Here is a 71,290-nt window from a genome sequence, read left to right on the forward strand (position 1 = left end):
TGAAGTGGGCTGGAGGAGAAAAGAAAGATTCCATAACAACCTGCAGACTTGGTATATGACCCTCTTCTGTAGCAGTTGTGGCAGGTCATTCACTTGTATTTTTTTCTTCTGGGTTATACATATGTTATCATTCAAACCTAATTTCCATATTGTTCATTTTTGTGATAAAGTAATCTTTTAAAACCAAAATCACAAATCATATACTGACATAAACAAGTGATAAATCATATGTTTTCTTATGGATTTTTACTCCCACAGTTCTTTCTCTAGATGTGGATAATATTCTTCCTCATAAATCCTTCAGAGTTATCCTGGATCATTGCATTGCTTTCATTAGCAAAGTCAGTTACATTTGGTCATTCCACAATGTTTCAGTTACTGTGTACAATGTTCTCCTGGTTCTGCTCATTTTACTTTGCATCAGTTCATGTAAGTCTTTCCAGTTCTTATAGAAATCAAGCAGTTCATCATTCTTTAGAGCACAATACTATTCCATCACCAACATATACCACAATGTGTTCAGCCATTCCCCAATCAAAGGCCAACCCCTCATTTTCCAATTTTTTGCCACCACAAAAAGTGAAGCCATAAATATTTTTATACCAACAGCACCTCTCCCATTTAAAAAAATCCCTTTGGGATACAAATACAGTAGTAGTATTGCTGGATCAAAGAATACACATTCTTTTAAAGCCCTTTGGGGCATAATTCCAAATTGTCTTCCATAATGGTTGAATCAATTCATAACTCAAACAGCAATGCATTGGTGTCTCAATTTTGCCACATCTTCTCCAACATTTATTATTTTCTTTTACTGTCTTATTGTGTGCCATTCACTTGTGTTATGCTCCAAAACTTCACATTTGTAGGTGATAACAGAGGGGGAAGACTACTTGACATGAGATAGGCTAAACTCAATTCTGATAGCCATGAGGAATACTTTGTATGTGGAGGTCACAAACCATAAACTTGTGCACCTTCTGGAAAACTTGAAGATAAAACTCTTGCCAATGTGCATCCAGAATGTGGGAATAGGGTAGTCACTTAAAAGAAAAAAATGCCTTGCCTTGGATAAAGTGAGTTAGGAATTATAAATTTAAGTAGTGCAGTCAAATTTTAAGAAAGACACAAAACAAGGAAATCATATTTTTTCAGCCTAAATTTGGAGACTTATCAATTCATTTCAAAAGATGTTATAGAATAACCCCGCAATGACACAAGAATAGTTCAAAAAGATTGGAAATGTCTTCATGATGTGAAGCTAAAATGCAAGTCCGATGAGATCAAGGAGAGATGAAAACAGTTTTGCTAAGCCAGTGAAAAAAGTTTATTAGGACAACAAAACAGGCATTTCAGCCATGGTGTAAAAGATCAGAGCAAACTTGTTGGAAATGAGCTATTGTGGGGAGAGTCTCCCTCATGAAAGGTGACATTCTGCATTATTCCCTGAAGGGTGGGTCCTGTTGCTTCTTAGTGCCTGGCTCTTCGTTGCTTTCTGTTTTATATAGGAAGTCCAGAACCCTCTTGTTGTAGCTCTGCCATGCCACTCAGCTACAGGAGCAGATGGAAAATGCTGTGGAATTAGCCCAGAGTAGAGAGGAACAAGGATTCCATCAAAGGCCAGGAACAAATGGTTTTTCAGTAGAAACCATAGGAAGAATATCTTCCACAGCAGGATGGGCGGCAGCAGCCATAGCCACCATAGCCCAGACCTCCATAGCCACCATAGCCATAGCTACCATAGCCATAGCCTCCACAGCCACAGCCACCATAGCCATAGCCTAGGCCACGGAAGCTGCCACATCCACAGCCATAACCAGAGCCATAGCCATAGCCCAGGCCTCCATAGTAGCCGCCGTAGTAGCTCATGGTGTCAGGATTCAGGGAGTTGGAGGCTTGTCAAGGATAGGTTGTGTGAGTATGTCTGGCACCATCTGTATGAGGACTTTTATACATTTCTGGCAGGAGGTGTGGCCCATCCATTTCAGAATTGCACAATTCTCATTAATGAAATTGCCAGGGTAAAAGCACATTCTTGTCATTTTTTGTTTCTTGAGAATAACATCTCCAGGTCATTAAAAGTGTTTTCTCTTAATTTGATGCTTCATTAAAGACTCTACCATGATCTATACTGATAAATGATTATAATGCTGCCAAAGCCCATTTAATTCATGTGACTAGTTCCGTGTTCAGATGTCTCTCACATGACATTGTTCTCCCATCACGCTTTCTGCCCAGGCTTTCTGATTTTTCAGGTAGGCAGTTGAATCCTGCTTCTTATTCAGTGCTGTTTGAGACACAAGTGACAGAATAACTCATGCAAATTTCAGATTGGAGTGAGATGGTGGTGGGACAAAATTACATGGAACAGGTCAATCACCAGCCATACCCAAAGCACCCAAAGAACAAACCAGCTCCCCACTGTTTGCCTGCATCATCCATTGTGCTCTGGTTTGGGTATTCAAGGGAACGTCCACATAGTCCCTGTCTCCAAACAGATAAAACCAGCAAGGCATTTACAACAAACATGGAGAGATGATGGGAGAAGATCTCAGAGGAAGATACAAGGCACTTGAGCATTAGGATAAAGCCATATGCCATAGGTGGCTTCAATGAGTAAGGGAAACTTAGAGGTCAGAGGAAGAGAGAGGATTGTAGGCAGGATGGAGAAAGGTAAGCAGAAGAAGCATGCTGCGTATTGTTTGATCCAAATTAGGCAGACCAGCTTAGGCTGGGCCATAAAATGTGGAGAGTACAATAAAGGGTACTGAGGCTGGAAAAGTAGGAATGTGTTAGCTGATGAAGAGGGCAAAATACCACACAGAGGACTTCTATTTAAACCAGCACAGAGCAGGAACACTTGAAGTTTACACCAATAATTGGTTTGGGTACCAGAGTTTTGGGGTGTTAGAAAGGAAGACGAGTCATAAAGAGTCTAGAAATATTCTCTGGGCAGCCAGCTGGAGGATGGATCTTGTTGGGAAGAAGATTGAGACAGGAAAGAAAGAAGCCTTAGAAGAGGACATTAGTTTAGGCCATGAGGACACCATTGGGAACTTTGGAGGAAAAGATCTCTCTTGAAGACAGGGTCTGGAACCCAACGTACAAGGTTTTAAGGACAGTAAAAGGAAAGCAGCCAAGGTCTCTGAGTAGGCTTCAGCAATTGCAAAACAGCTATGATATTTTTTAATGTTGAATTACTGGGAAGTGCTGACCATATGAGTTTGAGGAGGATCATGCATTCGGGGCATACTTGGGCAGCTAGCTGAACAAGTGAATTCAGGGGAAATGCTGGGCTAGACTTAGAGATGAACGAGTTTCAGAGAGAAGGTAATTGAGCCCATGACAGATGAGAAGATCATCAATGAAGACTCTATAGTGAGCAGAAGAGATGACAGGCTCTCTCTTTGTGGAGCATCTCTGAAAGATTTCAGTTGACTAGGAGAAAAATGAGCTCAAGGGCAGCCAAAGATACCTCATCTCTCCTTCTAGCTTCCAAACCACTCAAAACTTTACTCTACACCAATAGGATGTCTCGTGAGCACCAGTAATCATACTGTGGCCTTGAGATTGCATGAAGAAGGCCATGAGGGGCTGTAACTCATGAAAATGGAAGCGGTGGTTCATCCATAACCCACACTGCTCAGTGCATGACTGGTCCGTGCCTGAACTTGAGAGAATCCAGAGGATTCCAGACCAGGCGGGGAAAGAGTATTCAATTCACACCTTAGACATTCCATTGAAAGATCTGGGACTCTTGAGCTTAGAGGATACTTGAAGGGGGTGCGCTAACTCTTTTACTGCCACCATGTAGTAAAGGGACAAGATCTATTCTGTTGCTCCACAGAAAGGACAGAGATCCAGGGGTGCCACTTCCTCCCATAAACTAATTTTTGACTTTGTTAAAGAGAATGAAATATTCTTTACCCAATGAGTGCTGTCTAAGGGAGAAATGACATTTTTCTTGAAGCAGTAGTTTCCACTGAAGTGAACCTAACTAGAACTGGTGAGTCATTTAGAAATATGTTTTGGGAAGAATCAAATGAGATGAGGCTGCTGGGATCATCTCTTTTGAAAAATTACTGGATACGTAGAAAAGAATAAGCTTTGGTGAGTGGAGAATAATACTTAGGAATGAAATGCAGTAGCAGAAATTTATTTTAATTTAAAAATAGTAGGAAGGATGAGATCTGTTTGTCTTGGCATTTGTACTATTTTCTCCACTGTTTGAAACACAAGTTCTATCAACAAATCTTTATTGAGCACTTACTATGTGTCAGAGTCCTAAGCTCTGACTTTCCTTCCAAGAACCCATCTGAGGAACATATATGAGGGCCACCATGGCTTATGGAACTGAGGAAGCCAAAGCCCCAAAAGTTGGCAGTGGAACAGGAAAGCAAATCCTCTCTTTATCTAGGATTTTGAGTTAATTAGAGTGAAGTTCAAGGATTAGAGTGATCTGTGGGACACCATTTGAGTAATAAGTCCACTTCCCCTGGAATGGGAGGACCTCAGCTCAGGGCTAGGGTTGTGAGTTGGACTAGCAATGCAGGAGGCTAGAGGAGAAGGCACCTACCAAAAGAAAAAGTTTCTTTGACAGCTTTCGGACTTGATATAGGACTCTTGTATTGTTTTTCGGGTGTGCATTTACTTGTGCTATGCTTGAAAACTCGAAATTGCTTGGTGATAAAGTGGTGTAAGGCAGCTTAACTAGAATTTGGGCTACATCAAATTCTTACAATTATCAGGGGCACCTTGGATCTGGAGTTCATGAGCCAAGAACATGGAGCCATGAACACGCGGATCTTTCTGAAACTTGAAGATGAAAAGCCTATCCATGTGCACAGAGAATCGCCATGTGGGAGAAGGGGCATAGCTTACAGGGACAAAAGTAAGGACTTGACATTATGAAGTACTAAAATTTATGCACTACAGAAATTTAATTTTAGAAAAAGCTATTTAACAAGGAAATAATATGGGTTTTCCCCAACAGAAATCTGAAGAAGTATCTATGGCAGAAGTTGAATTAGAGAATACATCTTCTACAATGTCATATAAGCATAAGTCAAGATAGAAAATCTCTTCATGGTATGAACCGAAATGAAAGTATAGTGAAACCAATGAGAGGTAAAAACAGTTGTGCTAGACCAATGAAACACATTTATTGAAACAGCATAACAGACACTTTGGCTGTGGGATGTCAGAGCTGAGAAAACTTGCTGAAATAAGCTATTGTTGGAGGAGTCTCCCTCATAGAAGGTAAGCTTCTGCAGCATTTCCCAGGACAGATACTGCTACTTCTCAATATCTGCTTCTTCAGTGCCCTGAGTGCACCATATGCATTCCAAGGCCTTCTCATGTTAGCTCTCTCCATGCCACCCAGTCAGCAGATGGACTGTGTTGTCCTTAAGGATTCCAGTACAGTTCAGAAGCAAGTGGTTTTTCAGTAGAAGCCATAGGAAGAATATCTTCCGCAGCAAGATGGACGGCAGCAGCCATAGCCATAGCCACCATAGCCCAGGCCTCCATAGCCACAGCCACCATAGCCATAGCTACCGTAGCCCAGGCCTCCATAGCCACAGCCACCAAAACCATAGCCGAGGCCACGGAAGCTGCCACAGCCACATCCATAACCAGAGCCATAGCCATAGCCCAGGCCCCCATAGTAGCCTCCGTAGTAGCTCATTGTGTCAGGATTCACGGAGTTGGATGGATGTCCAAGTGTAGGTTGTATGAGTATGTCCAGCACCATCCACATGAGGACTTTTATACATTTCCACCATGAGGTGTGGCAGACCCATGCTAGTATTGCATAATTCTCATTAATGAAATTGCTAAGACAAAATCAAATTCTTGTCATTGTTTATTCCTTGAAAACATTTCTTCTAGCTCATTAAGAATTTTTTTAATTTCTTTTTTTCCTCTCAGAAGGCTCTGCTACAGTGTCATTCCTGTAAAGAGAAATGATTATAGTGTTGCCAAGCATAGGTGGTTAATTTGAGTGATGCCCTACCCAAGCTCCATGGCACTCCTTTTCCAGGTGGTATTGTCCTCCTGGCTTCTGATTTTTCACCAGGGTTAGGGTTAGGGTTAGGTTGTATCTCTTAACCAGTGCTTCTTGAAACTCAAGTGACAGAATAACACAAATTTCAGGTTGTAGTTGAGGTTGTGGTGAGGCACATCTGTATGGAATACATGAATATCAAACAACCATTTCAAATTCAACCCACGTACAAACCACCTACCCAGTTTGCTCATGGTTGGAAAGACAAAGAAATGTCAACAAAGTCCTTGTCCTCATGCAGCTCTTGAGTCCTAAGTCCAGTGAGAACATGAAAACAAGGTGCCTGTTCCACATGTGGAGATGTGGTGGGAAAAGATCTCAAAGAAGCTACAGAAGGCAAGGGGAAGGACTATGTGCCCCAGGTGTCTTTAGAACTGAGAATATAATGGACTAGACAAAGTCAGAGGGAAAAGGGAGGAGAAAAGAGAGGATTTGGGGAAGGATGAACCACTGGCCAATGCAAAGCTAAGCAGAAGTGATATGCAGTACATTGTTTGAATGAAAGAAAGTAGACTAGCGTGGGCAGGACCACAAAATTTTAGGTAAATAAAGTGTATGGAACCTGGAAGGGTGGAAAGCAGCCAGCTAGAGAAGAGGGTAAAATGCCAGAGAGGTCAACTATTTAAATCAGCATAAAACATGAAGCAACTGGAATGAAGTAACAAGATAATTGGTTTGAGCAATGGGGGCTTGGGGAATTATATAGGGAGCAGGAGTTAGAAGAATTCTAGAAGAGTTGAGAAGGGATCTTATTGAAAACAAGATTGAAGCAGGGAAGCCTGTCAAAGATACCTCAAGAGAGGTACTGAGGGGGTCTGATCTAAGATGGGGACTGCATGAGTAGAGAGAAGTGTTTGAATGCCAGAGATATTGTAAAGATAGAAAGGACAAGTTTTGTCAACTGATCAGATAGGTGTGAGGAGGAATTAAGGATGTCTCAGAAGCTGTGAACCCTGATTGTAGTTCTTGAAAGGAGTTCAGAAGTCGTTCATGGGTAGGATGCTTTTGAAGAAGTAGGATGAAGACGAACGTAATGGACTTCTCCATTGGTGGTGGTGTAATGTCCCTGAACAACTTGCAGGGACCCAGGAGAAAAAAACACCATTCATAAGCAAAGGATAAACTATGGGAGTGGAAACACCGAGAAAAAAGCAACTGCCTGAATACAGAGGTTGAGGGGACATGACAGAGGATAGACTCTAAATGAACACTCTAATGCAAATACTATCAACAAAGCAATGGGTTCAAATCAAGAAAACATCTAATGCCCAGTGGACTTACGCGTCGGCTATGGGGGGTGGGGGGGGGAGGAAAAGAAAATGATCTATGTCTTTAACAAATAATGCTTGGAAATGATCAAATAAAATATATTAAAAAAAAAAGAAGTAGGATGAAGAAATTTGTTCTAGATTCAGTCTCTTTGAGATGTTTAGATGATATTAAGCTGAAGTGATCCATTCACAAAGTTCATGATGTTTAATGAACTTGGATGAGATGCAGGTCTGGATCTCCAGATTTGACAGTGAGTAACAGAGCCCTGGGACCTATGTAGGGTCTGCTCTCTCACCCCTGGAGAGAGCTTAGTAGAAAGGAAAGAAAAGAGACAGAAGATTGTGGCTCAGTCAGAGATAGTGCATTTGTGATGACATGGGAGTGGGTTAGCTAAGTTCACCAGGAAGAAACAATTAGACTGAAAGTGCAGTGTCAAGCACATCCAGGAGCACCAGTCTATAAGCTATGTCAGAAGATCAAGGAAAGTTAAGAAGAGCAAAGACTCAGAAGGGGTCCTTAGTTTGGGCCATGAGGACATCACTGGATACTTTGAAGAGAGGATTTCTCTTGAAGCTGAGGGGGTCAGGAACCAGATATCCAGAACGTTCAAAGATAAAGAAAGAAGAGAAGCCAGGTACTGGGACTCTTAGAATTAGATGATATTCAGGGAGTTGTGCTAGTTCTTTTAAGGTGTTGTAATGGCAAGAGGTAGTATAAGTACAGATCTATTTGTCCCCAGTAGTGAGAATGTGGTTCCAGAGATGCCATTTTCCCCATGAACTGATTTTTTATTTTACTAAAGAGTATTAAATATTTTTTGCCCAGTGAGAGCTATCCAAGAAATAAATGATCTTCCTGAAGGATTCATTTCCATTGAAGTGTCCTCCATAGAATGTTTCCCAATAAAGGATTGCTGAATCATTTGGATATATGTTTTGGAAGGAATCATATGTACTGAGTCTCCTGGGGGGAGGTAGCATTTCTGTTTAAAAAAGTTAATGGATCCATTGAAAAAGATAGGCTTTTGGAGAATAATAAATGGAGACTAATTTCTAGAAGTGATACATAGGGATTGAAATCCATTTTAAATGAATATTTTACTCTTTCCTCCAGTCTGAAACACAAGTTCAATCAATAAACATTTATCAAGTCAGGCAGAGGGCTAAGCTCTGCTTAAGGGTAGGGAGAGGTTAGATAACTGCTTAAAAGGAGATTACAGGGGTACTTTTACTGGCTCTGGGTAAAAGTCTTGTTGAATTGTCCATACACAGATCCAAGTAATAGTCCTTGAGTGGCATCTCAGGGTGAGAAGGAGTACTAGCATAAAGCCATAGGGGAGCAGGGGATCCTAGTTACAGTTCTAAGACAGAAATGAGTGCTTGTGGATACTCACAGACCAGAGCATAGGCCAGGAGATTATTAAACATGCTTATTCTTACATATTACTACTTTGAAAAGTCTGAATAGATTTTTCCCTGAGCCAGCTCTGAAAGCAGCTACATAAAGAACCTGAAGCTTTGAACTGTGTTCTTTTCATCCTGGGAACATAAAACCTAGCTGTAACCTTTTTTTTAAGTTAAAGGAAAATAAAAAGGCTAGAAAATGATCAAACAACAAAAAAAAGGAATTCAATCTAAAAAATTATTTCGATTATAGGTAAGACAAAACACAAACTCAGAAGAAGACAAAACACAAACTCAGAAGAAGACAATAAAGTCAATACTACTTCATCCAAAGCTTTCAAGAAAAACAGTTGCTCTCAAACCCAAAAAGAATTAATGAAGGAAGTAAAAAAAGAATTTTAAAAAATCAAATAAGAGATGTAGAAGAAAATTTGGGAAAAGAACTGGAAATGATACAAGAAAATCATCAAAACAGTTTGGTAAAGGAGGCACAAAAATATTGAAGAAATTAATATCTTAAAAAACAGAATGGGGGTAGTTGGGTAGCTCAGTGGATTGAGAGCCATACCTAGAGATTGAAAGTCCTAGGTTCAAATCTGGCCTCAGACATGTCCCAGCTGTGTGACCCTAAGCAAGTCACATAATCCCCATTGCCTAGTCCTTACCAGTATTGGATTCCAAGGCAGAAGGTAAAGGTTAAAAAAAAACAAATCAGAATAGGACAATTGGTAAAAGAAATTCTTTAAATCTTCTGAAGAATAAAGCTACTTAAAATGTAGACTGAAAACCAAGTGGAAAACAATATACAAAAATGCACTGAAGAGAACTTCTTAAAAGGCAGAATTAGCCATATGGGAAAAGAAGTACAAAACTTCATTGAGGAAAAGAAGTCTTTAAAAAGTAGAATTGGACAAATGGAAAAGAAGGTACAAAAGCTCACTCAATTAAATCATGCCTTAAAAATTGGAATTGGGCAAGTGGAAGCTAATGATTCCATGAGACATTAAGAAACAATAAAACAAAGTTAAAAGAATGAAAAAAATAGAAGATAATATAAAATATCTCAATGGAGAAAGAATTGACCTGGAAAATAAATCCAGGGGAGATAAATCTCAGAATTGTTAGATTATCTAAAAGCCATGATCAAGAAAGAATTTAGACATCATCATTTAAGAAATTATCAAAGGAAACTGCCCTGATAGTCTACAACCTGAGGGTAAAATAGCAATAAGAATACACCAATCATCTACTGAAAGAAATCTCAAAAGATAACTCCCAGGAATATTATAGCCAAATTCCAAAACTCTTAGGTCAAGTGAAAAATACTGTAAGAAACCAAAAAAGTAAACAACTCAGATATTGGTGGGCCATGGTCAGAATAACACAATATTTAGCACTTCTACATTAAAGGTTCAGAGGACTGGAATATGATATTTCAAAGGGCAAAGGAGTTAGGACTTCTACTAAGAATCATTTATCCAGAAAAACTGAGCATAATCTTTTAGGAGGGAGATGGGTATTCAATGAAATAGAGAACTTTCAAATATTCCTGATGAAGAGAGCCGAATGAAAAAATATGCCTCTCAAATATAAGACTTCAGAGAAACATAAAAAGGTAAACTAGAAAGAGAAATTAAAAGACATTTGAAAAAGTTAAACTGTTTATATCCCTACATGGGAGATGGTCCTTGTAATACCTGAGAACTTTATCATTATTAGTGGTTAGGAATATACATAGACAGAGGGCAAGGGTATGAGTTGAATATGATGGGAAGATATAAAAAAATTAAGGCATGAGAAAGAGAAATGCATTGGGAGGAGGTGCAAGGGAAAAATAGAAGGAAGTAATTATAACTCATAAAAGAGGTATGAAATAGCTTTTTACAGGGGAGGGGAAGATGGGGGAAGTGGAGAGGGAAGCACATGAACCTCACTCATTGGAATTGGGTCAATAAGGGAAGAACATACATAATCAGAAATCTATTTTACTGTACAGGGAAATAGGAAGGGAAGAGGTTGAGAGAGAAGTGATGTTGGACTGATAGAAAAGAGGGCAATTTGAGGGAGATGGGGTCAGAAAGTAAACAGAAGGAAATAGGATGGAGAAGTAATACATAGTAAACTTTTTGACATTTTTAACAAGTTGACCTCATTTTGCAAATACAGAGAGAAATAAGTCAAATATATAATGGAATTATGAATTGTTTCAATCATTCTGGAGAGCAATTTGGACCTATGCCAAAAGGGCTATAAAATAGTATATGCCCTTTGGTCCAGCAATACCATTATTTGGTTTATATTACAGAGAGATAAAAAATAAAAAGGAGAACAACTTATATGTACAAAAATATTCTGTGGAGTGTAGTAAGCAAAGGAAGATTGCCAAAGGATTTTGCAAAATGAACTTCATTTGATTGACAGGGACATGTGATGGAAGGTCACATGGGAGCCTGAGTCAAGATTCTAAGGTCCCAACTGTAAAGCACTCTCCTGGAGGAAGCTTTTGGAAGAGAGTGGAGATTTTCCATCTTTCTACAAGGTTTCTGGTCCTTTGGATGAAACCAGCTTGAGTGAGAGAAAACCTGCTTGGAGTGGCTGCTGGCAGCTGGACAGAAGACCAAAGAAGAACTTCTTCTCTGCTGGATCTACTTTGGACATTTTTCTTCTGCCATTTTGGCTCATATACTGGACTCTATTTTGTAAGATTCTGTTTGGGGTGGGATTAAATTTATTTAGCCTAGGTAAGTTAGCCATTAAGACACTTTTAAGGGAATTAGTTTTGGGGTTAAGATCAAGAACCTTCCCTCATCCTTTTACCCTTCTACCTCTCAACCTTCCCATCAATAAACTTAAAAATATTTAGATGGTTTCCCCCTTGTTTCTTCCCCTTAACAATTCCACCATAACAGGGTGTACAAAATTGGAAAGTGAGAAGATACCCATCAATTGGGGAATGACTAAGTTATAAGATATCATTGGAATAGAATACTATCATGCTGTAGTAAATGACAAAGAAGAGGATATCAGAAAAACCCTGAAAGCCTTACATGAACTGAAGCACAGTGAAGTAAGTAGAATCAGGAGAATATTGGACACGGTGACAGAAATACTTTATAGTGAACAACTGTGAATAACCTAACTATTCTCAGCTATACAATGTTCCCAAACAGTCTCATGATAAGATTCATGATAAAAAATGCCATTTGCTTCCAGAAAACGAATCTGAATCCAGACAAAAGCAAGCGCTTTTCATTTTCACTCTTAATTTTTTTCTGTTTGAGTTTCCTTCCACAAAAGTATTAATAAAATTAAATAAAATTTTAAAACAAACCAAAACCCCCCAATGATTCCACTTTCATGTGGATGGACTAGCCTCAGCCTCTAGTCAATGTTGTAAGTTGAGCAGATAGTGCAGGTGGTAGGAGAACATGACACTTACCTGAAGGGCGGAGCTCCATGACAACCTTCCAACTTGGCATATTTTTGTATTCTTTGTGATGTGTCACTTAATTCTGTTATACTACAAAACTTCAATTTCAAGGTGATAAGTAATGGGTGGAAGATAGACAGACAAGTTATTTTTGTTGTTCAATTGTTTCAGTTTTGTCCAATTCTTCACGACCTCCTCTGGGCAATTTTTGGCAAATGTCCTTGAGTGGCTTGCCATTTCCCTCTCCAAAGAAGGAATAGGCTAAGTCAAATTCTGACAACCATCAGGTATGCCTTGGACCTGGAGGTCACGAAACATGACGAGATGAGTCTTTGAGAAACCTGGAAGTTAAACCCATCTCTAGGTGTACTCAGAAACAGAGCCGGGCTGCAGCTTATAGGGACACATGTCTTGGCAGCTGGTCATTATGAATACTGACATTTAATTAATACAAAGTTAAATTATGGAATGATATTTAACAAGGAAATAAAATGATTTTTTCAACAGAAATCTAGAGCAGTATTCTTCATTGCAAAAGTTGGAGAATAAACCTCCGATGACATGAAAGAGTAAGTAAGGATTGAAAATCTCTTTGCAGGGTGAGGCTTGAACCAAAGTACATTGAGGTAAAGGAAGAGAGGTGAAAACAGTTTTGCTATGCCAGTGAAACAAGTTTATTAGAACGTGGTAACAGATACTTCAGCCATGTTCTACCAGGGCTGAAAAACTTGCTGGAAATGAGTTGTTGTTGGGAGAATCTGCCTCATGAAAGGTGAGATTCTGCGTCATTTTCCAGAAAGATGGGTCCTGGTGCTTCTCAGTATCTGCTGCTTCCCTGCTCTGAGTGCATCACATTTATTCCAAGAATCTCTGTGGTAGCTCTTCCATGCTAACCAGCAGAACAGACAGATGGAATGTGATGTCCCTTTTTTTTTTATTGATTATCAGGGAGAGGCGAGTAGTTTTTCAGTAGAAGCCATAGGAAGAATATGTTTCACAGCAAAATGGGCGGCAGCAGCCATGGCCATAACCACCGTACCCATAACTGCGATAGCCGCAGCCATAGCCTAGGCCACAGAATCTTCCACATCCACATCCACACCCATAACCAGAGCCATAGCCATAGCCCAGGCCTCCATAGTAGCTGCCGTAGTAGCTCATGGTGTCAGGATTCAGGGAGTTGGATGGATGTCAAAGGTAGATTGTATGAGTGAGTATGACACCGTCTGTGTGGGGACTTTTATACCACTCTAGGAGGAGGTGTGACAGATCTATTCCTGAACTGCACAATTCACATTAGTGAATTTTCCAGGGCAAAATCACATTGTTATCATTTTTTCCCCCGTGAGACCAATCTTCCCAGCTCATTAAGGCTGTTTTCTCTTGCTTTGCTGTTTTTCAGAGAAGGCTTTGCCAAGTTCTCATTTTTGCAATTAGAAAAGATGATCATGTTGCCAAACTCCCTGGGGTTAATGTGGCTGGTGCTCAACCCATACTTCATGACAGACCGCTGCCATGTACCATTGTCCCCCTTCCATTATGCTTATCGGTCTGGGCTTCTCATTCTTTGGGTAGGCAATTGAATTCCATCCGTTTCAATAAGTGCTTCTTGAGACTCTAATGGAAGAATCACCAAGTTTCAGATTAGATTTAAGATAGTGGTGTGATAAAAATGTATGGAGTAATTAAATCAACCAACCATTCAAAAATTAACCCAAGCATCAATCAGCTCCCCAGCATTTGCACTGGGCTAGCCAGTGTGTTCAGGGTTGGGAATATAAAGAAATGTAAACAGAGTCTTTGTCCTTGTGTAGCTATGAAGGTCTAGAGCCAAAGAGAATATAAAAATACAGGGCACCTGCAACAAGCCTCATCATGCCATGTCATGCATACTAATTCTGGCTGAGGTCCAAGTTCTGTCTCTTTCCTTTCTTCTCCTCTATGCTTTCTCCAGGGGTGAGAGAAGAGGGGTTCTTTAGCTTCTAGGAATTCAGAGACCTTCTCTCTGCTGCTCACAATCATATGTCCACATTCAGATGTACATTTCATCTGAGATCTAGTGCCACATTATAAACTGTCATTGCTCCACAATTAAAGAGCTACACACCCTGCCTTCTCTTCTCTCCACTATTTTCTCTCAGTCTATAACATCCGCAGCTCTAATAGGTTCAGTTCCCTTCTCTCTGGTATTCACTAATCCATCTCCATTTCCAGCCCTGAATCTACCCTGAACTCACTTGTTCAGTTGACTGTCTACCTATGCCCTGAATACAGGATCCTAGTCAGCCTCATATTGTTAACACTTCCCAGTACTACCACATTTTAAAAGTCCATGAATGCTGACTCAGAGTATCTGGCTTCTCTTCTTTCAGTTTTTTTTGAATGCCCTGGATATCTGGGAATGTAAAAGTCAGGGAAGTTTGGGGATATGTAGGGATGAATTTTGTTGGGTCAGTATCAGAAGATTATCTGTGGTTTGGGAAGGCCAAGAAAACCCGGTCAGGCAGAGCCTGGTCTGAAACTATACAAACAGATCACTCAGTGAAATAGAAAAGTAGGTTTAATAAAAAAAAGAATAAGGTAGAAGGGTATGGAATAACCTAAAGCTAATTTTCTAACTAATACCCCAGGATCTAATGTCTCTTCACAGAGATTCTTCAGTCATTTTCCTACTCTAATCCTCTCCTCACTGCCTAAAATGCCAGTCCCTATTCTTGATAATCTAAAACTAACCCCACCCCCCTTAACTGGTTTTAAGGAAAAGGTCTGGGTAAGCCTGATAGGGCCCAGGGAAGATCCTAGATCCAAAAAGGACCCAGGCCTGGTCTCACAATCACTGCAAATGATTGGTCAGGATCACCAGATTCAGCTTTGATGAAATACAGCAATCAAGATAGCAAGCAGGACAGGAACTTTAGCCATGAAGGAAATGCAACCACCACCTCTAGATATGTCCAGAGAGAGACAGCTAACAGCCTCAGTACCAGTTCAACCATTCTTTCAAAGTTCCAGAATCTTCTTGCTGATCTAATGCCACTCCCCTTTGCAAACTTACACACTTTCCTTCTTAACTTAACTTTTCCTTATAACAGTTCCCCCCTTTGCACAAAGCCAAAATAATGTTGAAAACAATGTTTTGACATTTGTGCACAAACTTAAATCCCACCTAAACTAAAATTCTTACCCAAAATAATAAATAGTCTACACTTACTAATCTTATCCTATCTAACACTAACTTACTCAGATGATTCAAACCAAGGAAAGGAAAAGAGAAAAAAATATACCACAAAAAGTTACAAAGTTCAAAATACAAAGCAAACATATACAAAAGCAAAAGAAGCAAAAATCAAAATAGAAATACAAAACCAAAACTTCATGCAAAACAACAAAGTCATAAAATACTATTCTTATAAACTAATACAAAAAAGAATCCTATCAAAACTATCACAATGTATAAACACACAACTTAGAAAATTTTGAAAAAAGTACAAGAAACATTGCATAAGTTTTTTACAAGAAAATTAAACTAATCCATCAAAACTTACATATGCAAAACACATTCAACAGTAGATGAAACTTCAAAAAAATCTTGTTTTAAATTAAAACATTATTATTACACAAAACTCAAACTGTTACACAGTTTATCCTATCTAAAGAACTGAATCAGTATCAAATATTAAGTACATACATAATTTTAGATATATACACACCACATATACACATACTATATACATGCACACCTCACATATACACTCATACATACAATATTTACACACATGTTACATGTGTGCATATATTTATATACACATATACATACCCTACAATACAATTTTTCGACCCTAACTATAATACACACTATAACAACCTCTCCAAGTTCCCAGTGATGTTTTCATGGCTTAAACTAATGGTCTCCTCTTTGTAAAGGATAATTTTAGCATTGTGACCTAAACTATGTTAATTATTTTGTCGCCACGGATATCCCAAATATAAAAAAATATATAACCAAGTCAGCTGGAAATTTAAGGAGATTTAATTGATATAGTGGAAAGAAATTAAGAGGAAAGAAGAAGGAAGGGGTGTAGGATTTCTCCCACCTGGGTAGTGCCAGGAGGAAGACCAGAGGCTCTAGGCAGGTAAGGTTTTGTAAAGTAAGGAGGAAGGAATCAGCCTGAACTCCAAAAGGGCTCAGCCAAGATGCCTGTACCTGAATCATCTCAAGGGCAAACTCACCAACAAACCAAGAGAAATAGCTGCCACCACACCAAGATGTCGGAAAGCTTAGCATGCTACCAGCCAGAGTTGTCTCTCCAGGGAAAGAGAGAGAAGAGAAGAAGTGATGTGCCTTATATAGATGGTTTTATGTCACTTTCCTGTGTATCATCTGTACCAATGATAGCTTAGCTTGACGTAGGACAACCCAGGCGTCTGTCAGCTGTTTCTGCACATGTCTGTTGAAGGCCATCTTCTCAGATAATTAAATCTTTGAGTATGGTGCAGACATTTCTGACCTTGTTAAACTAAGTGGGGTGGAGAAATGTAGAGTTCCTAAGACTTGATTCTGTTAAACCAAGTATCTCCATTTTTACTAATCAGGAAATAGCTAAATCAGATCTTCTAAAGTACAGTCTGAGTAGGGTGGAGCAGTTTTAAAATTCACATCTTAATCTTCCTTTCTCTTGAACTCCCTTTGACACCACTGGCAAAGTGGTTTTCCTGGGTATGCTTGACACTCTTATTTTCCATTCTGAATGTTCCTTGTTAAGTAGGGAAAGAAGAAAAAAGTCCATTCAAGGGACATTCTGGGCTAGAACTAGATATGGGTTAGTGAATTTCAGGGAAGAAGAGAACTGAGCCTATTGAGGCTGACAGGTCACTGACTGAGATAATATGTTGGAGAGGGACAAAAAAGACATGCTATACCTCTTTGATTATGGACCATCTCAGAAAGATTTTGATTGACCAGTAGAAAAAGTTCAAGGATTTTGGGACAGCAACAGGTGTCATATCTCTCTCTTCTTAGTTTCCAATCTGCTCACCTTAAAGGATAAGGAATCTCATCAGGACCTCATATGACCACCATAAATCCCACTGTGACTCTGAGGTTGTAAGAAGAGGCCATAAGAGACTAGAACTCAGGAAATTGAGGTGATGGTCCATCTGCTCAGTGCATGGTGTGTTTTTGGCAAAGCATCCAAATGAGTCTAGAATCTGGTAGAATCCCAAGAGACTCATTTGAAAGAACTGGGGTTCTTGGGTTTAGAGAATACTTAGGGGTTGTGCTTGTTCCCTTAAGGTGTTCTAATGGACACCATTTAGTATAGGTACTAGTTCTATTCTGCTTATTCCCAGGTGAGAGAATATGGAATCAGAGAAGTTAGTCACCCGCTTATAAATTGATTTTCCACTTTGTTCAAGAGAATGAATATTCTTTGCTCAATGAGAGTTGTCCTAGAGAGAAGTGATTTTATGGGGAGATTAATTTCCATTGAAGTGACCTCCAAAGTATGTCTCTGGACCAAGGATAAGTGAATCTTTAGAGATATTTTAGAAAGAATCTAATGTAATTAATCTGCTGAGGGAATTTCTGTAAAAAAAATAAGCCAAATGCATTTATAGAGATGTACATTCTTTTTGTCAGTGGAGAACAGTACATAGGAACAATATGTAGTAAAAGAAATTCATGTTAAACTAACAAACAGCAAGAAGAATAAGACTCCTTAGTAGTAGCATTTGTACTGTTTCCTCTACTTCCTGAAACACAAATTCAATAACCAAACATTTATTTGGCATCTATTATGTGCCAGGCAAAAGGCTAAACTCAGGCTTTCTTCCCAAAAACCTGTCTGAAAGACACGATTTTGAGGTCCACAATGGCCTACAGGGTTAAGCAATACAAAAATCCAAGGCAGGTTGTGGAGCAGCCTTGTAGACGCTCTTCCCCTGGGAGTTTGAGTTGATTAGAGAGATCAGGTGTTTGAGTGATTTGTAGGAGACCTTTACAATGGGGGCAGCCTTAGCTTGAGGGCAGGTTGGTGCTGTGAGTTGGGCAGGTTGTGCACTTGAGTGGAGGAGATGGCACCTACCCAAGGGCAAGGTTCGGTGACATCCCTCAAACTTGGTATATGACTCTTTTCTGGATTCCTTATGACGTGTCAGTCATTTGTACTGTGCTCCTAAACTTTAAATTACTTGGTGATAGCAAAGGGGTAGTAAAAAAAGCTTGACAAGGGATAAGCTAAGCCCAATTCTGCCAGTCTTTAGGGACACTTTGGTTCTACATTAACCACAAATGTGTGAATCCTCTAGAACCCTTGAAGATAACTCCCATGTCTGTGTTCCCAGAAATTGGGAGAAGAGCTACAGCTTAAAGAGACGAGATTCCTTGCTTTTAGGGGTTTGCCATTATGAAATACTAACTTTTTTTTAACCCCCTTACGTTCTGTCTTGGAGTCCAAAGCAGGAGGTGATAAAGGCTAGGCAATGAGGGTTAAGGGAAATGCTAAATTTTATGTACTCCAAAAGTAAAATTTTTGAAATATATTTAACAAGAAAAGAATATGCTTTTTTAAATAATTGGATAAATTGGAGAATAAGTCTTTTTCATGGACATGTAGGCATATGCTGAGATAAAAACCATCTCTTTATGTTGTGATACTAAAACCAAAGTAGAGTAAGGTCAAGGAGAAGAGGTGACAATCAGTTTGCTATGCCAGTGAATCAAGTTTATTAGAACGTCATAACAGACACCTCAACCATGATGCATTGGGGGTGAGGCACTTGCTGGAAATGAGTTGTTGTTGGAAGAATTTCCCTCACGAAAGGTGAGATTCTGTGCCATTTCTCAGAAGGGTGGGTCCTGGTGCTTCTTAGTACCTGCACTTCACTGCTCTGATCCCTGCTACCCAGTTGAAGAGAGAGACGGAATGTTTGTTATGTTCTTAGTGCAAAGCAAGGAGAGGCAAAGATTCCAAGACAAGTCAGCGACAAGTGGTTTTTCAGTAGAAGCCATAGGAAGAATATTTTCCACAGCAAGATGGGCGGCAGCAGCCATAGCCATAGCCACCATAGCCCAGGCTCCATAGCCACAACCACAACCAGCTCCATAGCCTAAGCCATGGAAGCTGCCACATCCACATCCAGAACCAGAACCATAGCCATAGCTCTGGCCCCCATGGTAGCTGCCGTAGTAGCCCATTGTTTCAGGATTCACAGAGTTGGATAGATGTCAAGGAGAGATTGTATGAGTTTATATGAAACCATGTGCATGGGGATTTTTTTACTCTTTCAGAAGGAAGTATGGCAGACCCATTCCAGAATTACTGAATTCCCATTAAAGAAACTGCCAAGGCAAAATCACATTCTCATCATTGTTCTTTGAGGACAATTTTTTCCAGCTCATTAAGGGTGTTTTCTCTCTATTTGTTGTGTCCCAGATAAGGCTCTGTGAGGATTTAGTTTTTTACTAGAAATTATTATAGTGTTGTCAAGCCTACTTCATTATTGTGATTGGTGCCCAACTCAGGATTCATGGGAGCCCTCTTTCAGGCGACATGGTCTTCCTTCCCTTTTATTTGCCACCTTTGCCCTCTGATTCTTTTGTGGAAGCCTCTCTTAATTTTGAGACTCACATGACAGAATCACTTGGGTTTCTGAAATTGATTGGAGCTGAGATGTGGGTAGGCCAAAACTTTGGGGAATATAACAACCAACTATTCCGAAATCAATCCAAGGAGAAGCTACCTCTGAAGAATTTTCACTGTGACAGCCATGGTGCTCAGGGCCACAGCTACAACTAAATGGCAGCAGAATCCTTTCCTCTGGAAGCTCTAAATTCTAAGAGCAGTGAGGACATGAAAACAAAACCTACCACGAACACGTAAGGTTGATGGTAGAACACTTCAGAGTACGAGCCTAAATCACCCTTGGAAGGCCACAGATGGGATTAGAATTGAGAACAAAATGAACCAGAGATAGACAGAGGGGATGGGAGGAGATAGGAAAGGACTCTGAGCAAAGTCAACAGCCAGTTAGTACAAAAGCAAGCAATATAGACATGCAGTGAAGCAAGGTGAGCTAGTATGGGTAGAACCATAGAACATGGACAGGGAAATAAAGTGGACCGAGACTAGGAAAGTAGGAAGGGACCCGCTGATGAGGAGGGCAAAGTGCCAGGCAAAAGCTATCTATTTAAATCACCGCAGAACAGGAAGAAACTTGAATTTACAAGATAATTACAAGAGGCCTGGGATTTTATGGATTAAAGGGGAAAAGTAGTCAGGAAAATGTTTTAGGAAAATTCTTTCTGCAGCAAAGTGGAGGAGAGATCTGAGTCTAAGAATGAAGCAGAAAGGCTAATCAAAAGCCCCTGTAGACAAGTGCTGTAATGTCCTGATCTAAGATGAAGGCGAAGTGAAGGGAGGTGTCTGGATTCCAGAGATACTGTGAAGGAGGGAAGGACAAGTGTTGCTGACTAATCATATAGGTGTGATGATAGCAAAGACTCAAGGATGTCCCTGGTGAAAACAATTTTATTTGGCATACCTATGAGTATGACCAACTGGTTAGTAGTGTCAAAAGCTGAAGGGAAGCCGAGAAGAAGGAAGCCTCAGAAAAAGCCATTCGTTTATGCCTAATGTGGGGACATTATTGGGTACTTTAGAGAGAGTCATTTCTCTAGAAGGTGGGGATCAGGAACATAATGCTCAGGACTTTCAAAGACAGTGAAAAAATGGGGGGCAGCAGAGCAGCTCGATGGCTCAGTGTATTGAGAACGAGGACACTCAAGAGTTTCTGACATCTCCCTTAAGGTGTTTTAAATGTCAGCAGTTCTATTCTGTCTGTCACCAGCTGGAGAAACGTGGATTCAGAGGTACCATTTCCCTGCCCCTTCCCCTCCACAAACTGATTTTCAGCTTTTCGAACATTCCAATGAGAGAGCTGTCCAAGACAGAAATGAGCGTCTTCCTGAAGAATTAATTTCCATTGAAGTGATCTTGATAGAATATCTCTCTGATAGGGTTGGTGAATCATTGGAGATGTATTTTGGGAGAATTAGATGAAATGAGACTGCCAAAGGCATTTCCAGGGGAAAGCAATGGGACCATAGAAATGGACAAGTTTTTTATGAATACAGAATAAGCCTAGCAGCAATATGTAGTACCAGAACTCATTTTAATCTAATAATACCAGGAGAATGAGATTCACTGGTTGTAGTACTTGAACTTTCCTCCACTTTCTGAAATACAAGTTCAATCAATTATCATTTATTAAGCACCCACTATTTTCCAGGTAAAGGCTAATCAAAGGTTCTTTCAGAGAAGCATTGTGAAGAACTGATCTAAGGTGGGGGCTATATTAGTAAAAGGAAGTGTTTGGATGCCAGAGACTTGTGAAGGAATAAAGGACAAGTTTTGTCAACTGATCAGGTATTTACAATGATGGGAAGAGATCAAGCATATCCCTAAGGTGCTCAGCTTCATGTTGGTGCTCTCGAAAGGAGTAGAGAGGTTGGGAAGAAGTAGTATGCTTTTGATGAGGCAGGATGAAAAGAGATGTTCTAGTCTAAGGGAAATCAGATAGAAATTATGTACATGGACAGCTCATGAGGTAGGGCTAGAGCTTAGGACAGAAGTAGGTCTGGCTGGAGTTGTGGCAGTGAGGGGCAGAGAAAAGGGCTTTAAAGCCCTGTGACCTATGGCTCTACTTTCTTTACCTTGGAGAGGAAAGAAAAGAGACAAATCCTAAAACTTAAGCCAGAATTACTTTGCATTACATGACAAGATGGTGAACTAATTAAGATGAGCAAGAAGGAACAATCAGATGAGAAGAACACACCCAAGAACAGCAATTAGCCAGCAAGGTCACAAGCAGAAGGGAAATCAAGAAGAGGGAATATTAAGGAAAGGCCATTGGTTTTGGTCAGTGTAAGGATAGGATTAGAGAAAGATAAATTTTGATAAGGGTAAAGTTAAGAACAGTGGATATCGTCTCCAGAGCTACTGGCGTGAGCTCATTCCAAGAATCCTGGAAGAGATCCTGGAATGTACAGGGAGCTGAAGGAAGCTGCTTGAGTGAGTAACTGTCACTGCTGCTCTCTTCTGAGGTTTCCCACTCCAACCTTTTGAGGGAGAAGATGACTGTTAACTGTATTTGGAGATTCCTGTTTCCCTGGAGAGAACATCTTATTGACGATCTAGCTATACCTGCTGTTTACCAACATTGCCTAAGAGAAGTTTTACCTGGAGATCCTGCTGGAGGAGGGGAGAGGCTGTGAGGTTTACTGCAGAGCCATACTCTCCTTCTTGGCCATACTCAGCCTTCTTGAGTTCATGCTTAGAAAAGTTTTGGTGAGGAAATTAGCTAGAGCCACGGAGGAAATCGTGAAGCCTAAAGACCAGAAGAATCCATTGGGAGATGGACATATATTGAGGGATGGAGTTTTAGGACTTAGAGTCAGGGCATCCTTGTGTTTCAGTCCTCATAGTTTACCCATGATTTCTAAATAAACAGAGTTACTTTTCTACACCTCAGTCTCTAACTTGTGTGCACTGGCCCAATGAAGGAAGGTTCACTTGCCTTCCTTTCACAATAGGGAACTGAGATAATTACAGACAATCAATTAAGTATCGAACCCAGTTTCCAATAGTGGATATCAGCATCTATCCACATTTTTTTCACCAGGACTCATTACTTGACAATGGAGAGAGCAGTGACTCTTGAAGATGGACTCAGGATCCAGATATTCAAGGTTTCCAAGACAGTGAAGGAAGAGTAGCTAACAAGGACCATAGTACAGCCATGATTAAAGTTGGGAATTAATGGAAAGTAAGCATGAAAGCAAGTAATATGAGATTGCCTGTAGATAGAATAGACATGGAAAGTCAGATGGCCAACAAGTGAGTTCAAAGGAATGCTGGTCTGGAATTGGAGATAGTGAAATGAGTGTCAGGGAGAAAGTAAATAAAAGTCCAGTACAAATGAGGTTGCCTCTGAAAGAGTGTAGTGGAGAGAAGAGAAGGGAGGCTATAGCTCTCTGGTTGTAGAGTGTCTCAGAAAGACTTTAATTGACCAGGAGAAAAAGAAGCTCAAAGTGGTTGGAACAGCAATAGATGTTTCCTTTCTCCTCAACTTCATCTTACAACTGTACACTAAAGGATAAGCAAATCCAACAGCATATCACCTGACAATAGGAAACGCCACCATCACCTTGTTTTCATGAAAAGTGGTAAAAGATCCTGCTGTTGTTCAGTCATTCAGTCATGTCTGACTTTTTATGAACCCACAAATTATAACATGTGAAATAAAAGAATGTAAACTGAGAGAAACTTTTACTTCTTGAATGGAGAAGGTAAACTGAGGGGAAACTGCTTCTTTACAATGAGAGTTGTTCTCTGGTTGGCTGTGTCTTGAGAGGGCTGCCTATGGGAACCTGATGTTGCTTATTGGTAATGGAGGCAGAACAGAGAAATGCTGAGGTACAGGGATGCCACCACACAGGGATACTGGTACACAGGGGACACTGCTTATAAGGGACTGCCCTGGGGTTTACTCTGGGGTTTGCCTACTGATCCCTCCTGATTGTTGATGGATCAATCTATTTCCTAACCTCCTTCCTCCCTCCCTCCCTCCCTTGCCTCCCTCACCTCCCCAATCTTCCTTGAAGTCTTTGGCTCCTTCCCTCCCTCCTGAATGAACTAAAAAGATACTCTAGATGCTTTCTCAGTCAAGGGGTTTATTGGGATAACAGGATGGGAAAGTGAATCAAGAGGGATGAGGGATTTCCCTAATCTACATGAGGTAAAATTGAGGGTTTGGGGAGTCACAAATGTGACTCTTAGACAGTTAGAAAGATGGAGAACAATAGCAGTTCAAAATCTTTCTTCTTCACAAATCAGCCAGTTCTCTCAGCTTAACCCAGAAAGAAACAAAATTCAAAGTCTCTAAGTTTCTCCTGATCAGCTCAACTCTCTTATGGACCACCAACTCAAAAACTTCTCCCCAGTGAGCTTTTACTGCTCAAAGCCAGAGAAAATAGAGAGCAAGTCCCCAAAAGCTAAGTTTCTCTTCTCAGTGTCAACTTCAACTGCTCAGAGTCAGAGAAAACAAAAAAAAAATCAAATCAGCCTCACAAAAGTCTTTCAGTCAGCTTCAAACCTCCAGGGAGAGAGAGTGTGTGTCTCCCAGTCAGAGACAAAGTCCAAAAACCCCTCCCACCTGTCAGCTCAAACTGCCACCAACTGGGGACATTCCATTGGAATCTTCTCTTGCCTCTTGGTCCACAAGTCCTGAAAAATCTCTCTCTCTTATGTCTCTATCACACATGCCAGCTCTTCCTATCCTCCACTATCTCTCCAAGTCTGTTTAAATTCATGTTTGTTGTTTCTGTGATACTATATATTCATCTCAACCTCTGCTGTCCCTTTTCCCTTTCACCTTCAACCTTTTCCAACATTAGGGTCTCCAGTGAGTTTTATCTTCTCATTATGTGGAAAAGTATTTAAGTATTTATCATGGTCAGTATTTGACCTTGTAGTGAAGAGACTGAATTAATTTCTTTAAGTGTTAACGGACTTGATCTCCTTGCCTTTCAAGAGACTTTTGAAAGTTTTCTCCAGTACCACAATTCAAAAGAGTTGATTCAGTGTGCCCAGCTTTCATTATAGTTTCACTCTTAGAGTCATATACTGCTACTGGAAAAAAACATAGTTTTGTCTATATGGACCATTGTCAGCAAAGCAACGTCTCTTCTTTTTAGTGTGTTGTTCAGATTTGCATAGTTTTTCTTTCAAGAAGCAAGCATCTTTTAATTTCCTGACTACAGTCACCTTCTGCAGTGATCTTTGAGTCCAAGAATATAAAATCGGGCATGCTTTGATTTCTTCTCTTCTAAAGGAGTAGAAAGTAGAGTATTTACTTGTTTGTTGTCTTCTTCTGTCTCCTCTTTAATCTGGATTTTTTCTGCATAAAAGTTATCAAGGGTTAAGGTTTTCTTCTTGTTTTTTGGTGGTTGTGGATTGGGTTGCTGGGAGTTGGTGGTCATTGCCTTGTTCCTTCCTGGTCAGAAGTCTAAGTGAGGAACGTGGGAGATGTTTGTATTGGGCTCCTGAGATGTTTTTGCCCTGAGGATATTTTCCAGTCATCAGCAGTGTCTGCTGTGGGCAGCCCTTCGCAGTCTTTTCACCCAAGCTTCTCGTTCCTCCTTGGGTCTTGGGGACCCAAGTCTTGCTGCTCTTAGGGGCAAGTCCAGCCCCTGAGAACTTAAAGATTGACCTGCAGAGGTCTAGATGTGGAGTGTAGAAAAATCTCTGTATTGAGAGCTGAAGAGGTTTTTGCCTGGAGGCTATTTTTCTGGCCTCTGTGGCATCTCCTGTGAGCCACCCCTCTCTGCCCAAGCTCTGTGCCCCATCTCCACGTTTCCTCAGCCTGGGGGTCCCAAGTCTCATTTTTCTTAGGGATAAGTCTGTGTTGACCCCAGCCAGCATCCCTCCTAGAACTTAGAAATTTGTTCTGTGCTCACTCTGACCCTGGCACTGTAGGTAAAGTGGGGAAGGGGTTATGAGCTCGCCCCTTGGTGGGAGTAATTTCACCCCCTTTTAGCATGGAAATATCCTTTCTTTGCCTACCTTCCATGGTGTGCCCTACCGTGGAAGTCTCCCTTGTTCTGTGGAGAGGAGAGGTAGAGCCCTGCTTCTACTCTGGGGCCATCTTAACCTGATGGATCTGATGAATCTTGTAGAGACATGTTTTGGGAGAAATCAAATATAGTGAGGCTACTGCTAACATTTCTGTTGAAAATCCAGTGGCACATCCTTTTTATTTATCAGTGCAGAATAAAGCCTAGGAGTCATATATAGTAATAGGAATATATTTTAAGGCAACAATTAGCCATAGGGATATAATTGGTTGGTACTGTCACTTGTATTATTTCTTCCACTGTATGGAACACAAGTTTAATCAATGAACATTTCAACCAAAATACATTTTTTGAGTTTCTACTATGTACCTAGGACAGTGCTAAACTCTAAAAGTTTTTGTAGAGAATTCAAGTGTTTGAGCTTAAGGTCAGTGCTGTGAGTTGGATAGGTTTGCAGTAGGCTAGAGGAGATGGGACTCACCTAAGTGGAGAGGTTCCATGACAATCTTCTGAGTTGGTATATGTCAATTTTCTGTCATTTTTGTGGTGTGTCACTTACTTGTCCTGTGCTTACAATCTTTAGATTGGTTGGTGATAACAAAGTGGTGGAAGACAGCTAGACTTCCTGGTCAATGGATGAGTGAAGCCAAAATCTTTGAGTCATCAGAAACACCTTGGATGGAGAGGCCAAAAACTATGAGCATGGCTCCATGAACATGTAAATCCTTTTGAAACCTTGAAGATAAAGCCTGTATGCATGCATGTGTGCCCAAACTCTGGGATATAGGATGCAGCTTATATGCCCTGCCTTTGATAAAAGCAAAATGTTAGAAAGACATTTCACAAAGAAGTAATATTTGAACAGAGATCTGAAGACAGATCGCTTCATTGCAGAAGATGAATTGGAGAACAATTCTTTGGCAATAAAAAGAAGACTTAGTCAAGATTGAAAATCTCACAATGTGAATCTAAAACCCAAGTACTGGGAGGTCAAGGAGAAGAGGTAAAAAGAGTTTTGCTTAGCCAGTAAAACAAATTTATTTGAAAATTATAATAGGCACCTTGACTATGGTATTTCGGAGATGAGCAAATTTGCTGGAAATGAGCTGTTGGAGGAGTCTTCCTTTTGAAAGGCAAGATTCTGCATCATTTCCCAGAAAAATGGATCCTGCTGTTTATCTGTCTCTGCCACTTGGTTGTCCTATGTATGCCATGGAGATTCCAAAGCCCTTTTGTGGTAGCTCTTCCATGCCAGTAGGTTTAGAGGCAGATGGAATGTGATATCCTTACGTTGCCTTATAAGGAGCCCAAAGAAGGGAAGGACAAGCCAAAAAAGTAGTTTTTCAGTAGAAGCCATAGGAGTAATATCTTCCACAGCAAGATGGGCGGCAGCAGCCATAGCCATAGCCACCATAGCCATAGCCGCCATAGCCCAGACCTCCATAGCCACAGCCATAGCCTAGGCCACAGAATCTGCCACAACCACAGCCATAACCAGAGCCATAGCCATAGCCCAGGCCTCCATAATAGCCTCCGTAGTAGCTCATTGTGTCAGGATTCACAGAGTTGGATGGTTGTCAAGAGTAGGTTGTATGAATGTCTAAGGGACCATCTGCACAGTGACTTTTATACCCTTCCATCAGAGGGTGAGGCCGATCCATTCCTGAATCATGTAAGTCCCATGAATGAAAATTGCCAGGGCAAAATCACATTCTTGTCATTGTTTGTTCCCTGACAACAATTCCTCCAGCTCATTAAGGGTTCTTTTCTCTTGATTTGTTGTTTCTCTGAGAAGGCACTGTCACAATCTCATTCCTATAATAAGAAATGATTATAATGTTGCAAAAACCCATGTGGTTAAAGTGGCTTGTGTCCTGCCCCGGCATCATGAAATTCCTTTCCCAGATGGCTTTGTCCTCCTTCCATTATAACCCCTGCTCTGACCTTTTGAGTCTTTATCTGGGCGATGGAATCCTGTGTCTCTTATTAAGGGCTTCTTGAGACTCAAGTGACAGAGTAGTTGGTGCAGATTTCAGGTTGGAGTTGAGATAGTGAAGGGACACAAGTGCATGGAATCCATCAACCAACCATTCCAAACATGCCCCAAGCACTAACCATCTGCCCAGTGTTTCCATTGTGTCTGCTGCTGTGCTCATGTTGGGGATGCAAATAATTGTCAATAGAGTTCCTATCCTTGGACATTTCTAAATATCTAAGACCAGTGAGAACATGAAAAGAAGAAGGTACCTGTCGCAAAGCTGGGGATGTGATTGGAGATCTCAGATAGAGGCACAAGCTACAAATGGAAAAAGTCAGTTTCAATGGGGGGGGGGGATAAGATTTGAGAATATAATTAACCTTAAAAAGACAGAGGAGAGGGAAGGAGAGGATTCTGTGCAGGGTGTACAGCCAGCCAGTGCAAAGGCAAGCAGAAGGGTCAGGTAACACAGTGTCTGAGTGAAGGAAGGTAGGTCAGCACTGAAGTATCATAACATCTGAAGAGGGAAATAAAGTATACAGAGATTGCAACAGTGGGAAGGGGCCAGTTGATGAAGGTGTTAAAATGCCAGACAGAGGATATCTATCTAAACCAGCAGAGACCGAGAAGTGTCTGGACTTCATAAAATCTTGTTGTGGTGCCAGAAATGTTGAGAGTTAGCTGGGGATAGAAGTCAGAAGAATGCTTTAGGAAAATCCCTTTTGCCTCTGAGTGGAGGAGGGATGTGAGTAGGAAAAAGACGGAGGCAGGGAATCTTATAAAAGCCACTTACAGTGAGGCATTGTGAAGGTCTGATATAAGGTGGGGATTTGGGGAGTGGAAAGCAGTGTTGGGTTGTCATAGATGCTGTGAAAGTAGAAAGGACACGCTTTGTCAATTGATCAGAAAGGTGAGATGATAGTGAGGGGTCATGAAAATCCCTAAGGTCGTGAATCTCAAATTTTGTTTTTAGGTTGGTGTTCCTGAAAGTTGAGAAATTGCAAAGAAACAGGGTGCTTCTGATGAGGCTAGATGAGGAGATTGCTTGAGACTTTGGAGCTTTAAGATGTCAAGGGTTGATCAAGTTGAAATTGTGTATATCAACAGTTCCATGATGTAGCTGGATCTTGGGTTTGGATGAAAGTATGGCTATGGAGATGTGGCAGTGAATGGCAGAGAGGTCTCTGAAGCCCTGGGGTCTAAAGAGTATCTACTCTTTCACCCCAGAAGAGAACAAAAATGGAGAGGAAATAAAGAGGCAGAATCTTGGGATTCAACCAGAGTTAGTCTGCATAACATGTCATGATGTTGGGCTAGTTAAGGTGAGCAACAAGAACAATCATTTAAGAAGACTGGTGTCAAGCATAGCCAACTACAGCAGTAGACCAGCAGTGTCAAAAGCTGAAGGGAGATCAAGAAGGAAGATTCAGAAGAGGTCATTCCTTTTGGCCATGAGGACATTACTGAGGAATCTGGAGAGATCAACTTGCTCTTGAAGGTGAGGATCAGGGACCAGATGTTCAGGATTTTCAAAGACAGTGAAAGGAGAACATCCAGGGACCCTGAGGAGATACCTCAGGGAGATCCCATGGTAGAGCCATGGACTTTTAAAAAGTGGAATTACCAGGATGTGCTGATAATTGGAGGTTGGATATGTGCATGTAGTCTTGGAATGGGTAAATGGCCAGGTGAACAAGTGAGTTCAGGGAAGATTCTGGACAGGAACTAGAGACAAATTAGTGAGTTTCAGAGAGAAGGGAACTGAACGTACTGGAGCTGAAGATGTCACTGACTTGGAAAAAATTTTGGGGAGAAGATAGGTTATAGCTCCCTTGTTGTGGAGCATCTCAGAAAGACTTCAATTGACCAGGAGAAAAAAATAACCTCAAGGTGGATGGCACAGCAACAGGTGTCTCCTCTCTCCTGCCAGGTTCAAATCCTCTTACTACTTCACTCTGAAGAATAAGGAATTCCAATAGGATGCCATATGACCACCAGAAGTTCCACTGTGATCTTCAGATTGCAAGAAGAGGTACATAAGAGAACTAGAACTAGCCATCCCTTTTGTGTGGCTGGTTATTGGCTAAGTTGGAGAGTTTCCAGAGGAGTCCATGCCTGCTCATGAAAGGGTCTACAGATCAAACCATAAGAACTTCCTTGAATGAACTGGGACTCTTGGGCTTAGGTGCAGTGATAGCAAACCTTTTTGAGACTGAATGCCCAAACTGCAATCCTCATGCTGCATATGAGCCCCACCCCCAATGTCTTATCCTATTTAGGGAAGAGAGTAAGTGTTCCCATTGGTCTGCTGGGCTGAGGAGTGGGTGGTGTGAGAAATGTCCTTAGGTGTGTGTGGAGAGGAGAAGGGAGCAGCCCCTTCTGGCACTCATTCCAGAAGTTCACCAACACAGGCCTAGAGGATTTTCATGAACTTGTGCTACCTCTTTTAAGGTATTTTAGTGGTCACCCTGTAGTATAGGTGCTAGATCTATCCTGTTTTTCCTCAGAGGGATAATCTGGATTCAGAGACAGCATTTCCCTTCAGTAAATTGTTTTTCAACTTTGTTAAAGAGAATGAATTTTTTTTTTGCCCAATGAGAGCTGTCTGACAGAAGGTATCTATTTAAATCATAACATAATAAAATACAACAAAAGTTTACCAAATAATATATTCAAGACCCTTGAGCAGATGAAGAAAGAAGGGATTTGGGTGGGAAGAAGACTGAGATAGGGAAGCCTGCCAAAGATTCTTTTAGAGAAAAGCTACAACTGAGTGTAGGTGAGAGAACAGAAGGCAGATTGTAGAGCATGTCAAAAAAAACTACATCAGGTGAAAAATAAACTCATGGTGGGTGGGACAGTAACAGGTTTCTCTTCTCATCTCCCAGTATTCAAACTTCTCACAACCACATACTAAAAGATAAGGAAACTACAGTCATATGACACCAGAAATCCTACCGTGACCTTGAGATTTCAAGAAGAAGCACAATAAGGGAATAGAACTCAGGAAGTTGAAGTAATGGTCTGTCTGTAACCTGGACTGCCCTGGTATATGGCTTAGTCTTTAGCTAAGTTGGAGTGTCCAGAGGAGTTCAGGAAGAAGAGCCTCTACTGCAGGCCCTAAGATGCTCCTTTGAAGGAACTGGGACTCTTGGACTTGGAAAACATTCAGAGCATTGTTGTAGCTCTTTTATTTTAATGGTTATCCCATAGTTACAGGTACGAGATCTTTTCTTTCTGAGGGGAGAACACAATTCAAAATTGTAATTTCTCCTCCACACACTGATATTTGCCTCTGACAATGAGAATGAAATATTCCTTATCTAATGAGAGCTATCCAAGAAAGGAATTATCTATGTCTTGAAAGATTCATTTCTATGAAATTGACTCTCCTAGAATGTCTTCCGACAAATGATGGGTGAATTTTAGGAGTTATATTTTGAGGTAAATCCAATGTATTGAGGCTGCTTGAAAATCCAGTGGATACACTGAAATGTGTATGCTTTTTGTGAATGGAGAATAATGCCTAGGAATGATATGGAACAAAAGAAATTCATTTCATAGTAACAAATAGGAGGAGGAATATGAGGTCCTTGTGCTCTCTGAAGCACAAGTTCAATCAATAAACATTTAAGTACCTATAATGTGCCAGCTAGAGTGCTAAACTGTAGCTGAATTCTTCACAAGAACTATCTGAGGGGGAATATTCAGGAACCCTGTTGACTCATGGAAGTGAGGAATCCAAGAGCTCAAGGCAGTTTGTGGAGTAAGAAAGCAAATGCTCATTGCCTGAGAGTCTGAATTGTTTAGAGTGTTCAGCTGTTTGACTGGTTTGGAGAGACCTTTGCAGTACATGCCTGGGATAATCTGCCTCAACGTCAGTGTTGTGTGATGGTCAGGACGTAAGTGGTTTGGAGGAGAGGGGGACACTGCAGTGGAGCGGTTCCATGCCATCCTGCTCATTTCATTCATGTCTCTTCTGTAGTCTTTGTGGTGTGCCCTTCATTCATGGTGTACTCCAAAGGTTCAGATCGCTTGGTGATAACAAAGTGGTGGAAGACAACTAAACAAGGGATAGGCTAAGCCAAATTTTGACAGTCATCTGGGACACCTTAGTTGTGAAGGTCACATACTACGAAAATAGCACCATGAACATGGGAATCTTGAAACCTTGAAGATACGACTCCTATCCATGTGTGTCTAGAACATGGGAGAAGGGCTGTAGCTTATAGGGACATACGCTTTGCCTTTAGTAAAGTGGGGTCTGAATATTATGAAATGCTAAATTTAAGTACTAAAGAAGTCCAATTTTAGAAAGATATTTAACAAAGAGATAGCAGTTATAAAACAGAAACCTTAAGAACTATCACTTCATTACAAAAGATGAATTGCAGAGAAAATATTTTGCAATGATGCAGAAGAATATCAAGTTTGAAAATACCTTCATGATGTGAGGCTGGAACTGAAATAAAATAAGGCCAAGGAGGAGAGGTGGAAACAATTTTGCTAAGCCAGAGAAACATATTTATTAGAACATTGTTACAAACATCTCAGTTTTGTTGTATCTGAGCAAACTTTCTGGAAATGAACTCTTGTTGGAGAATTCTCCCTCATGAAAGATGAGGTTCTGCATCATTTCCCAGAAGGACAGGACCTGTTGCTTCTCCATCCTTGCTACTTGGCTGTCCTGCATGGACTGGAGGGATTCTAAGGTCTTCTTGAGGTAGCTCTCCAAAGCCACCTGGTTTTAGAAACAGATGGAATGTGACATCTTTTTATGAGGTCTTGGAATTAGGCCAAAGCAGGGAGGGACCAGGATTCCATCAAAGGCCAGGAACAAGTAGCTTTTCAGTAGAAGCCATAAGAAGAATACCTTCCACAGCAAGATGGGCGGCAGCAGCCATAGCCATAGCCACCATAGCCATAGCCGCCATAGCCCAGGCCTCCATAGCCACAGCCTCCACAGCCATAGCTGCCATAGCCCAGACCTCCATAGCCACAGCCACCGCAGCCATAGCCTAGGCCACGGAAGGAGCCACATCCACAGCCATAACCAGAGCCATAGCCATAGCCCAGGCCTCCATAGTAGCCGCCGTAGTAGCTCATGGTGTCAGGATTTGCAGAGTTGGATGGATGTCAGGGATAAGTTGTGTGAATGTGTCTGGCACCATCTGCAAGGGAGCTTTTATACAATTTCAGCAGAAGGCATGACAGATTCATTCCAAAATTGCATAATTCCCATTAACAAAATTGCCAGGGCAAAATCGCATTCTTGTCATTGTTTGTTCCCCGACAGCAATTCCTCTAGCTCATTAAGGTTCTTTTCTCTTGATTTGTTGTTTCTCTGAGAAGGTTCTACCACAATCTTTTTGCTGAAATAGGAAATGATAATAGTGTTGTCAAACTGTATGTGGTTAATGTGGTTGGTGCTTCATAGCATCCTTCTCCTAGGTGGCATTGTCCTCCTTCCATTAGGCTTGCCACTCTGGTCTTCTGATCCTTTAGGTGACTTTTGTCATCCTTTCTCTTTAAATAAGTTCTTCTTGAGACTCAAGTGACAGAATTACATAGATTTCAGACTGGAGTTGAGATAATGGTAGGGGCACAAACTATCTTCCTAGTGTTTGCATTGTGCCAACCATTGTGCTTAGGGTGTCTGACACAATGAAATGTCAAGAGAATTCCTCTCCTTGAACAGTTCTAAGGTTCCAAAGCCAGCAAGGAAGTGACAATAAGGCCCCTGTCACAAACATGGAAAGTTGATGGGAGATCTCAGGGGCAAAGGCATAAGCTACTAGGAGGAAGGAGGAAGGGGAACTTATTATTGGTGGCATTAGAGTAGAGGCTCTGTTGGACAAAGGAAAGACAGAAGGGAAGGGCAGAAAGACCGGAGGATACAAAGGACTTGCAATATATTGTTTGAGAGAATGCAGGTGGGCTAGCATGGGCAGGATCATGAAGAACGGGGAGGGCAATAAGGCGTACCAAGCCTAGAAGGGGAGGTAAAATGCTTGACAGACATCCATTTAAATCATCATGGAATAGGAAGCAATGAAAATTGACCATGTAACACATGTGAAGTTTAGGATTTTTCCAATTAGAGGGGGAGAGAAGTCAGAAGAATGTTTTAGAAAAATCCCTTGGGCAGCTGAGTGGAGAAAGAATCTGGGTGGGAAGAAGATTGAGGCAGGGAGGTTGATTATGGGTTCTTTCATAGAGGTGCTGTGAAGTCTGAGCTAAGGTGGGGACTATGTGAGCGGAAAGAACTACTTAAATGCTAGAGATGTGAAGGTAGAAAGGACACGTTTTACCAACTAATTAGAAATTTTTAATGATAATGAAGGGTCAGGGACATTCCTGAAGCTGTGAGCCTGTTTTTGGATTGGTGTTGGAACAGAAAAGTTGGAAGAAGGAAGGTATTTTTGGATGAGGCATGATGAAAAGATATTCTAAATTGAGGGGCTTTGAGCTGTCTATGGGACATCAAGTTGAAAACGTCCACATCAACAGTTCATAGTGTGGGACTGGATCTCAAGACTGATGCAGATCTAGATATGAAGATGTGGTAGTGAGTAGCAAAGAGAACGTCTCTGAAGCCCTGGGATCTAAGCGAGGGTCGATTCTCCCAACCTTGGTGAAAGCATGGGGAGAGGAAAGGGAAAAAAGGATGTTGAGCTGCAGTCTTTTGCATTTTGCTTGACGTAGTACAATGGTGAGCAAGAAGGAATGATCATGTAGGAAGAAGAGTGCCAAGCTCACCAGGGAACAGATACTGCTGGACAGCAGCATCAAAAACCAAAGGGTTTGAAAGAAGGAAGGCTCGGAAGAGTCCATACATTTGGGCTTTGAAGGTATCACTAGGCAAATTTAGAGAGAGCAGTTGCTCTTGAAGATAGCCTAGTAATTCAAGGTTTTAGAAGAAGAGTGTTGGCGATGACAGTACACTCATGAGCTTTTAAAAGGTGAAATTACTTGGAAGTGCTGAAAATATGAAGCTGGGCAAAATCATGCATTCAGGACATTCAGGACATAAATGAAAAATATGAGTTCAGGGGAAATTCTGGTGTGGAACTGGAGATGAAATAGTGTCAGAGAGAAATAAATTGAGACCATGGCAAATGAGGACATCATACACTGAGGGCATGTAATAAAGAGAAGAGAAGGCAAGCTAGAACTCTCTAGTTGTGGAACATCTCAGAGAGACTTCAATTAACCAGGGGAAAATGAGTACAAAGCTGTTAGGGGAGAACAGGGACTCTTTTCTTCTTCCAAAGTCCCCTTTTCTCATCTCCCAAACCTTTTACTAAACAGAATGTCACCCAACCACCAGAAATCCCACTATGACCTTGAGATTGCCAGAATAGATACGTAACAGAGTAGAATTTAGAAAGCCAAAATGATGGTCCAACTGAAACCTGCACTGCCTGGTGCATAGATGGTCTGGAGGAACTGGAGATCATCCAGAAGAGTCCATACCAAGTTGGTAAAAAGGCTTCTATTTCAGGCCCTAAGAGACTCACTTAAAGGAACTGGGACTTTTGGACATAGAAGGCATTCAGGAGGTTGGCTTTGCTCTCTTCATATGTTTTAAGGCTACTGTGTAGTTACAGAGATGAGATCTATTCTTTTTGTCCCCAATGGAGACAACATACATTTCCCTCCCATAAACTGATTTTTGTCTTTGCCCATTGAGAGCTACCCAAGTGAGAAATATTCTGCTTCTTGAAGGATATTTCCATTGAAGTGCCTTCAAAGAATGCCTCTCAATAAATGGCTGGTGAATCTTTCAGAGTTATATTTTGAGATGAATCCAATGGAGTGAGGCTGATGAAGGTATTTCCCTTGAAAATCCAGTGGATGTGCTCAAATGGGCATGCTTTTTGTGAGTGGAGAATAATGCCTAGGAATGACATATAACAAAAGAAATTCATTTTACACTAAGAAACAGCAGGAGAAATAAGATCTGCTGGTCAAGGCACTTGTACTGTTTCCTCCATTGTCTGAAACATAAGTTCAATCAAAAAACATTTGTTAAGAGTGCCTATCATGTGCCAGCTGGAATGCTAAACTCTTGTATTCTTCCCAAGAACCTATTTCAGGGAAGTGATTCTGGAGGCCTTGCTGGATCACAGCAGTAGGGAATCCAGAGGCCCAAGGCAGATGGTGGAGCAGCAAAGCAGAACCCTTTTGCCTGGGTGTTTGTTTGAGCTAATAAGAGTATTCAGGAATTTGAATAGGTTGAAGAGACCTTTGCAACAACGATTTTACTTGCTCCATGGATTGGATGGCCTCTGTCAAGGTTAGTGTGGTGTGTTGGACAGGCAGGCTGTGCAAAGGGCTGGAGGAGATGAGACCCACCTACATGGAGAAGTTCCAGAACACCCTTCAGACTTAGTATATGATTCTCTTCTATCATCCTTGGGGTGTGCCATTTACTTGTTCTGTGCTCCAAACGTTCAGATTGCCTGGCAGTAAGAAAGAGGTGGAAGACAGCTAAAAGCTAAATAAGGAATAGGTGAAGCCAAATTCTGACAGTTACCTGGGATACCTTGTAGGTGAAGATCACAAACCATAAACTGATACCATGAACATGAGAATCTTTTTATGACCTTGAAGATGAAGATCCCTGCTCATGGATGTTCGGAATGTGGGAAAAGAGCTGCTGCTTAGAGGGAAAAACGCCCAGTTGTCTGTAAAATGGAGCCTAGATATTATGAAATACCAAATTTAAGTCCCACAGAAGTCTGATTTTAGAAAGACAACAGGGAATTAAGATGTTTTTTCAACAAAAAATCTGAAGAGGCATCACTTCATTGCAAAAGATTGGAGAGAAAACATTCTGCAATAATGCACAAGCATAGGTTAAGATCCAAAATCTCTTCATGATGTGAGACTTTTTAAGCCAGGTACTAGTAGGTTAAGGAGGAGAGGTGACAAGTTTTGCTAAGTCAGGGAAATAAGTTTATTTGAAAATTGTAAGAGACACCTCAGCCATATAGAGATGAGCAAACTTGCTGGAATGAACTGTTGTTGGAGGAGTCTCCCCTCTGAAAGATGAGATTCTGCATCATTTCCTAGAAGGACAAGTCTTTCTGCTTCTCCATCTCTGCCACTGGGTTGTCCTTCATGGGCCTTCTTGTGTTAGGTCTCCCATGCAAACCAGCAGTAGAAGCACAGGAAATATGATGTCCTTACAATGCCTTGGAATTAGCCCAAAGAAAGAAGGGAGAAGAATTCCACAAAAGGCCAGGAACAAGGGTTTTTTCAATAGAAGCCATAGGAAGAATAGCTTCCACAGCAAGATGGGCGACAGCAACCATAGCCATAGCCACCATAGCCGTAGCCGCCATAGCCCAGGCCTCCATAGCCACAGCCTCCACAGCCATAGCCTAGGCCACGGAAGGAGCCACATCCACAGCCATAACCAGAGCCATAGCCATAGCCCAGGCCTCCATAGTAGCCGCCGTAGTAGCTCATGGTGTCAGGATTTGCAGAGTTGGATGGATGTCAGGGATAAGTTGTATGAATGTGTCTGGCACCATCTGCAAGGGGGCTTTTATACACTTCCAGCAGAAGGCATGACATTCATTCCAAAATTGCATAATTCCCATTAACAAAATTGCCAGGGCAAAATCGCATTCTTGTCATTGTTTGCTCCCCGACAGCAATTCCTCCAGCTCATTAGGGCTTTTACCCCGCCCCCCCCCCCCTTAATTTGCTGTTTCTCTGAGAAGGTCCTGCCATAATCTCATTCCTATAATAAGAAATTATTATAGTGTTGCAAGAGTCTATGTGGTTAATGTGGCTGGTGCCCTCCCCAGGCGTCATGGAAGCCATTTCCAAAGTGGCACTGTCCTCCTTCCATGACATTTCCTGCTCTAATCTTCTGAGTCTTTATCTGGGCGATGGAATCCTGAGTCTTTTATTAAGTTCTTGAGACCCAAGGGACAGAATAGTTGATGCACATTTCAGTTTGGAGTTGAGATTGTAGTGGAGTATATTAATCAAACAATTATTCCATCCAAAGCACAAACCTTCTTCCTACTCTTTGCACTATGCTAGCCACCATACTCATAATTGGGGGACACAAAGAAATGTCAATAGAGTCCTTGTCTTTGGGTAGCCTAAAGTTCTAAGGCCAGTGGGAATGTGAACACAGCAAGGCATCTGGAAAAATACGAGAGATGATGGGGAAAAAATCTCAGATGCAGAAGCATAGACTACTAGTCAAAAGGGGCAATGATGTGTGCCACAGTGGAGTTTAGGACTGAGAATATAATGTTCCTGAGAAAGTCAAAGTGAAGGGGAGGAAACAGAAGAAGATTCTGGGCAGAGTTTATATCTAGCCAGTGCAAAAACAAGTTGAAAAGGACATGAAGTGCATTGTCTGGATGAAGGAAGAAAGGTCCGCAAATACAGGGAGGCAAATAAAGGATACTAAGACTGGAAATATGAGAAGAGGTCAACTAATGAAGGCGTTGAAATGTCAGAGGATATCTATTTAAATTAGTACAGAATAGGAAGCAACTGTTGTTTACAAGATAATCGGTGTATGCTGGAAGTACTGTGAAGTGCTGACAACATGGAACTGGGGAGGATCCTACAATCTGGATTAAGGATGTAGAAGCCAGTTGAACAAGGGAATTCAGGGAAGATCCTGGGATGGAACTGGGGATGATTTAGTGAGTTTCAGAGAAAAGTTCTTAGCTTTCTTGAGCTTACTGGAAATGAGAAGGTTATTGACTGAGACAATGTAGGGAAGAGAAGAGATCGCATGCTGTAGCTCTCTGGTTGTGGAGTATCTAAGAAAGATTTCAATGACCAGGAGAAAAATGAGCTCCAGGTGTTTCAAATGGCAACATGGACCACCTCTTTCCTACCTGCTTTGAATCCTCTGATGACTTCACTATAAAAGATAAGACATACCAATAGGATGCCATGTGAGCACCAGAAACCCCCCTGAGACTTTAGTATTGCATTAAGAGTGTCATAAAGTACTAGAATTCAGGAAAATGGAGTGATGGTCCATCTATGAGATGTAGTGCTCCGTGCAGTATTTAACTATGCTGGCAAGTATCTAGAGAAGTCCAGATCTGATGGTAAAACACCTCCTGATCAAGCTCTAAGAAACTCATTTAAAGAAACTGGGACTCATGAATTTAGAACAGCCACAGAGTTGTTCTAAATCTCTTGAGGTATTTTAATGGGAACCATATAGTATGAGCACTAGATCTGATTGACCCCAGAGAGGAGAAGGTAGAATCAGAGAAGTTATTTCCCCCATAAACTGATTTTTACTTTACTAAAGAGACTGAAATATTGTTTGCCCAATGAGAGTTTTTCAAGAGAGATTCAAGAATCTCCTTCATGAAAGAGTACTTTCCATTGAAGTGACCTCTATAGAATGTTTTCAACAAAGATATGGGGAATCATTTCAAGATAAATTTCAGAAGGGATTGAATGTACTCTGGCTTTTGAGGGCATTTCTTTCAAAAATGAAATGGATGCACAGAAACATACATGCATTTTGTGACTATAGAATAATACCTAGGAGTGACATAGCAACAGAAATACCCTCAAGCTCAGAAACAGCAGGAGGGGCCAGATCCTGTGATAGTGGCATTTGTATTGTTCCCTCCACTCTATGAAACAAGATCAAACAATAAACATTTTAAGCAATAAGTATTAACCATTTGGGACAAGCACCCTGCTAAGCTCTGGCTTTCTTCCAAAAACTTCTCGGAGTAACGTGATTTCTAGGGCCACATTGGTCCAGGGTGCTAAAAGATCCAAAGGACTGGAGGCTCTTCCCCTGGAAGTTTTTTAATTGATCAGAGTTCAGGTGCTGAGTGGTTTGTAAGAGTACGTTGAAGCAATGAGTCCACTTCCCCTGTGGATGGGACAGTCTCAGCTAGAGGGCAGTGCTAGCTAAGCAGGTTGTGTTGGCGATAGGAGAGATGGCACTGGAAGGGCAAGGTTCCATGACACCCTTCAGACTTGGTATGTGACTCCCTTCTATATTCCTTATGGGGCACCATTCACTTCTTTTGTGCTCTAAAACTTAAAATTACTTGTGATGAGTAATTGGTGGAAGATAGCTGGACAAGGGAAAAGGTAAGTCAAATTCTTTTTTTTAACCCTTATCTTCTGTTTTAGAATCAATACTGTGTATTGGCTCCAAGGCAGAAGGGTGGTCAGGGCTAGGCAATGGGGGTCAAGTGACTTGCCCAGGGTCACACAGCTAAGAGGTGTCTGAGACCAGATTTGAAAGGTAAGTCAAATTCTGACAGTCATCAGGGACACAAACATAAGTGCATGAACATATGAACCCTTTTGAAAAAATGGAAGGTAAAATCCCTGATCATGTGTGCCTAGAATGTGGGTAAAAGATCATAATTAATAGCATCAATGTCTTACCTTCATTTGGGATTGGATGTTAGATTTACTGCAGTGTCAGTAGTGCAGAAGTCAAATTTCAGAAAGACATTTAACAAGAAATTAGTAACAAGAAATTTTTCACTAGAATTCTGTAGAGCCATCATTTCATTGCAAAAGATGAGTTAGAGAGAAAATATTCTTCACTGACATGCAAACCACATGTCAAGACTGAAAATCTCTTCATGATGTGAAAACTGAAAGTCAGGTACAGTGACGTCAAGGAGGAGAAGTAAAACAGTTTTGTTATGCCAGTGGAACAAGTTTATTAAAACACTGTAAGAGACACATCAAGCATGGAATAGAAGAGCGGAGCAAACTTGCTTTCAATGAGTTCTTGTGGGGGGGAAGTGAGATTCTGCATCATTTCACAGAAGGATGTTGCTTCTCAGTTGCTGCCCCTTTGTTGCCTTCAATGTTCCATAAGGAGCCAGCCTCCTCTTGTGGTAGCTCTTCTGGGCCATGCAGTCTTAGATGCAGGTAGACTGTGATGTCCTTACAATGTCTTGGAATTAACCCAAAGAAGGGAGGAACGAGGATTCCAAGACAGGCCAGGAGCACGTGGTTTTTTCAGTAGAAGCCATAGGAAGAATATCTTCCACAGCAAGATGGGCGGCAGCAGCCATAGCCATAGCCACCATAGCCACCATAGCCACCATAGCCATAGCCTCCATAGCCCAGACCTTTGTAGCCACAGCCTCCAAAGCCATAGCCTAGGCCACGGAAGCCACCACATCCACAGCCATAGCCAGAGCCATAGCCATAGCCCAGGCCTCCATAGTAGCCGCCGTAGTAGCTCATGGTGTCAGGATTCACGGAGTTGGATGGATGTCCAAGTGTAGGTTGTGCGATTGTGTATGGCAGCATCTACACAGTGACTTTTATATCCATCCAAGAAGAGGTGTGGCAGGCTAATTCTAGAATTGCATAATTCCCAATAATAAAATTGCTGGTTAAAATAAAATTTGTGTCATTGTTTGTTTTATGAGAATAATTCATGCAGCTCATTAAGATTGTTTTCTTTCAATTTGCTATTTCTCTGGGAAGGCTCTGCTACAATCTTGTTCCTGTAATGATAAATGATTATAATGTTGCCAAAGCTTTTGTGATTAATGTGGCTGGTGTCCTACCCAGGCTTCATGGCACACCTCTCTCTAAATGTTTGCTGCCTATCCTTCTGATTCTTTAGAAAGCCAGTTAGATCCTATTTCTTTTCAAAAGTGCTTCTCAGGGCTTGAATGACAATAATTTATGCAATGCTCAGATTGGAATTGAGATTTTGGTGATGCACAACCATATTGAATATGCCAATCAAACAACCATTCCCAAAGCACAAATCACTTCTTCAGTGTTTCCATTGTGCTAATTCTTGCACTCAGTACTCAGAAAACAAAGAAATATCAACACAAACTCTGTCCTTCAGCAGCTCTAAATTTCTAAGGCCAGTGAAAGCATGAGAACAGAAAGGATCTGCCACAAATATGGAGAGCAGATGGAGGAAGATATTTGAGGCAGAGGCACGAGCCACTGCAGGAAAGGGGCAAGGCAAAAATGCCACAGGTTGGGTTAAGACTGAGAAGATAATGGATCAGAGAACGTCAGAATGGGGAAGGGAGAAGAGAAGAGAAGAGAAGAGAAGAGAAGAGAAGAGAAGAGAAGAGAAGAGAAGAGAAGAGAAGAGAAGAGAAGAGAAGAGAAGAGAAGAGAAGAGAAGAGAAGAGAAGAGAAGAGAAGAGATAAGAAGAGAAGAGAAGAGATAAGAAGAGAAGAGAAGAGAAGAGAAGAGAAGAGAAGAGAAGAGAAGAGAAGAGAAGAGAAGAGAAGAGAAGAGAAGAGAAGAGAAGAGAAGAGAAGAGAAGAGAAGAGAAGAGAAGAGAAGAGAGCATTCTGGGCAGAGTGGACAGACAGACAGACAGGGCAAAGGCAAGCAGAAGAGAATGTAGTGTAGTATTTGTATAAAAGATAGTAGGTTAGAATGAGCAGCACTGTAAAATGTGGGAAGAGAAATAAAACATATTGAGAGTTAAAAGGTGGGAAAGGGTCAGTTAATGAGGAGGGCCCAATGCCTGACAGAAGCTATCTATTTAAATCAGCACAGAATAGGAAGCCAGTGGACTTTAAAAGATAATTGGAGTGGGCCAGGGATTTTGGTGGTAAGAGGTGGAGAGAAGTCGGAAGAATGCTTTTTTAGAAAAATCCCAGGGCATCAGCTTTGGGAGGGGGGAGGAGAGAGCAGGGGAGGAGGAGGGGATTATGAATCATGTAACCATGGGAAAATATTCTAAATTAAAAAAAAGAAAGCTCCCAGGGCAACTGAGTGGAAAAGAAAGCTGAGTGCGAAGACTGAGGCAGGGAGAACTATCAAGGCATTTCGTGCTGGGAGGGCTTTATCTAAGAGAAAAACTATGTGAGTGGTGAGAAGTGTTTAAATATGAGACATGTGAAGATAGAAAGGACAAATTTTGTGAACAGATCAGGTAGGAACAATGATATTGATGGTACAAGTATAATTCTTGAGACTTAGAACCTAAGATTTTGATTTCATGTTGATGCTCTTGAAAGGTTGAGAAGATAAAGGAAGTTTTTGAAGAGGTGTGATGAAGAGATTGGTTCTAGACTTGGGAGTTTTAAAATATCTAGGGAATATCAAGATGAAATTTTAGATCTCAGGAGAGATGCCAGTCTGCATCTGGAGATATATCACTGAGAGGTAGAGAAGGTCCCTTTATTACTTATTAAACTCTTGTTATGTCCCAGGTAAGGTGCTAAGCACCAACTTTCCCCCAAAAACTCATTTGAGGGACACGATTTCTGGGGCCATATTGGCTTATGGAACTGAGGAATCTAAGGGCTAACAGCCAGACTACAGATCATGAAAGCAGGTGCTCTCTCTCTCTCTCTCTCTCTCTCTCTCTCTCTCTCTGAACCTTTGAGTTGATTAGAGAGTTTAAGTGTTCGAGTGGTTGTAGCAATGGATCCATTTCTCCCATGGATTGGAGGACCTCAGCTCGAGGTTAGTGTTGTGAGTTGAACTGGTTGTGTAGTTGACTGGAGGACATGGGGCCAAGAAAGTGGGCACGGTTTCATGACGACTTTCAGATTTGGTATGACTTTCTTCTGTAGTCTTTGTGATGGGCCATTCAGTTGTATTGTCCTCTAATTCTTCAGATTACTTGCTGGTATCAAATTGGAAGAATTCAGCTGGACAAGAGATAGGCTAAAATGAATCCTGATTATAATCAGGGATATGTTGGATTTGGAAATCACAAATAAACCGCTCTCCATGTCTGTCTAAATTGTGGAATAAGGGCTGCAACTTATATGGACAAAGTTACCCTTTGGTAAACTTGGGGTTGAATATAATGAAGTATGAAAACTGAAGTACTACATAAATCCAATTTTATTTTATTATTTATTTTAATTTTATTTTCTAAAATATTTTTCCATGTTTACATGACTCATTTTCTTTCCTCCTCTCTTCCCAGAGCTGATAAGCAATTCCACTGGGTTGTACAAATGTTATACTTTGAGACCTATTTCATATTATATATTTATGTAATATATAATGATTCCATATTATTCATTTTTACTATAGAACTAAAACAACAAATCATATGTCTATATAAACAAGTGATAAGTCATAAGTTTTTCTTTTGTGTTTCTACTCCCATACTTCTTTCTCTCAATGTGGATAGCATTCTTTCTCATAAATCCTTCAGGAATGTCCTGGATTATTGTATTGTTACTAGTAGTAAAGTAGTAAACATTGGCTACTTCCACAATGTTTCACTTTCAGTATACAATGTTCTCCTGGTTCTGCTCCTTTCACTCTGCATCAGTTCGTGGAGGTCTTTCCAGTTCATATAGAAATCCTCCAGTTCATCACTCCTTATAGCACAATACTATTCCATCACCAACATATACCATACTTTGTTTAGCCATTCCCCAAGTGAAGGGCATCCCCCCATTTTCCATTTTTGCCACCACAAAGAGCACAACCATGAATATCTTTGTACAAACACTTTTCCTTATTATCTCTTTGGGAGTACAAACCCAGTAGGGGTATTGATGGATGAGAGGGTATGCATTCTTTTAAAGCCCTTTGGGCATAATTCCAAGCTGTCCTCCAGAATGTCTGGAGAAATCCAATTTTAGAAAAATATTTAATAGGGAAATACTTTTTCACAGAAATCTGTAGAGGCATTACCGCATTGCAAAAGATGAATTGGAAAGAAAATGTTCTGCAATAACAGAGATGAGTAGATCAAAGTTGAAGATATCTTTATGATGTGAGCCTCAACCCCCAAGTACAGTAACATCAAAGAGGAGAAGGAGAAAGTTTTGTTAAACCAGTAAAACAAGTTTATTCAAAAACTGTAATAGGCACTTCAGCCGTGGTGTATCAGAGATAAGTAAATTTGCTCAAAATGAAGTGGGGGAATCCTCCCTCATGAAAGGTTAGACTGTAGCTTTTCCAAAGTGACAGGTCCTGTCACTTCTCAGTCTCATCCTCTTCACTGCCCTGACTATGACATTGATTCCAAGGTCCTGTCATGGTAGCTCTCCCGTGCCACCCGGCTGTAGAGGCAGATAGAATGTGATACCCCTACAGTGATGTGGAATTAGCTCAAAGCAGGGAGGGACAAGGATTCCATCAAAGGCCAGGAGCAAGTGGTTTTTCAGTAGAAACCATAGGAAGAATATCTTCCACAGCAAGATGGGCGGCAGCAGCCATAGCCACCATAGCCCAGACCTCCATAGCCACCATAGCCATAGCTACCATAGCCATAGCCTCCACAGCCACAGCCACCACAGCCATAGCCTAGGCCACGGAAGCTGCCACATCCACAGCCATAACCAGAGCCATAGCCACCATAGCCACAGCCTAGGCCACGGAAGCAGCCACATCCACATCCATAACCAGAGCCATAGCCATAGCCCAGGCCCCCATAGTAGCCGCCGTAGTAGCTCATTGTGTCAGGATTCACAGAGTTGGATGGATGTCAGGGGTAGGTTGTGTGAGTGTGTCTGGGACCATCCACACAACGACTTTTATACTCCTCCAGAAGGAGGTGTGGCCGACCCACACTAGAGCTGCATGATTCCCATTAATGAAATTGCCGGGGCCATATCACGCTCTTGTCATTGTTTGTTTCCTGACACCAATTCTTTTAGCCCATTAAAGGTCTTTATTTCTCTCAAGCTGTTGTTTCTCTGAGAAGGCTCTGCCATGATCTTGTTTCTATAATGAGAAATGATTATAGTGTTGCCAAAGCCTATGTGGTTAATGTGATGTTGTCCTACCCAGATGTCATGGCAGTCATCTCCCAGGTGGCATTGTCCTCCTTCCATTACAATTAACCCTCTGGCCTTCTGATTCTTTAGCTGGGTTATGGAATCCCATGTCTCTTAATTAGAACTTCTCGTGACAGAATAGTTGATGCAAATTTCAGATTGGAATTGAGCTTGTGGTGGCACAGAAATATATGAAAACCATCAATCAAAAAATCTTCCCCCAAACATCCAAGAACTACTTCCCCAGAGTTTCCACTATGCCAACCATAGTGCACATGTTTGGGGATTCAAGGAAATGCCCAGAGAGTCCCAGTCCTTGAGACATTCTAAAATTCCAAGGCTGGTGACAACATGAAAACAATAAGGCACTTGTCACAGCCATAGGTGATGAGAAAAGATCTCAGATGCAGAGACGCCACCAGGGGAAAGGAGGAGAGGCCAAATGCCACAAGTGAGCTTAGAACTGAGAATATAACAGTCTGGAGAAGGGGGCAAAGAGAGGAGGATTCTGAACAAGGTGGACAATCAACCGGGGCAAAGACAAGACCGAACAAAAGAAGGTAGGCTAGTATGGGTAGGAGAACAAAATGTGAGGAGGAAAATAAAGTCTACTGAAACTGAAATGTGGGAAAGAGCCAGCTAAAGAAGATGGCCAAATGCTTGACAGAAGCTTTCAGCACAAAATCTGAAGCAACTGAAGTTTATGTCATTGATGTGGTGGCTAGGGATTGAGGGGGTTAGAGTAGGAGAGGAGTCAGAAGTTTACTTAAGTAAAATACCTTGGGCAGCTGAGTGGAGAAAGAATCTGAATAGGAAGAAGACTGAGGTAGGGAGGCCTATCAAAGGCATTGCAGGGAGGTGCTATGAGGTTCTGATTTAAAAAGGAGAGAGGTAAATGGAAAGAAATATTTGGATGCCATTGAGGTGAAGATAGAAAGGGAAAATTTTGTCAACTGATCAGGCAATAGCAGTGATAGTGAGGATTCCAAGATGTCTCTGAGATTATGAACCTTAGATCTTATTTTGATTTTTGGTGCTCTTAGTTTTTTTAAACCCTTACCTTCTGTCTTAGTTTCAGTTCTAAGACAGAAGAAGGACAAGGGCTGGGTAATTAGGGGTAAGGGACTTGCCTAAGATCACATAGCTAGGAAGTGTCTGAAGCCAGATTTGAGCCCAGGTTCCCTCAACTCCAGTCCTGGAAGTCTAGTGTGCCAACTAGCTGCCTGATGTTGGTGCTCTTGAAAAGAGTAGAGAAGTTGGGGGAAAGTAGTGTGCTTTTAATGAGACAGGACGAGGAGATTGCTCTAGACTTCAGGTCATGGAGATGTCTAGGGGACATGAAGTTACAATTGTCTGACCAGACAGTCAGTGCAGGAGGGGGCCTGGGGCTCAGTAGTCATATAGGTCTGGTTGTGGAGACCTGGCAATGTCAATGAAGTTCTGAGACCTAAAGAGGATATGATTTCTCACCTCTGTAGAAAAGACAGTGGAGAGAAAGAAAAGAGACATGACTTTAGGACTCAGTAAGAGATAGTGGGGTTGAGATGTGGTGATGGTGGGACATCTAAGGTCACCAGAAAGGAAGAGATAGGCTAGAAGAGCAGTGTCAAGGACATCAAGGAGCACCAGATGGACTATACTGTCAAAAAACCAAAGGAAGATCAAGAAGAAGGAAGACTCAGAAGAGATGATTAGTTTTGGTCATGAAGACATCACTGGATACTTTGGAGAAGGTTGTTTCTCTTGAAGGTGGGGGTCAGAAATTAGATATTTAAGACTTGAAAAGGCAATTAAAGGAGAGCAGCCAGAGATCCCTAAGGAGATTCCAGTGACCCTAGTATAACAAAGGTCCCTTTAAATGTGGAAGTATTGGGGAATGGTCATGTGAATTTGGAGAGGCTCATGCAGTGAGGAAATACTTTGACAGTCAGTTGGGCAAGTGAGTTCAGGAGAAATGCAAGTCTCTAGTTCTGGAGATTGGTAAGTGGCAAAGAGAAAGAAACTGAGTCCATGGCAGATGAGGAGATCATCAGCTGAGTGAGTGAGTGTAGTAGAGAAACGATATGGCAGACTATAGCTCTGATTGTGGAGCATCTCAAAAAGATTTCAACTGAGGAGGAGAAAAATGAGCTCAAGGCATTTGGAACAGCTGAAGGTGTCTCACCTCTCTTTTCAGCTTCTAATCCTCTCACCACACCAGGTTAAGGGGAGTCTGAAGGTTAAGGAAGTCTTATAGTATGCCACAGAACAATGAAAAATCCCACTGTGACCTGGAGATTGCATGAAGAAAAGTATAAGGGACTAAAGCTCAAGAAAATGCATGTGATGGTCCATCTGTATCATGTACTGCTCAATACAGTTTATGGCTCAGCTGGAGAGCATGCAGAGAAGTCCAGACCAAGTGGAAGAAGGGCTAAAGTCCAAAGGCACTCGCTGCAAGAAACTGGTACTCTTGGTCAGAAAAGACATCCAGGGACTCTCCCGAGCCCTCTTAAGGTATTTTCATAGCCACTCTGAAGCACAGGTAATAAATCTTTCCTTTTTGATCCCAGTAGTAAAAACATGGATTCAGAAGTGGCATTCTCCCTTCATAAATTGATTTTCAATGTGGTTAAAGAAAATGAAATATTTTTTGCCAAATGAGAACTGTCAAAGAGAGAAATTATCTTTTTCTTGAAAGATTATTTTCCATTGAAGATACTTCAATACTATGTCTCTAGACAAATGATTGGTGAATCATTTCGAGGTGTCTATTGAGAGGAATCAAATAGAAAGTACCTGCTAAAGGGATACCCATTAAAAAATCCAATGGAAATACAGAAATGAAGATGCTTTTTGGGAATGGTGAATAATGCCTGGGAATGAATTATAGCAGCTGAAATTTATTTTAGGGTAACAGTAAGTGGGATAATATCCATTGATGGTGGCACTTGTTCTGTTTCCTCCATAGTCTGTAACAAGTACAATCAATAAATATTTACTAAATACCTACTATTTGCCATGTAGTGTCTTAAGCTCTCACTTTTGCCCTTAAAGACCCATCTGAGGGATATGTTTTCAGGGATATATTGGCCTGTGAGCCCTACTGAATCCAAAGACCAGTAGTCAGGCAATTAAGCAACGAAACAGATGTTCTCTTTCCCTGGCTTTTGAGTTGATTAGAGAGCTTAGATGTTTGAGTGACTTGAAGAGCATCCTTGCAACAATGGGTCTACTTCCCCCATGGTCAGGGGGACTCAGCTTGAGGTCAATGTTGTGAGTTGGACTGGCTATGCATTGACTGTAGGAGATGGGTCAACTCAAGGGGCAAGTTTCTACAACGACCTTCAGACCTATAGTCTTTGTGGTATGCCATTCATTTGTGTTGTCCACTAATTCCTTGGTTTGCTTTGTGATAACAAAAGGATGGGAGACAGCTAGAAAAGGGCTGGGTGAAACCAAATTCCAGTCCCTAGTCAATAGGGATACCTTGGATATGGAGGTCATGAAGCAGGAACCTGCCATAAAAAGATGTGGATCTTTCTGAAACCTTCAAGAAGAAACCACTGTCCATACATGCCCAGACTGTGGGATAAGGCTTGTAGATTATCGGGATAGACACCTTGTCTTTGGTAAAGTGGAGCCTCGGGTTCACAAAGTGCTAAAGTTTAAGCACTCCAGAAGTCCAATTTTAGAAAGACATTTTATGGTGAAATAATTTTTAACAGAAACCTGGAGAGGCATCACCTTATTGCAGAAGATGAATTAGGGAGAAAATATTCTGCATAACACAGATCAGTTCATCAAAGTCGAAAATCTCTTCATGACATGAGGCTGAAACTCAAGTACAATGATTTCAAAGAGGAGACGTGAAAACAATCGTTTTTAAGCAAGTGCACCAAGTTTATTCAAAAAGTTTAACAGACACCTCAGCTGTTGTGTCTGATGAGCAAACTTGCTGAAAATGGAGCCCCCAGGAAAGGTGAAACTGCATCATTTCCCAAAGGGGAGGTCCTGCCACTTCTCAGACCCATCCTCCTCAATGCTCCAACTAGGACTCATTTATTCCTAAGTCGTCTGGTGGTAGCTCTCCCATGCCAGCCGGCTGTAGAGGCAGATGGAATGTCCTTACGATGCTATGGAATTAGTCCAAAGAAGGGAGGAACAAGGATTCCAAGACAGGCCAGGAACAAGTGATTTTTTCAGTAGAAACCATAGGAATAATATCTTCCACAGCAAGATGGGCGGCAGCAGCCATAGCCACCATAGCCCAGACCTCCATAGCCACCATAGCCATAGCTACCATAGCCATAGCCTCCATAGCCACAACCTCCACAGCCATAGCCTAGGCCACGGAAGCTGCCACATCCGCAGCCATAACCAGAGCCATAGCCATAGCCCAGGCCTCCATAGTAGCCGCCGTAGTAGCTCATGGTGTCAGGATTCACGGAGTTGGATGGATGTCAAGGGAAGGTTGTAGGAGTGTGTCTGGCACCATCTGTATGGAGACTTTTATACCCTCCTACCAGAGGCATGACAGCAATTTATGCCAGAATTGCACAATTCCCATTAATGAAATTGCCAGGGCAAAATTACATTCCTGTTATTATTTGTTCCCTAACAACTATTCTTCCAGCTCATTAAGTTATTTTTCTCTTGGTTTGTTGTTTCTCTGAAAGGACTCTCACACGATCTTGTCCCTGTAATGAGCAATGATTACAGCTTTGCCATAGGCTAGGTGGTTCGTGTCACTGGTGTCCTACCCAAGCTTCATGGCGGTCATTTCTCAGGTGGCATCACCATTCCATTACTCTTGTCATTCCGGCCTTTTTAAAATTTTTTTCCAGATCATATGTTGATGTAATTTAAAATTTTTCTTTGACATTTTGCAATCCATGTTCTTTTTCTCCCATCTCTCTTCCCTCTCTAAGAAAACATGTAATATGATCTGGGTTGCACACATATGACCACATAATGCATATTTTCCTGTTACTCATATTGTGAAATCAGACAGGTATTGCTTACACTAAAGAAAAATTCATGGAGGAAATCCATCTGCATTTGGATGCTGTCTATAGTGGTGGACCTATCCTTTTCCATCATAAATCCCTTGGAGTTGCCTGGATCCTTGCTTGCTGATAATAATGAAATCATTCTGTTAATACGTTATTACTGTTACTGTGTTCGACATTCTCCTGGTTCTGTTCACTTCACTTCAGAGAAGTCTTCTCCTTTTTTTATAATCTTGTTTCTCATTTCCTATGGATTAATAGTATTCCATTACAATCCCAGATACAGCTTGGTCAGACATTCTACAACTGATAGGCACCCCTTCAGTTTCCAGTTCTTTGCCACCAGAAAAAGAGTTGTATAAACACAGATAGGTTCTTCCCCCCTCTATTGAATGTCTTTGCTATACTCTGCACTTTTGATATTTCATGTGGGCTGTGCAATCTTGCCTCTCTTAAAAAGAGCTTCTTGAGACTTCAGTGTCAGGATCATTCACACAAAGTTGAGATTGAAGTTGAGATTGTGGTGGGGGAAACTGCTTGGAATATATCATTCAAACAATCATTTCAAAAGCACCCAAAGCACAATCCATCTCCCCAAGGTTGGTGCTGTGCTGGCCACTGTGCTCATGACTGGGTACAAAGAAACACCAAGAGTCCCTGTACTCGGGTTGCTCTTAGGTTTGAAAATGACTGAGGATATGAACATAGCAAGGTAGCTGACACAAACACGAAGAATCGATGGGAGAAGATCTCAGAGGCAGAGAGAAAAGCCACTACAGAAAGAGAGTGAAAATGTGTGCCACAGAGCAGCTTATAAATGAAAATATATTGGCCCAGAGGAAGTCAGAAGGGCACGAAGGAGAGAAGAGAGGATTTGAGTAGACATGCAGCTAGTATAAAGACGAATGGCAAGGGATATGAAATGCAGTGTCTGAGTGAAAGAATGTACACTAATGTGGACAGAACCACAAAATATGAGGGAAATAAAATCTACCGAGACTGTAAAGATCAGGATGGACTAGCTAAAGAACAGGGCAAAATGCCGGACAGAAGCTATCAATTTAAATCAGCATACGACAGGCAGCAACTAGGGTTTACAAGATCATTGGAGTGGGGGGTAGGTTTGTGGAGGTCATAAGAGGACCAGGAATCAGAAGGATGTTTTCAGAAAATCTCTGGGACAGCTGAGTGGAAAAGTAATCTAATGGGAAGACAATTGAGAGAGTGAGTCTATCAAAGACTATTGTTGAGAAGTGGTTCAAATCCTGATCTAAGATGGGGATGATGAATGATGAGAACTGTGGATGCCTAGATGCAATGACACTGACCAGTCAAGGACTTTCCTGAGACTATGAATCTAAGACCTTGGTGTGATGTTAGTGCCCTGAAAGGAGTAGAGAAGCTGAAAAGACGTAGTGTTTTGATGAGGCAGGATGTGGAGATTGGTCTACACTTGGAGGCTTTGAGATGTTATGGGGACATGAAGTTGAAAATGTCTAATCAGACTTTATGACAGAGGGCTGGAGCTCAGGAGAGATGTAGGTCTGGATCTGGAGATGTGGCAAATAGTGGCAAGAGTTCTTTGAAATTCAGAAGTCCCTGAAGCTATGAGAACTAATGAGGGCCTTCTCTCTCACCTCTATAGAGAAGATAGTGGAAGAAAAGGAAAATAAACAAAACTTTAGGGTTCAGTCAGATAGTGGGCCCAAGATTATATGATGGTGGGATACCCAAGGTAACCAGAAAGGGACATTCAGAGTATAAGAACCTCATCATATGTCCCAAGGAGCACTGGGTGGCCATTGCTGTCAAAAATGAAGTAAGATCACAAAGAAGGAAGGGTCAAAAGTACTATTAGTTTTGGTCAGAGGTGTAAAAATGGAGATTTGAACCCCAGACTTCAATCCCCAGAAGTCCTTGGTACTTCCCAGAATTCCCTATAATCTCACCTGAGTCTCCATCTGGACAAGATCACAATTTATTATTTAAAGGGCTCTCTGCCTCTCAAGAGCTCTCTTCCTCTACTCAGAGATTGCAACATGTTGTAAGTAGGCTGTGAATGGGCTAATCGTGCCCTAGGCACGCGGCTTATTATTTTGTATCCTTGATTTCTAATAATCATTAATAAACCTCATAAAATGTAATACTTTTATTGCAAGAGACTAAATTTAACTGTTACAGAGGGATGTCATCGGGCACTATGGGGAGAGCATTTTCTTTTTTTTAACCCTTATCTTCCATCTTAGAATCAATACTATGTTTTGGTTCTATGGCAGAAAAGCTGTAAGGGCTAGGAAATTGGGGTTAAGTGACTTGCCTAGAGTCACACAGCTAAGAAATGTCTGAGGCCAGATTTGAATCCAGGACCTCCCATCTCCAGGTCTGGCTCTTTATCTACTGAGGCATCTAAACTGCCCCCCAAGAGAGCAATCTCTCTTGAAAGTAGGGAATCAAGAACCCAGTATTCAGGGCTTTCAAAGACAGCGAAAGGACAGCAGCCAGAGACCCTGACTAAACAGCATGTGACTCCAGAATAACCATTGACTTTTAAAATGTAGAAATATTGGGATGTGCTGATGATATTACATTGGGTAGGATCATGAAACCCAAGTATTGGGGAAGTCACCTGAATTCAGGAAAGATGCTTATCTGGTACTAGATTTGGGGTGGTGTGTGCCAGAGAGAAAATAATTGAATCCCTAACAGATGAGAAGGTCACCAAATGAGAGAGTGTAGTGGATGGAAGAGGTGCCAGACTATAGCTCTCTGAAGCTTCTCTGAAAGATTTCAATTGACTGGTAGAAAAATAAGTTCCAAGTTTTTCTTGGGCAGCCAAAGGTGTCTTTTTCTCTCCCCCAGGTCCCAGTCTGCTCACAATTCCACTCTAAAGGACAGGGAGGCCTAATAGGATGGCACATGCCATTGAGAAATCTCACTGCGTCCTTGAGATTTCATGAACTGGGATATACAGAACTAGAACTTAGGAAAATGGAGCTGGTGGTCCATCTGTACCATATATTCCTCTGTGGAGTCTTTGGTTAAGCTGAAGAGCATACAGAGAAATCCAGACCAGACCAAGGTAAAAGGACCTCCAGCTCAAGCTCTAAAGGGCTCACTTCAATGAACTGATTCTTTTGGTCATAGAAGACACTTCGAGGAGTTTTTCCTAACTCTCTTGAGGTGTTCCCATGGGCACCCTGTAGTAGAGGTACTGGATCTATCCTTTTTGATTTTCCTCTAAAAACTAATTGTCAGCTTTGATAAAGAGAATGAAATAATTCTTTACCAAATGAGAGTTGCTAAAGAGAGAAATGATCTTCCTGAAGGATTAGTTGTCTTTGAAATGCCTTCAATAGAATGTCTCCCAACAAAGGACTGGTATATTATTTGGAGGTATGTATTAAGAAGAATCAAACAGAGGGAGCTGACCCTCAGAAAGGTATATGTTTTTGGTGAATGGAGAATAATGCCTAGGAACAATATATAGCATCTGAAATTCATTTTAAGGTAAAAAACAACAACAAGAGGGAGGACATCCATTGATAGTGACATTTGTATGATTTCCTCCACGATTGCAAACCCAAGTTCAACTTATAAACATTTATTAATCACCTACTATATCTCAGATAATGTGCTAAGTTCTGGCTTTCTTCCTAAAAGCCTGCCTGAGGGATATGACTTGGGGGGCCATGTTAGCCTATGGGGCTGAGGAATCCAAAGGCTGGTAGCACAGAGGTGGAGGAGTAACACAGATGCTCTTTCCCTGAGTTTTTGAGTTGATTAGAGAATTTAGATGTTTGAGTGATTTGCTGGATACCCTTGCAACAAGAGGTCCACTCCCTCTGTGGACCAGAAGACCTCAGCTTGAGGTCAATGTTGTGAGTTAAGAGCCAGGAGGAGATCGGGCCAACCTATCTTGGCATATGACTGTGGTCTTTGTGGTGGGCCATTCATTTGTGCCATCCACTAAATCTTTAGATTGTTGGGTTATAAAAAAAAAGTGGTGAAAGAAAGCTAGCCAAGAGATAGGCTAAGCCAAATTCTAAGAATGATCAGAGAAACCTTGGATCTGGAGGTCTTGTACCATGAACATGACACCATGAACAGGTGAATCTTTTTGAAAAATTGAAGATAAACCCTCTGTCCATGAGGACCCAAAATGTGGGGAAAGGGATGCAATGTATAGGCACAAATGCCTTACCTTTGGTAAAGAAGGGCCTGGATATTATGAAGTGCTAAAATTGAAGTACTTCAGAAGTCCAAGTTTAGAAAGACATTGAACAGTGAAATAATGTTGGCGTTTTTATAAGGAAACCTGGAGAGATATCACCTCGCTGTAAAAGATGAATTACAGAGAAGATATTCTGCAATTCTAGATGAGTGGGTCAACGTTGAAAAATCTCTTCATGATGTGAGGCTGGAACCCAAGCACAGGGAAGTCAAGGAAGAAAGACAAAAACATTTTTTAATGTCCGTAAAACAAGTTTATTTTAAAATTGTAACATATCAGTCATGTGTATCAGAGCTGAGCAGTCTTGCTGTAGATGAGCTGTTGTTACAGGAGGCTCCTTCATGAAGGGTGAAATTTTGCATCATTTCCCAGAAGGGTAGATCCTACAACTTCTTTGGCTCTCCGTCCCTGTTACTTTCCTGCCCTGACTGTGACATATTTATTCCAGTCGTTGAGTCAGGTGGCATGTGATACCCTTACAATACTTTGGAATTAACCCAAAGCAGGAAGTGCCATGACAGGCCAGGAACAACAACAGGTTCTTCAGTAGAAGCCATAGGAAGAATATCTTCCACAGCAAGATGGGCGGCAGCAACCATAGCCATAGCCACCATAGCCATAGCCACCATAGCCCAGGCCTCCATAGCCACAGCCACCATAGCCATAGCCTAGGCCACGGAAGCAGCCACATCCACAGCCATAACCAGAGCCATAGCCATAGCCCAGGCCCCCATAGTAGCCTCCATAGTAGCTCATTGTGTCAGGATTCACGGAGTTGGATGGGTGTCAAGGGTAGGATGTGCGAGTGTATACGGCACCATCTACATGAAGTCTTTTATATACTTCCAGCAAGAGGCGTGGCAGAGCCATGCTTGAACTGCATAATTCTCATTAATGACATTGCTAGGGCAAAATCACATTCTTGTCATTGTTTATTTCCAGAAAACAATTCTTCTAGCTCATTAAGGATTTTTTCTTTCAATTTATTGTTTCTCTGAGAAGGCTCTGCTACAATTTCATTCCTTTAATGAAAAATGATTATAGGGTTCACAAAGTCTATGTAGCTCATGTGACTGGTGCCCGACCTGGACTTCATGGCAGCCATCTCCCAGGGGGCGTTGTCCTCCTTATATTACACTTGCTGATCCTTAGAATCATCTTTCTTTTATTCAGAGCTTTTTGAGACTCAAATGACCTAATAATTCATACAAATATCAGATCTGGGTTGAGATTAAAATCTTAATCTTAAAACCATTCCGAAAGCACAAAATGTGTTGGCACTGTGCCAGATATTATGTTCATGATTGATTAACACAAGGAATGTTAACAGAGTTCCTGTCCTTGGGCAGCTCTAAAGTTCCAAGGCCAGAGAGAACATACAAACAACAAGGAACCTTCCACAAAAATAGACAGTTGTTGTGAGATCTCAGAAGCTGAGACCCAAAACACTAGGGAAAGGGACAAGGTTGCTTGCTACAGGCGAGTTCAGAGCTGTGTGTAATAGACCAAAGAAAGGCAGAAGAGAAGGGAGGACAGGTTGAGGATTTGGGGCAGGTTGGAGAACCAGCCCTTGCAAAGGCAAACTGAAAGGGGACTGTATTGTCTAAAAGAAAGTAAGCTAGCCTGGGCAGGACCATAAATGTGGGGAGAGAAATAAAGGGTACTGAGTCTGGAAAAGTGGAAGGGAATCAGATGCTGAAGAGGGCACAATCCTTGATAGAAGCTGTCTATTTGAATCATGCCCAAAGAGCTTTAAAAGAATGGTTGCCTTTTGATCCAACAATACCACTACTAAGTTTGTACCCCAAAGAGATAATAAAAAAGGATTATACAAAAATATTCAAAGTTGCGCTCTTTGTGGTGGCAAAAAAATGGAAAATGAGGGGATGCCCTTCAACTGGGGAATGGCTGAACAAATTGTAGTATATGTTGGTGATGGAATACTATTGTGCCCAAAGAAATGATGAACTGGAGGGATTCCATGTGAACTAGAAAGGCCTCCAGGAAGTGATGTGGAGTGAAATGAGCAGAACCAAGAGAACATTGTACCCAGAAATGGAAGCATTATGGAATTATCCAATGTAATGGACTTTGCTACTTGTAGCAATGCAATGATCTAGGACTATCCCGGAGGACTTACGAGAAAAAATGCTATCCACATTGATAGAAAGAACTGTGGGAGTAGAAATGCAAAAGAAAAATATATGGCATCACTTGTTTATATGGATATAGGATTTGGAGTTTTGTTTTTAAATGATTATTACAAAAATGAATAATATGGAACTAGGTATCAAGTGATAACACTTCTGTAACCCAGTGGAATTGCTTGTCATCTCTGGGAGCAGGGAGGGAAGAGAGGAGGGAAAGAAAATGAATCCTATAAACATGGAAAAATATTTTAAAAGAAAAAATGATAAACAAAAAAGAAGTTATCTATTTAAGTGAGCACATGACAGGAAGCAACTAGGGTCATTGGTGTGGGGCTGGGGATTTTGGTTGTAAAAGAGAGAGAAGAATCAGAAGAAAGTCGGAAAAATTTTTTGGACAGCTGAGTGGAGAAGAGATCTGTGTGTGAAGAAATTAAGGTAGAGACGTCTATCAAAGGCACTTAGAGAAATGTGCTATAAAAGCATGATCTAAGATAAGGAGTATTACTGGAAAGAAATGATTAGATGTTAGAGAGGCTGTGAAATTTTGTCAACTGATCAGATATGTGCAATGATACACCAAATCAAAAACATGAATCCTTTTGAAAGGCATAGAAAATTTGAGAAGAGATAAAGTACTTTTGATTTGGTAGGGTGAGGAAATCTGTTCTAGACTGGGGAACTTTGAGATCTATAGGAGAACATCAAGATGGAATTGTCGAATTGCATAGGACATAATGTAAGACTAGAGTTCAGGAAAGGTGCAGCTCTCAATCTGGAAATATGTCAGCGAATGGCAAATAGAATGTCTGTTTATTATTGATTAAGTATTTATGATTTGCCAAATAGTGTACTTTCTTCCCAAAGACCCATATGAGGGACATGATTTTGAGAGCCATGTAAAGATAATAGCTGGGCTATAGAGCATGAAAGCAGATACTGCATTACCCTGGGCTTTTGAGTTGACTGGAATTTAGGTTTTTGAATGGTTTATAGCAATGGATCCACTTCTCTCATGAACTGGAGAATTGCAGCAAGTTAGACTGGCTGTATAGTTGATTGGAAGACATAGAACCAAGACACTGGGCAAGGTTCCATGGCAACTTTCAGATTTCGTATATGACTCTCTTCTCTCTTCTTTGTGGTGAGCATTCAAATAGTGTTATCCTCTAAATCTTTAGAATACTTGCTAATGACAAATTGGTGGAAGGTAGTGAGACAAAAGATAGGCTAAGCGAAATTCTGACAGTCATCAAGGATCTGTTGAATATGGAAGTTATGAACCACAATAATAACACCATGAATGAATGTGAATTTTTTTGAAACCTCAAAGATAAAATAATTGTCTAAGTGGGTCCTGAATGTGGAAGAATGGATGCAACTTAAAGGAACAAATGCCTTGTCTTTGGTAAAGTGGGGCTTGTTTTAACAGAAACCTTGAAAGGTATCATCACCTCATTTCAAAAGAAGAATTGGACTTCCAGGTAAACATTGCTGCAGCTTAGACACAGGAATCTACCTCTCCTCATTGCCTACCAATGTAGACTACCTCAAAAGGCCAAAAAAATAGAATTCACATGAACAAAGGGACTCCACAGTAGGGCACAGCATTGAAGGTACATGGGATTTGGGCATTTCCATACTATAAGGGGGTGAAACAGCTTCCACCAAAACGCAAGCTGATCTATCCTCCCCCACCCCACCTACAGAGCCAGTGCACTAGACTCAGAGTCAGTATGCTAGAATCAGTGAGCAAGAGAGAGTCACCCCTAGGTCCTTGGCAGCTGACTAAGACCACCAAAGACCTACTCCGGAGAGCAGCTAGACCCAACAGGTGGAAGAGCTCAGACCTTGGGCATGGAGATAGTGCAGAGAAGGGCTGCAAACAGTAGAAGCTCCAGAGACTTGAGAGGTGGCCTCAGGCAAAAACCTCATTCCTTAGCTCCATACAAGGAGCGCCTATCCTCCTCATTCAGACTTCTGATTGGAAAGGGAAGAAGAAACCAGCATAGTGATGGCAAAAAATGCCCAGGAAAAACAACTTTCCAACACCAAGAAGAACAAGAAGAAGGCTTTGACCCTGGATAATTTTTATGGAGAAAAAATCCAGATTTCAGAGGAACTAGCAGAAGAGGATGAGCAAATAAATGCACCCAAACCTTCAAAAAAACAAAAGGAAATTGGCCAGAAGTTCTTGAAGAATTTAAATTGGAGTTTATGAAAAAGATGGAAGAATATTGGCAAGAAAAGTGGGAAATAGTTCAGAAAGAAAATAACAGTTTAAAAGACAGGAACTCCCAATTGGAGAAAGAAACCCAGAAATCAAATGAAATGATAAATAAATTAGAGACCAAAATTAAACAGCTGGAAGCCATGAAAAGCAGGATAGATCAAACCAAAAAGAAAAATCAAAAGATTTTAGTGGAATAGTCTTTAAAGACCAGAATTGGGCAATTAGAAGCCAATGATCTCGCAAAACAGCAAGAATTAATAAAGCAAATTCAAAAGATTGACAAATAGAAGAAAACATAAAATATCTCACTGAGAAGATGATTGACCAAGAAAACAGGTCTAGAAGAGACAATTTGAGAATCATTGGTCTACCTGAAAATCCAGAAATAAACAGAAACCTTGACATCATACTACAAGAAATTATTCAAGAAAACTTCCCTGATGTTCTTGAACAAAACATTGAAAGAGTTTATAGAACACCCTCTACACTAAATCCTCAAAAGACAACCCCTAGGAATGCAATTGCCAAATTTAAGAGCTTCCAAGCTATGGAAAACATTTGACAAGAAGTCAAAAAGAGACAATTCAGATATCAAGGAGCACTAAGCAGGATCACACAAGATCTGGCAGCTTCAACACTAAAGGACCACAAGGCTTGGAATATGACATTCAGAAGGCAAGAGAATTGGGTCTACAACCAAGAATCAACTACCCATCAAAACTGACTATATACTTCCAGAGAAAAATATGGGCATTCAACAAAATAGAAGATTTCCAAGTATTTGTAAAGAAAAGACCAGAACTAAGTGTAAAGTTTGATATACAAACACAAAGATTAAAAAAACATGAAAAAGTAAATAAGAGAGAGGAAAGAGAGAAAATGTGTTTTATTTAAATTTTCTTCTTTAAGGGTTTCAATAAGAGCAAATTATTTATATCAAGATATGAAAACATGTTATTTGTAACTCTCAAAAATATATTCACTATCATAGTAATTAGAAGAAACATTCATAGGTAAAGAATGGAGTAATAAGTGGTCTAAGATGATATGCAAAAAAAAGAAAAAGGGAGGGGGGAATAGCAGATGGCACCAAGAGAAACTTGAAGGAATAAGATAAATAGGATAATTGATATCACACAAAGAGGCGCATGTGGGGAGGGAAAGAATACTGTCAAAAGATGAATTGGAGATAAAAATATTCTGTAATGATGCAGAAGAGTAGTTCAAGTTTAGAAATGCCATCATGATGTGAGACTGAAACCCAAATGCAATCACAATAAAAAGGACAAGGGAAAACAGTTTTGTTAAGCCAATGAAGCAAGTTTATTTAAAAATTGTAATATCTGTCTCAGCCATTGTAAATCAGAGCTGAGTAAACTTGCTGGAAATGAACTCTTGTTGGGGTAGAGAGGAAATGATTCTAGTATTTCTGGAATAGGTCCTGCTACTTCTCAGTACCTGCCAGTTGGCTGATCTACATGGGTCATATTTATTCCAAGACTCTCTTGTGGTAGCTTTTCCATGTCACCCAGCTATAGAAGCAGATGGAATGTGATGTCCTCATAAGGCCTTGAAATCATCCGAAAGCAGAGAAGGACGAAGATAAGTTTTCAGTAGAAGCCATAGGAAGAATACCTTCCACAGCAAGATGGGCGACAGCAACCATAGCCATAGCCACCATAGCCATAGCCACCATAGCCCAGGCCTCCATAGCCACAGCCTCCACAACCATAGCCTAGGCCACGGAAACATCCACATCCACAGCCATAACCAGAGCCATAGCCATAGCCCAGGCCCCCATAGTATCCTCCGTAGTTGCACATTGTGTCAGGATGCTCAGAGTTGGATGGATGTCGAAGGTAGGTTGTATGAGTGTATATAGCCCCATCCGCATGGCAGCTTTTATAACTCTCCAGAAGGGGGTGTGTCAGATTTATGACAAAACTGCATAATTTTCTTTAATTAAATTGCCAGAGCAAAATCACATTCTTGTCACTGTTCTCTGAGAATAATTCCTCCAGCTCATTATGGGTCTTTCTTCTCTTGATTTGTTTTTGTTTTAAGAAATCTCTATTCTAACTCCTTCCTCTAATGACATTATAATTAATGTTCCCAAATCCTATGTGTTAATGTGGCTGATGACCTACCCTGCCTTTGTGGCAGCCATCTTCAAGTTGGCATTGTCCTCTTTCCATTACACTTGCCACTTTTTTTGGTCTTCTGATTCTTTAGCGAGGCTGTGCAATCCTGTCTCTTTAATCATTGCTTCTAGAGATTCAAATGACCAAATAATTCACAAAATTTTTAGACTGGAGTGAAAATTGTGGTGGTGAACAATTACATGGAACACACCAATCACCTATTCCCAAAACACTCAGTGCAAAAGCCAGTTTCCCAGTGTTTGCACTGTGACATCCATTGTGCTCATGGTTGTGGTTACAAAGAAATGTCCACAGAGCCTCTGTCCTTATGCAGCTCTAAAATTTTAAGGCCAGCAACCATGAAAACAACAAGGCACCTGCCACAAACATGGAGAATTAATTATTAAACATCTCAGAGGAAATGACAAAAGACATTAGGGTAGGAGCCCTGCATGCCACAGATGGATGTAAAACTTAGATTATAATGGACCAGAGAAACTCTGGTGGGAAGGGAGGAGATAGGTAAAGGATATGGGCAAGATGAACTGTCCATCAGTGCAAAGGTAAGCTGATGAGACATGCAGTGCATTATTAGAGCAAAGGAAGATAGGTAGCATGGGAAGGTTCACAAATGATGGTAGGGAATACAGTCTACTGAGACTGGAAAGGTGGGAAAAGGACAGCTAAAGAAAAGGAGAAATGCCAGAACAGGAAGCAACTGGAGTTCACAAAATCATTGATGAGGGGCTAAGGTTGGAGTGGTAGTAGTTGTCCCAGAAGTCAGAAGAATGCTTTAGGAGAATTTCTTAGGTAGGAAGGGGTCTGGTTGTGGAGAGTATTACGGCAGGGAGGTCTATCAGAACCACTGATGCTAAGGCACTGTGAGAAGGCAGGGACTGGGTGATTGGAGAGAAGTGTTTGGATGTCGGAGATGTGAAGTTTCTCCACTAATCAGATAGGTGTGATGATGGTGGGGAGTTAAAGACAAATTTGAGACTATGAACCTAAGATCTTGGCTTGATGATGGTGTTTCAAAAAAAATAGGTGGCTTTATTTTTAAAATAAATTTTATTTTATTTTCCCCCAATTACATGTAAAAACAGTTTCCAATTGACCATATTTTAAAAAGAATTTTGAATCTTGAATTCTCTCCCTCTTCCACCACTGAGGTAGTCTGATATAGATTTTATGTGTTCCATCATGTAAGATATTTTCCCTTATTAATCCTTTTGTGGAAGGAAACTTTAAAAAATTAAGAAAGTGAAAACAATTTGCTTTGGTCTGAATTCAGACTCCATCAGTTCTTTCTTTGGAAGTAGATGACCTTTTTTTTTTAATCATGAGTGCTTTGGGATTGTTTTGGATTATTATATTATTGAGAACAGTTCAGTTAGTTACAGTTGTTCATTGTACAGTATTCCTGTCACTGTGTACAATGTTTTCCTGGTTGTTCTGCTTACTTCACTCTGCTTTAGTTCATGTTAGTCTTTCCAGATTTTTCTGAATTTCTCCTATTCATCTTTTCTTATAGCACAATAGTATTGCATTATCATATGCTATAATTTATTTAGCCGTTCCCTAATTGATGAGTATCCCCTCACTTTCCAATTCTTTGTCCCTACAAAAAATAAGCTGCTTTAAATATTTTTGTACACGTAGGTCCTTCCTTTTTTCTTTTTTAATTTCTTTGAGATACAGACCTGTGATTGATAATGCTGGGTCAAAGGATATTTATACCCCCTTAGAGTTCCAAATTGCTCCCCAGAGCAATTGAATCAGTTCACAACTCCCCCAACAGTATATAGTATCTCAGTTTTCCTACATCTCCTCCAAGTTTTGTCATTTTCTTTTTCTGTCATAATAGCCGATCTGATAGCTATGGCGTTGTTTTAATTTACATTTCTTTACTTAATAGTGATTTAGAGCATTTTTGTATAACGATAGAGAGCTGTAATTATTGTGTCTAATAATTGCTTGTTCATACCCTTCAGCCATTTATGAATTGAGGAATGACTTCTATTTTTATATATTTGACCCATTTCTCTTTGTATTTGAGAAATGAGGTCTTTATTAGATAGATTTGTTGTAAAAACTATTTACACCATTGTGATTATTGTGTATGATTCTCCATTCTGGTTCCCTCTTTAGTTTCTGACTGCCACATCCTTCTTGCCCTCTTTTCTGTCAACCCCACCCATCTTCTCTCCTACTTTCCTAAAGGGTAAGACAGATTTCTCTACCCAATTGATTGTGTATGTTCTTCCCTCATTGAGCCAATTCCAATGAAAGTAGGGTTCATATGTCCCCCTTTTTGCCTCCCCATCTTCCTCTCCACTGTAAAAGCTTTTTCATTCCCTTTTTATGTGAGTTAATTTACCTTATTCTATTTTTCTCTTCCTCATTCTCCCAATGCATTCATCTTTCTCATGACTTAACATGTTTTTTCAATTTAGATATCACTCCATCAGATTCAACTTATAGCCTTGATTTCTGACTGTGTATACTCCTTCTAACTGCCCTAATCATCTTCCTGTAGGTTTATAAGCAGGTTAACCTTATTGAATATCTTTTGATTCTCTTTCCTGTTTACCTTTTTATGCTTCTCTTGAGTCTTTTATTTGACAGTCAAAATTTCCATTCAGCTCTGGTCTTTTCATCAGATATGTTTGAAAGTCTTCTTTTATATAGAATACCAATTTCCCTGAAAAAAATTGTGCTCAGTTTTGTTGGGTAAGTGATTCTAGATCGAAGTCTTAGCTTCTTTGCTCTATGAAATATCATATTCCAGTTCCTCTGATCCTTTAATGTAGAAGTACTAAATATTGTGTTATTCTGACTGTGGCCTCACAATATTTTAATTGTTTACGTTTGGTTTCTTCCAATATTTTCCACTTGACCTAGGAGTCCTGGAATTTGGCTATAATATTCCTGGGAGTTTTCTTTTGGGGATCTCTTTCACAAGATGATTGGTGGATTCTTTGAAATTCTATTTGTCCTCTGGTTTTAGAGTATTGGGGAAGTTTTCCTTCTTAATTTCTTGAAATATGATGTCTAAGTTCTTTTTTTAATTATGGCGTCCAGATAGTACAATAATTGTACTGGATATTTTTTCCTGATCAATTGTTTTTCCAATGAGATATAGCATTTCTTCTATTTTTTTTCAACCTTTTGATTTTGTTTATTTCTTAATGTTTCTTGGAGTCATTTGCTTCTACTTGTACTATTCTGATTTTCAAAACATGATTTTTTTTTAAAGTGAGTTTTTGTACCTACTTTTCTATTTGGCCAATTCTACTTTTAAAGGAATTCTCTTCTGTGCAGTTTTGTATATCTTTTTTCCATTTGGCCAATTCTTGTTTTTAAAAAGCTCTTCAATTCGGTGGAATTTTGTGCCTCTTTTACCAAATGGCCTATTCTGTTTTTAAAGTTATTAATTTCTTCAATATTTTTGTGCCTCCTTTACCAAGTTGTTAACTCTTTTTTTCCTCATGATTTTCCTATATCACTCTGATTTATTGACCCAATTTTACTTCTACTTCTCTTATTCAATTAAAAAAATCCTTTTAGAAATCCTTCATTAATTCTTTTGGGGCTTAAGAGCAATTCCTATTTTTCTTAGAGGCTTTGGATGCAGCAGTATTGACTTTGTTGTTATCCTTTGAATTAATTTTGATCTTTCCTGTCACCAAAATAATTTTCTTTGTTCAATGTCTTTATTTGTTGTTTGATCGTTTTATAGCCTTTTTCTTTTCTTTTAACTGAAAAAAACTGGTAAAGATAGACTCTCTGTTCCTGCATAGAAGTGAACACTGCTCCAAGTTTTAAGTTCTTTGTGCAGTTGCCTTCAGAGCTAACTTTTGGAATTTTTTTCTTCAGTTCTTCCAAGGTAGTATGATGTTTAATACTCTTCTGGTCTGTGCTCTTGTCTTTGAGTAAAAACAAACTCTCTTTTCATCTTGGAATTGTGATCAGGGTCCCTTGTTGCCCTGTGGCCACAAGGACTGGTACGTGCCCCTCCTCACCCCTCACCAGTGCCCCTGGACTGTGACCCAGTTCTATATGTGGACAATCCAACTTATAGTCTTGCACCCAGAGCCAACAAAAGGACCCTTTCTTAAATTTGATTTTTTTGTACAATTGGTTACAATTTTATACAATTGATCTTAAAATTAATCCTATTCTCAGCAGTTGTCCAACTTCTCCTTACCTTCTGTTCTTTGAGAGCTCAAGAAGCTTTTCCTGGTGATTCAGCAACCTCCAAAGCCTGTTGCTGTGGTGTGAGTCTGCCTTGCCACACTGCTTTGGACTTAAATTTCCATCCTAGTGCAATAGATTTTTGTGCCACTCTTTTAAGTTGTTTTGGGCTAAAAAATTATTTTGCCCCATTTTTATCGGTTATGGTGCTCCAGAATTTTCTTGAGGCATTATAGCATAGTTTTTGGAAGGACAATTTGGTAGAGATCAGATGGATGAGTGCCCCTAGACTTGTGTTTGTGTTTTTGGATGGAGTAGAGAAATTGTGAAGATATATGGTGTTTTTTTTTTTGATAAAATAGGAGGAGGAGATCTGTCTATCTCTAAAACATCAGACTTGGAGATGTCTAGGGGACATGAAGTTGAAACTGTTCAGTTATACAGTTAATGAGGTAGAATAGGAGCTCAAAAGAGATGCAAGTCTGTGGGTGGAGATATTGTAGGGAGTGTTAGAAAAAAGAAACCAGATACCCTGAAACCTAAAGAGGGTCTACTCTCTCATCTCTGTATATAGCACATAATGGAGAGAAAGAAAAAGAAACAGACTTTAGTATCCTATCAGAGATAGGCTTGTGAAGAAATGATGATGTGACAAAGGTCTAATTTCTTATATTTACAAAGAGCTAAATCAATTATACAAAAAATCAAGCCATTCCCCAATTGATGAATGGGCAAGGGACATGAATAGGCATTTTCAGATAAAGAAATAAAAACTATCAATAAGCACATGAAAAGGTGTTCCAAATCTCTTATAATTAGAGAAAAGCAAATCAAAACAACCCTGAGGTATTACCTCACACCAGCAGATTGGCTAATATGACAGCAAAGGAAAATAATAAATGTTGGAGGGGATGTGGCAAAATTGGGACACTAATGCATTATTGGTGGAGTTGTGAATTGACCCATCTGGATCATCTGGAAGGCAATTTGGAAATATGCCCAAAGGGCTTTAAAAGACTGTGTGAGAGAGGAACTGGACTTAATCTCCCAGCAGAACAGAGAGAAGCAGATCTGGCAAGCTGGAAATTCCGTTGGAATGGGGGAAAGGCAGGAATGAGAGAGAATTCTGGGAAAGGAGATCAAGTGAGCTTAACTGGACAGTTGGAAAGATTCTTCTCCTCTCTGAGAAGCTACCAGGGAGGTGGACTGAGTGGATATCTGAACCAGGACTCATCTCCTTCTGTGAAAGCTTGACCCAATACCCCAAGAAGACAACCAAGTGAATAAGACTTAAACTGGAAGCTGTTCACTAGAAGAAAGATTTCCTCCAGATCCCCTAAAGTCCTGGACTGGTTAAAGTTGCCAAAGCAGTTAGAGCCAGGGCTTCTTCACTAACTGACCACAGGGGGTCAGATCAGCAAAGTGATCTACCAGACTTTTGGGAGAAGGGATTTCAGTTATTCTAGAGATTCCCTGCTCCCTCTTCCCTTCTGCCTCATTCCTAAACTCATTTGACCTATCCCTTGTTTTGTTCCCTTAGAATAAGCAGTTTTAATAAGAACAAGTGACTGACTCCATCACAGATAGAGAGAGACTTGAAGTTTGGGGGAAGGGAAGTGATATTCCTCTCCCCAGGAAGAAAGAAGCTAACTGTATCAAGCCTGTTTAGACAAGGTTTCTGAGGGAACAGAAGTTAAGGTCTTGAACGGCAACCAGAATGGGGTTTGTCAGGGAAGGCTGAGAGGGAAGACAATCCATCCCCTCTCTCTCTATTTAACTTTATTCTTACTTCACTCTGGTCCTGACCCAGCAGGGAGGGAAGATTGGTTATATTATAACTGCCTGCCCTTTGATCCAGCCATAGCACTGCTGGGTTTGTACCCCAAAGAGATAATAAGGAAAAAGACTTGTACAAGAATATTCATAGCTGCACTCTTTGTGGTGGCCAAAAATTGGGAAATGAGGGGATGCCCTTCAATTGGGGAATGGCTGAACAAATTGTGGTATCCATTGGTGATGGAATACTATTGTGCTCAAAGGAATGATGAACTGGAGGGATTCCATGTGAACTGGAAGAACCTCCAGGAAGTGATGCAGAGTGAAAGGAGCAGAATCAGGAGAGCATTGTACACAGAGACTGATACACTGTGGCACAATCGAGTAATAGACTTCTCTACTAGCAGCAATGCAATGATCCAGGGCAATTCTGAGGGACTTGTGAAAAAAGAATGTATCCACATCCAGAGAAAGAACTGTGGGAGTAGAAACACAGAAGAAAAACAGCTGCTTCATCACATGGGTCGATGGGGATATGATTGAAGATGTAGACTCTAAGTGATCATCCTTGTGCAAACATCAACAATATGGGAATAGGTCTTGATCAATGACACATGTAAAACCCAGTGGAATTGCATGTCAGCTATGGGACGAGGGAGGGAAAGAATATGAATCATGTAACCCAGAAAAATATTCTAAATTAATTAAATAAACTTAATTTTTAAAAATGATGGTGGGTCAGCTAAGGACCCCATTAGTCTCCTTTAGGAAGGCTCCCAGTAGGCTAGAAAGTGTAGTGCCCCCAGGAGCACCAGTTGGCCAGTTCTCCCAAGAAATGAAAAAAGGTCAAGAAGAAGAAAGCCTCAGAAGAGGCCATTAGTTTATGCAATGAGATCACTGTTTGCAGAGAGGAATTTCTCTTGAAAGTGAGGGTCAGAAACCCAATGTTTAGGACTTTCAAAGACAGTGAAAATAAAGCAAACAGAGCCCAATTGACTGCAGTATAGCCTTGCACTTTTTAAATGTGGAAGTACTGGAAAGTGTTGTTAATATGAAGTTGAGTAGGATCATGCTATCTCAGCATAGGTAGAAAATCATCCAAACAAGTAAGGAAATATGCTGGTCTGGAACTAGAAATAGGCTGATGCATGGCCAAGAGAAAGTAACTGAGCCTGTGACAGATAAGATCACCAACTGAGAGAGTTCATTGGGGAGCAGAGATAGCAAACTATAGCTCTCTGTTTATGGAGTATCTAGAAAGACTTCAACTGATCAGGAGAAAAATGAGCTCAAGGTATTTGGTGCAGCCTAAGATTTCTCATCTTTCTCCACAGTTTTCAATCCTCTCACAACATTACTGAATAATGAAAAATTCCATTGTGACCTTGAGATTGCATGAAGAGAATTAAAAGGAACAAGAGTTTAGGAAAATGAAACTGATGGTCCATTCGTAATATATACTACTCAGTGCAGCCTTTAGCTAAGCTGGAGAGCATCCAGAGAAATCAAGACCAGGTGGTGGGCCTCTATCTCAAGCCCTAAGACATTCACTTGAAGAAACTGGTACTCTTGGTCATAGAGGATACTCAGGGACTTGACCTATCTCTCAAGGTATTTTAATGATCACCCCACAGTACAGGTAATAGATTTATTCTTTTTGTTCCCAGGGGATAAATTCATATGTGGCATTTTCAACAGATAAATTACTTTTTTGACCACTAAAGACCATGAAATATTTTTTGCCAAGTGAGAGCTGCCTCAGTGAGAAATAATCTTCTTTCAGAAGAATTAGTTTCCATTGTGTGAATTCCATAGAATGTGTCCTGACAAACAGTTGTTGAATCGTTTAGAGTTATCTATTGGAAGGAATCAAATAGAGAGACCCTGCTAGGGTATTCCTCTGGAAAATCGAGTGAATTCACTGAAATATACCTACATTTTATGAATGGAGAATAATGCTTAGAAGGGATAGATAGTAATAGAAATTAATTTTAAGGGAACAAATAGCAAAAAGGGATAATATTCATTGGCACTTTTTCCTCCATTTTCTGGAACACAGATTCAATCAGCTCTTTCTTCCTAAAGACCCATCTGAGAGACATGATTTTGGGGCTCACATTGGTCTATGGAGCTTAGGAATCAAATGGCCAGGCTATACATCAGCAAAAGAGACATTCTATTTTCTTGGGATTTTTGAATACATTACTGGGTTTAGTGGTTCACAGGACACTCTTGCAACAATGTGGACAAGAGAATCTCAGGTTGAGATCAAGAATGTGAGTTGAACTCATTCTGCAGTTGACTGTAGGGATGAGGTCAATCCAAAGGGCAATGTTGCAAGAGAACCTTCAGCCTTGATATATGACTCTCTTCTGTTCTCTATGGTGCTCCATTAACTTGAGTTGAGCTCCAAATCTTTGAACTGTTTGTGATAAAAATGAATCCTTTTGAAATCTCAAAAATTAAACACCTGCTATGTGGAAGAAGGGATGCAACTTATAAGGGCAAATGTCTTCTCTCTGGTAAAGAGGGACCTGGATATTAGGAAGTACTAAAATTTAAGTACTGAAGAAGTCCAGTTTTAGAAAGATATTTAACAAGAAAATAATATGCTTTTTGATTAGAAATCTGGAGATCACCTCATTACAAAATATAAATTGGTATATTTTCTGTAGTTCAAAAATCCCTACATGATGTGAGGGTGAAATTCAAGTACAGTACATCAATGAGAAGAGATGAAAACAGATTTGCTAAGCCAGCAAAAGAAGTTTATTTTAAAATTGTAATAGACATCTCAGCCATGTTGTATCAGGGCTGAGCAAACGTGCTGGAAACGAGTGATTAGAGATGTCTTCATCCTGAAAGAAGAGATTCTGCATCATTTCTGAGAGGGATGCTACTTCTTGATGCCTGCCATTTGGCTGTCCTACATGGGCATTATTCCAAGGCCCTCTTGTGGTAGCTTTCTCATGCCAGGCAGTTGTAGAGGCAAATGAAATGTCATGTCTTTACGATGTTGTGGAATTAACCCAAAGAAGAGAGGTTGACCGACCAGGAACAACAGGTTTTTCAGTAGAAGCCATAAGAAGAATACCTGCCACAGCAGGATGGGCGGCAGCAGCCATATCCATAGCCACCATAGCCACCATAGCCATAGCCACCATAGCCCAGACCTCCATAGCCACAGCCTCCACAGCCATAGCCTAGGCCACGGAAGCCACATCCATAGCCATAACCAGAGCCATAGCCACAGCCCAGGCCTCCATAATAGCCTCCGTAGTAGCTCATTGTGTCAGGATCCACAGATTTGGATGGATGTCAAGGATGGCTTGTGGAAGTGTGTATAGCACCATCTTCATGGAGACTTTTTATACACTTCCAGTAGGAGGTGTGGCAGATCCAGGCCAGAATTGCATAATTCCCATGAATAAAATTGCCACAACAAAATTACATTCTTGGCATTGCTTGTTCCTTGACACTAATGCCTCCAGCTCATTAAGGATTTGTTCTCCCTCTCAATTTGTTGTTTCTCTGAGAAGACTCTTCCACAGTCTCCTTCTTGTAATGAAAAATGATTAGAATGTTGCAAAGTTTATGTGATTGGTGTGGTTGTTGCTCTACCCAGGAGTCATGACAGTCATCTCCCTGGTGACGTTGTCTTCCTTCCATTACACTTCCCACCATGATCTTCTGACTTTTTAGCTGGCCTGTAGAATCCTGCCTCTCTTAATCAGAACTTTTTAAGACTCATGGGACAACATTTCACACCAATTTCATTCTGGAACTGTGATTGTGGTGGGGCACAATTGCATGGAATGCATCAATCAAACCTTCCCAAAGTGCCCAGAGTACAAATCACCTCCTTAGTGTTGACACCCCATCTCAAGGGCTAATTCCCAGTTTTCTCACTGACCTGCACTCTCCCCCCATTCTCTGGGGCTCCCCATGTCTCCCCCATTCATTGTAGTGAGGTGCCATGAGATCCTTAGTGCGCAGACACATTCATGCAGGATCCCGACCCCCTGATTGAGATGAAGCTGCCCCTCTTCCTTTCCTGGGTAGGCTGC

At 40.8% G+C, this 71,290-nt stretch overlaps 5 protein-coding genes across 5 annotated transcripts; all 5 read right to left on the minus strand.

Annotated features, from left to right (window-relative positions):
* Positions 1 to 1,162: 1,162 nt before the first annotated feature.
* LOC107649126 (keratin-associated protein 19-1-like) lies at positions 1,163 to 1,876 on the minus strand. The gene has a single exon (XM_056825861.1). It carries the CDS (start codon positions 1,867 to 1,869, stop codon positions 1,639 to 1,641), a length of 231 nt encoding a protein of 76 aa, XP_056681839.1. The 5' UTR covers positions 1,870 to 1,876; the 3' UTR covers positions 1,163 to 1,638.
* A 3,271-nt stretch (positions 1,877 to 5,147) lies between these two features.
* Positions 5,148 to 5,722, minus strand: LOC107649127 (keratin-associated protein 19-3-like). Its single transcript, XM_016422568.2, has one exon. The coding sequence runs from the start codon at positions 5,684 to 5,686 to the stop codon at positions 5,444 to 5,446; it is 243 nt and encodes an 80-aa protein (XP_016278054.1). The 5' UTR covers positions 5,687 to 5,722; the 3' UTR covers positions 5,148 to 5,443.
* Positions 5,723 to 32,292: 26,570 nt separating this feature from the next.
* LOC103099646 (keratin-associated protein 19-3-like) lies at positions 32,293 to 32,923 on the minus strand. Its single transcript, XM_056825862.1, has one exon. The coding sequence runs from the start codon at positions 32,884 to 32,886 to the stop codon at positions 32,629 to 32,631; it is 258 nt and encodes an 85-aa protein (XP_056681840.1). The 5' UTR covers positions 32,887 to 32,923; the 3' UTR covers positions 32,293 to 32,628.
* Positions 32,924 to 40,441: 7,518 nt separating this feature from the next.
* On the minus strand, positions 40,442 to 45,223 carry LOC107652255 (chorion class B protein B.L1-like). Its single transcript, XM_056825879.1, has 3 exons — positions 44,906 to 45,223; positions 41,627 to 41,742; positions 40,442 to 41,082 (listed from the first exon to the last, which is right to left on the minus strand). The coding sequence occupies exons 1-3, from the start codon at positions 45,186 to 45,188 to the stop codon at positions 40,786 to 40,788; spliced, it is 696 nt and encodes a 231-aa protein (XP_056681857.1). The 5' UTR covers positions 45,189 to 45,223; the 3' UTR covers positions 40,442 to 40,785.
* Positions 45,224 to 49,376: 4,153 nt separating this feature from the next.
* Positions 49,377 to 50,158, minus strand: LOC107652240 (keratin-associated protein 16-3-like). Its single transcript, XM_016433141.2, has one exon. The coding sequence runs from the start codon at positions 49,920 to 49,922 to the stop codon at positions 49,692 to 49,694; it is 231 nt and encodes a 76-aa protein (XP_016288627.1). The 5' UTR covers positions 49,923 to 50,158; the 3' UTR covers positions 49,377 to 49,691.
* Positions 50,159 to 71,290: the final 21,132 nt, after the last annotated feature.

Source organism: Monodelphis domestica, chromosome 4 (genome assembly GCF_027887165.1).
Source record: "Monodelphis domestica isolate mMonDom1 chromosome 4, mMonDom1.pri, whole genome shotgun sequence".
NCBI lineage: Eukaryota > Metazoa > Chordata > Mammalia > Didelphimorphia > Didelphidae > Monodelphis > Monodelphis domestica.

Excerpts from the sequence above, each read along its gene's own strand:
- LOC107649127 (XM_016422568.2), bottom strand. The coding sequence starts at position 5,686 with ATGAGCTACTACGGAGGCTACTATGGGGGCCTGGGCTATGGCTATGGC.
- LOC103099646 (XM_056825862.1), bottom strand. The coding sequence starts at position 32,886 with ATGAGCTACTACGGCGGCTACTATGGAGGCCTGGGCTATGGCTATGGC.
- LOC107652255 (XM_056825879.1), bottom strand. The coding sequence starts at position 45,188 with ATGAGCTACTACGGCGGCTACTATGGGGGCCTGGGCTATGGCTATGGC. Across the intron at positions 41,743-44,905 it reads TGGAAGATATTCTTCCTATG|TGGCTCGTGCCTCTGCCTCA; the intron begins GTTTCTACTGAA and ends CCTTTCCTGCAG. Across the intron at positions 41,083-41,626 it reads TAGAGCTGCTGAAGGACAGA|ATGCTGCCATACACAATCGC; the intron begins GTTTGTGTTGAT and ends GTCACTGTGTAG.
- LOC107652240 (XM_016433141.2), bottom strand. The coding sequence starts at position 49,922 with ATGAGCTACTACGGCGGCTACTATGGAGGCCTGGGCTATGGCTATGGC.
- LOC107649126 (XM_056825861.1), bottom strand. The coding sequence starts at position 1,869 with ATGAGCTACTACGGCGGCTACTATGGAGGCCTGGGCTATGGCTATGGC.